This window comes from Eucalyptus grandis, chromosome 10, assembly GCF_016545825.1.
Source record: "Eucalyptus grandis isolate ANBG69807.140 chromosome 10, ASM1654582v1, whole genome shotgun sequence".
Lineage (NCBI taxonomy): Eukaryota > Viridiplantae > Streptophyta > Magnoliopsida > Myrtales > Myrtaceae > Eucalyptus > Eucalyptus grandis.
Genome location: NC_052621.1, coordinates 23,414,991 through 23,478,991, shown reverse-complemented (window position 1 = coordinate 23,478,991; position 64,001 = coordinate 23,414,991). Strand labels below are relative to the sequence as shown.

The window sequence follows — 64,001 nt, the reverse complement described above, 5'->3', positions numbered from 1 at the left end:
CGTTCTCATGCAGGATGGACATCCGGTGGCGTTCGAGTCCCGAAAGCTGAATGACACCGAGCGTCGTTACACCGTCCAGTAGAAGGAGATGACCGCAGTGGTGCACTGCCTTCAGACGTGGAGACATTACATCCTGGGATCAAAGTTCGTCGTGAGGATGGACAACGTGGCCACGAGCTACTTTCAGACTCAAAAGAAGTTGAGTCTGAAGCAAGCTCGATGGCAAGACTTCCTAGCGGAGTTCGACTACGTGCTGGAGTACAAGCCGGGGAAGGCCAACTTCGTGGCGGACGCGCTGAGTAGGAAGACGGAGCTAATGAGCCACACTATGAGTCAACCGAGCTGTCCCTGGGTCGACCGTATCAAGGAGGGGTTGGCGCATGATCCAAGAGCCCAAGCTCTTGTCGGGTATGCCAAGGAAGGTAAGACTCGACAATTTTGGTGTGAGGACGAGCTCCTCTACACCAAGGGAAGGCGGCTATACGTGCCTTTCCATGGGAAGTTGAGGAAAGAGATCTTGCACGAGTGCCACGACTCGAAGTGGGCAGGTCATCCAAGGATCCACCGCACGTTGGCCCTCGTCGAAGATCGTTACTACTGGCCACAAATGCGATATGACGTTGAAGCGTATGTGAAGACTTGTCTAGTTTTCCAACAAGACAAGCTGGAGCAACAGTCGTCGCCGGGTTTGCTGGAGCCACTTCCTGTTCCAACTCGTCCATGGGAAAGCATTTCCATGGACTTCATCGTCAACCTGCCAAAGTCCGAAGGGTGTCGGACTCTAATGGTGGTGGTGGACCGGTTCTCAAAGTATGCAACCTTTGTGCCTGCGACAAAGGATTGCCCGGCCGAGGAGGCGGCTAAGCTATTCATGAAACACGTGGTGAAGTATTGGGGAGTGCCACAAACGATCGTGAGCGATCGGGATCCCCACTTCACGGGACGCTTCTGGTCCGAGTTGTTCAAGCTGCTGGGGTCGGAGTTGAACATGTCCACAAGTTTGCATCCCCAAACCGACGGTCAGACGGAGCGGGTCAATGCTCTCTTGGAGATCTACCTCCGGCACTATGTGAGCACGACGCAAGCGAATTGGGCGAAGTTGATCGACGTAGCCCAGCTCTCCTACAACTTGCAGCGGAGTGAGTCGACTGGCCAGAGTCCGTTCGAGGTTGCAACCAGGCAGCAACCGAACACCCCAAGCACTATCGCTTCAGGTTACCGGGGGAGTAGTCCGCCTACGTACAAGTTCGCCAAGAATATGCAAGAACAAGCGGACTTGGCACGGGCGTGTCTACACAAAGCCTCCAAGCGCATGAAGAAATGGGCGGACAAGAAGCGACGGCACGTGGAGTTCCAAGTGAGAGACCAAGTGTTGGCCAAGCTACACGCGGTCCTTCGCTACAAGGGCGTGCACAAGGGGTTGATCCGTCGCTACGAGGGGCCATTTCGTGTGCTGCAACGGATCGAGAAAGTTGCATACAAGCTGGAGCTACCACCAAAACTCAAGGTGCATCCGGTGTTCCACGTAAGTATGCTCAAACCTTTCCAAGTTGATGAGGAAGATCCGGATCGTGGGGAGTCTCATCAGGCGCCACTCGGGGCAAAAACCTTGTATGATCGAAAGGTCGAGAGCATGCGGATCAAATCATACGGAAGCGGTATTGCGCGCCCAAGCGAGAATATCTAATCCGATGGAAGGGTCTTCCGGAGAGCAAAGCCAGTTGGGAGCCCGAGGAGAGTCTTTGGCAATTCAAGAGAGATTGAAGCCTTTCATGCTGAAGACGCGACAAGGACGTCGCCTGATTAGGTGGGGGAGAATGTCATGGCCCGAAAGAAAGCATGTCCAAGAGGTTTCTCGAACACGGGCGTGACACATTAAAGACCCTCGGCTTATACCCCCGAGACTCAGAGTATTCTCCTGGGGGCGGGCGATACTGTATTTGTACGCATACTCTATAAATGCGAGTAGCTGGTAGTTGTGTAATTAATGCTGGTAGTTGGTAGATGGGGAGGTGCAATCTCCACCGTTAGATCTACGGATACGGTTTGCCTTATACTTGTATATAAAGGGGTCTCCTCCCTCATTGTATTCTCATTCACAAGTTATATGAAAAGCAGAGCTTCTCTCTTTAAGAAGTTTCTCTCTCTACAAAGTCCCTTGTGAGTCGAGTGTTGAAAGGCTACTTAGGGGTAAAACCTTAAAGCCGCACGGGTAAGCCAATGAGTGATCGAGAGCAAATCGATCGGCCCGTGACACATGCATATGCTTAGTTGATCATCTGTTCTGTAGTACATTGGTGGAAACATTTGGAAAGGGTTTATTATTCTTTGGAGGAGGTTGGGAAGAAATCCTGAAATGGAATCATATGTACAGCGGAGGGCATCGTCATGAATGAATGGTTGTATCCCTGTGTTAATAAGTTATAGGATGAGGTGGAAGAGAATCAGGTTTGGCAGAACACTGTCCGCATCTGCTTGGAGTTAATAATTGATAAATTAAATATAGGAACCTACTGGAGTCTGTTCTTGGTGATTTTTTTTTAATTTCTTTTTAAGAAAAAGTGTGCATTACTTTTTCTTTAAAAAAAAAAAATGGATTTGATTCTCCTGATTCTATGCAGCGGGGCGAAGTGATCGAAGACAGTCTCTGGTGGGATATTCCTGGTCTCCACCTCCTCGCCATGCAAGATCTCGGTCCCGTAGTCGTGATTATTACTCCCCTCCCCCTCCCACGAAAAGAAGGTACTTAAGGTATGTGACCTGCTTTGATTTCTTGTTTCTTGCTGTAGGTTCTATTTCCTCCCTAAGTTGATTTAGGGAAGGGGAAAAAAACAAAACCATATAGTTTGTTGAATAAGGCAAATAAATAAGAAGGCATGCAATGGCTAATGCTCTCTGGGCTTTTCTGTAACTCTTTCATCCTGTTGTAAAGCTATTTTTCTATGGGACCTTCCCTATAAACATCATCACCTCAGTAGACTCGAGCCGGATCTAGTGAGTATGGTTTTGCTCTCATCAAGATGTAGTTTGTGGCAATTTATTATTATTTTTCTTTTTCTGGTACTTGGGCTATGTTGGATCATTCAACATGTGTGCGAACTTTTTTGGCATAAGTTGTGTGCTGTGGTATAATAACTCCTGATGACTTTGAGTCAATATCTGACGATATGCATTTTATTAGCATTTGGTGAGGTTTTGAACTTGTGCAAGAAATTTGTTCTTGGTATGTTGTAATCATTGTTTTTTGGGAAATCTCATTATCTATCCAGTTGCGTCCAGTTGCTAGAGATTTTAGTTGATACATCTCTCTGTAAAATTCTAAAATTTTGGTTTATGCAGTGATATTATCGAGTTCCAAAGCTTTTGCGTGTTTTTGTTGTATGATGTGATGCATTTTTTTAGGGTCAGATCTGCTTCGCCTCAAGAGAAAAGGCACGGCCAAGAGAAGTCATACTCCCCACGTCCCAGTTGGGAGAGGTCATACTCACGATCCCCGCCTATCAATGGTTCCCGAAGCCGCAGTGAAAGTCCGGCCCGAGGCAAAAGCGGAGCCGGCCGAAGCCCTCCTCTTGAAGACTATGCCGGGGAGCCAAATGGAGATGGGACTCCTAGTCAGTAACCAGCCGATAGGATTCTAGACTTTCTTTCATATTTTGTCTCTGAGTTTGATAATCTCTGTCACGTCCCGAACCCGCGTGCCCATCCTTCTCTAGTCGATAAAATTTGCGACTTCCCAGGATTAGTCGTTGACGCTTTATTTGTTTTATTGCACATGCGGAAGCGGATTATAAATCCCCTGACAATAATCATCTCGGGATAGAAAAGCAGGAAAACAGATTCACAAACAAACATGTTTTTATATTCACACTAAGTCATACACAAAAGTCTATAGCCAAAAGACTTCAAAAGACTAGCCTTCCAAAAAGAAGCTGTCCTAACTGACCTACACTTCCTATCACCTCCTCTCAGCTCCAGATCTTCCACTCAACGACCCTGAAAATTAAAGCCCACGATGGGGTGAGATATAATCTCAGCGAGTTAGCACGCTAAACCCCGATTAGGAGGAAAATACGCCCAGGAGCATCCTAATCACATAATCACACTACCAAGGAGACTTACCTCGTCTCAGATCCATCCTGCAGGTCAATACAATTTATAACTCAGACATAATGAAAACATTGGCAACAAATAAGCTCCAACAATTAGAACGCCACACTCAATTAATCATGCGTTCCTAGTTTTGATCTCGGCATATAGCACGGCCTACTCTCTGTTTGGCGGTCTTCTGGCATTGCCAGGCATCGTCTCACCCCATTGAGCACGGCACGTCTCTTTATCAGACGGCTTTCCCGAAAGAGCATAGGGTCTAAAATCTACTGCGACCGGCTTCCCGTTGTCCGGGGGTGTCTCGAATAGGGATAACGTCCAGCTTAACAGTTCGAGACGATTTCTCTTAACTATCACATGATCACTCAAATATGACCTAGGGCATCGTGCATTGCACTCAAATGCTTCAATTAAAATGGTGAGCCTGACATTTTTCCATGGATGGACCTAGACTTAGAACCAGGGAATGAGAGTAAATTTCCTGCATGTATGCATCCCACAGTAGGCGAACAACACAGTTCAAGCCCTTCAGGGACAGCCTTTTAGCAGGAAACCACTCAGCCCTTTAGTTCAGAGCCTAGAGACACCCAGAGATGCCAGGATGGAAACGTTTCTAACCTACCCAAGCTGCATTTCTTGAAGGATCCTACCAGGCTGGAGAAGAAGAGGGATTTAGAAAGCCATGGAGAAATTCTCACAAAGCACACTTTACTTCAGGGGACTCTGCCCAAAACAATACACCCTCCTTGCCTTATATAGGCAATAAGAGGTCACAAGGACACACACAGGGACCTAGCTCACGGGTCCGGATACAAACAGGGGCACCGAAAGGGAATTATTCGCACACTATGAATAGTGACTGTACTGTGAACAGTTCATTCCCTAGCCTAGTGCTACAGTAAAAGTGAACAGTGATTTGCTACAGTGAAATTGTACGGACTCAACGGTCTCGTCCGTCATGAGCATTGTAGCTACAAACTGAGTCATCCGAGCTATCCTCTAGGAGATGTGCCTCATATTTCTGTTCAAGGGCTTCAAGGTCTTCAGGTGAGAGGATTTGATTTAGCCTTCGTGATGAGGATGCTTGTTCATGAGCCCAATATGATGCTTCTTCTTCATCTTGTTGGGGGTCGGGAATTCTTGGCTGAGGCCAGTTGGATGGCTCTGCATAGAAAGATGTGTCCATACTTTGAAATTGTTCGTAGGGATCCTGGGACAGAGGTCCTCCAAAGCGTGCATAGGGGTCCTGGGTGGATTGGACAATGTCATCTTCGCTTGTCATTTCAGGCTCTTGGGACGATGAGGCTTGTCTCGTATTGTCCGAGTGCTTCCTTAGCTTCGGTGCTAGGTCATAATGATCCCACGTAGTGGGTGCATTATTCCAAATATCTTCGGGAATGGTCTTGTTTTCCTGGCACAGGATTCTCTAGAGTTCTCGATATTCATGTTCACAAAGTCGAACAGATCTAGGATAAGATTTGTAAATTCGAGCTTCTCGGCTGTTCAAGTTAGGTTTATAGGATGTGGTTCCTATTTCCAGTGGTGCATCGAGAATACTACCATTATTTCTGCAAAAATTCCAAGGACGTCGGAAAAACAGGATGGTATGAACCTCAGGATTTGGCGTCATGGATCTCAATTCTTTTTCCAAGTCTTGTTTCCAACATGTAGGATGATGGAACCAATTTAGAAATTCTAAAAGATTTCTATCACACTCTTTTTCAATGTTTCTTCCGAGCAAGAATATCCTTGTGAGGTTAGCAATGAATCTTCTGGTTGGGATTTCAAAAGCTATCAAATACTTATTGGTTAAGTACCATAATAACGTTTTGAGTTGTTCAGGAAAATCATCTTCCTTTCAGATAAGAGGATGAATGAATGGATAATTCATATTTAACCCGAAAGGATAAAGAATCGAACCTCCATTGAATCTGAATAGGTCTGTGGCTTTGCCACATGAGGTTCTCAAGTTCTCGGCAAAGGCTGTCATTCTCGATTTCTTGAATAATTTCTGGGGTATTTCCAGCTTTGTGAATCTTTGATGTTCTCGATTTTGTATTTTACTTCATGGTTGAGCATATGGAAAGCAGGCCTTTTGATATACATGTTGATCTCGGCGGGTGCTTTTGGCCTTGATAAGAAGTCAGCAAGTACATTATTTTTTCCAGGAATATGCTTAGTTTCAAAGGAGTATTTTGAAAACCATTCAGCCCATCGAAGCAGTTGGGAATTTGGAATATGTTTCTGTTTAAACTTGGTCATCTGAGGGAAAGATGCCATGTCTAATTCTACCGAAAGTGGTGGCCGATGAGATGAAACTCAAACTTTTTTTATTCCATTTTTAATGCTAAGATTTCTTTGAAAGTGGAATGGTAATGCATTTCAGCCTCAGGAAAACTTTCCACTTTTATGAGCACGAGATGAGTCTCTTACCATCAATTTCTTCAAAAAGAACAGCTGCCCAAAGGTATTCGTCAGCGTCGGTTGGAGAATTCTTTTGCCTGTTGATGGTATTTGTAATGGTGGGAGATTGTGCATAATCTCCTTAAGTTCAACAACTGCTTTGGTCTGAGTTTTTCCCCACGGTGGGGCATTCTTCTTCAGCATGGATTGCAAAGGGATCAGAAGCTTTGCAATATTTGGGACAAAAACCCTGAGATAATTAATTATCCCAAGAAATTGCTGGACTTGCTTTGTTGTGAAGTTATCCTGAGGAAACTTCAGTAATTCTTGAGCGATATGTGACCCTGGGTAGTATGTTCCTTTGTTAAGGTGCATACCAAGAAATTCGATTTCTGTTTGGGCAATATTCATCTTTCTTTGGGAAAGCATAATGCCATGCTTTTTCACGATTTCTGCAAACTGCTCAAGGAGTTGACAGTGTGACTGCTCATCAGGGCTGTAGAGCAGAATATCATCAATGTATACAACTGCACTTGATAGAATTGGTTGGAAGATGCGACACATGGCCTTTTGGAAAAGGGATGGTGCTACCTTTAAGCCAAAAGGAAGAACTTTCCATTGGAAGTGCTGGTTTGGAATACAGAATCCAGTTTTGGATCTGTCTTCAGGATGGATGCCCAATTGCCAAAATCCGGCTTTGAGGTCGAATTTGGAATAGATGTGGGCTTTGGTTAGACCACTAAAGAGAGAATCTCTAGATGGTAAAGGGAATTTATCATCTTGGAGGAAAAGATTGAGAGGTTGATAATTGACTACCAATCTCATTTTTCCTCTGTTTTGCTCGGCACGCTTATTGACATAAAAGGCTTCACAAGCCCATTGTGAGTCAGAAACTTCAATAAGGCATTGTTGCAAAAGTTCTGAGCATTCCCTTTGAGCTAGAACCAAATGTTCTGGCTTCATTCCCATGTGGCTCGCCTTGGTTGGGTTTATGTCTTCATTCTTCTTGAAAGGAAGGCGAACAAAGAACTCTGGGTTTTCCCATAAAGGATGAGAGCACTTTTGAGCAAATTCTGCATGGGATTCTGAACAAGATTCTAATAACTTCTGCATAATTGGATCTAGTAGACTCATTTGGATAGAAAAGAGTCTCTGGATATTGACAAACTTAGAGAATTGATCTTTATACCTAAGACCTTTTCTAGGAATGATACGAAGCTGTGAGATTTGAGTCATGATGTCCCACCCAATTATCAAGTCTTTATTGGGAAGGTTAGATCCAAAAATCTTCGCAGTTATAGAGCACTGTGGAAAGAACTGGACGATTACGGGAGTGGTTCGACATTTGTGGAGAAAGTATCTCTAAAGCGAGTTGAAATATTGGGTGTAAGGAGTCCAGAATTCTTCAGGAAGAATTTTGGTGTCTAGAATTGAACTTGCACCTGTGTCAATGAGAGCAATAACAGTGATAGGTTTGGCAAACTTTGATGTAAGGATTTTAACGGGGAAGTGTGGACAGTGACCTTGACATAAATTCACATGAAATTACTCGTGTGTGGGTACACGGTCAACTTGACCTAGAAAAATTGATATTCTTCATTTTTAAAATCCCACTATTCATATAGTACTAAAAACTATTTTTGGTGTCAAAATCCGCCACCCGGGATTTTCTGAATAAATATTGAAAATTAACAATTTTTGGAATTAAATACCAAAAATCCAATCAGCACTCAATTTGCGCAATTTAACATCCAATTGTAGAAATTAACCATACCATTGCAATCAGCATGAAATTCCGGTCACTGACTATCCCTAATTTCCGGAAAATATTTAATAATTAAATAATTACTGAAATTAATTAAATCAATCAATCTAAATCCTAAAAATACTAACCTAGGCTAGAATCATTAAATTAATAACCAATACGGACCCGGAAAATTCCCGAACCCGTCTAGATAAATAGTACAATTTATTTAGGCCTTAACTAAACCATGCTAACCACCTAACATGCTCGATTAAATAATTAAATTTCTAATTTAATCTAACTAACCACCTAATTCCTAATTAAATAAATTTAAACACCCCTTAGACGTCATTAGCCTACTAAGAAGGGTTTAGTGCATAAACTCACCGGTTAATTGCGGAAATCGGTTCATCGTAACAACAGCGCGACGGCAGTCGAAATCCGAATTTTCAGCGGCGTTGGCGGACACTCGGGCTGGGCCTAAAACAGGCCCAGCAAATCTCAGTCCAATCTGAGATTTGCTTTTGAATTGGACCGGGCCTGAAGCAGGCTAACTTCACGGGCTTAGGCCTCAAAATCGCGGGCTTCGCTGAACTCAACGGGCTGAAGTTGCTGGACTGAAATTGAAGTGAGCTGCTGATGGAATGAACAGAATGGGCCTGCTGGACTAATTTTGCTGGGCTTCAAGGCTGAAGTTCACGAGCGACAGCTTGGGCTACTGCAGGAATTCTGTGGACTCGTGGGCTGGGCTGTGGGCTGGCGTGCAAGCTGGGCCAGGCGAGAGAAGCAGCAAAGGAGGGGAGTTCGCTGGACTGCTGGCTTCGGTGATGAAGGGCTGAAGATGCGGACGAAGGAAGCAGTAAGAGCTGCTGCTGGGGAAGACCACGCGGACGTGAGAGGTGGCAGCTGGGACGTTGCTGGCGCGAGCGAACTGGCCGTTTGCTCGATGAAGACACACGGCAGTAGGGTCAACAAAGCAGGAACTCGGCTGACTTCGGTGGGCTTTGGAGATGGCAGCGCGGCAAGACCGAAACTGTTTCGGTGGAGAAGCTGGTGGGGGCTTCTTCAGACGGTGGTAGCTCGGCAAAATTGAAGACGCGTGGGCCTAGGTCTTCGGTGGAGCTCTGGGCTTCTTCGGTCAACAATGGCATTGCTGAAGAGAAGAGTTGACCGGTGGATGGCGTGGCAGCAAGATGGAGGGGAAATCGTGGAGAACAGTGTGGGGAATTGCAGACTTCAATTGAAGACAAAAGGATGAAGGAAAGGCAAGAGCAGAAGCTGCTTCGTACGTGGGGTGCGGGGTGCTTTGACTGAAGGAAAGAGAGATGTGCCCGAAGATGCGAAGGAGGAGGAGGCCAGTGAGGCGTGCGACTGAAGCTTCGGGGGAGAGAGAGAAAAGTCCATAAACCTATCCAAAAACTTAATTGCTTGGTCCCCAAATAGTGCTCAATCTTATCCCTTGATCTCACAATACTTTCTTACAATTATCTTCACAATTAAACTCATTTTGATGCCCACAAATGCTGCCCTTTTTCTAATTCCGAATTTCTTAATAAAGCTTCAATTTCCACCCAAATTCTTCAATTTGATGTCCAAATTTGATGTAGAAAAAGCCCACATAATTTCTACAAGTCCCCTTCGTCATATAGCTCGGTTTGCAAGTCGAAAATCTCTTCAATTCGGCCAATCCAAATTTCCGTAAAAAACCTCGGAATCTCTGAAAATTCTTCGGAGAATGAGTCGACGTCCCTAAAATAGCTCGTGACACCACAGGACTTTCGATTTCTGAAATCGGGTTCAAAGTCGCGGTTATTTATTTTCGATCCGGTGTGCTTTTAGAGTGACCTAGTTTACCGGGTAACTTTTAGGAATTTTTAGTACAATTGACTTGCGATCGATTTATCTCGAGTCACATAGTGCATATTCGACACATTGGCGACTCTTAATTGTCGTGAAAATCTCGAGGTTTCAATTACAAGCACCGGGTACCAAAACGATAGAAAAATCAATCTAGTGCTGATCGACGAGTATTTTGCAATCAAGTGGAATCACCCAAACTCTGATTACATATCTCAGTCAAATCGACCTATCTCCGATCTCTGATTGATTTCTGATAGTGCCGTAATGACCCTTGCAGATCAATACAGTCGAGCAGTCGATTCCTGGTCGAATTCTCAAGTCTATTGCATTTAGATTCCTTAATTGTTTCCTCTGATAGTCTAGTTATCCCTTGAGTGATCAACTCAGAGAATAGCACTATCGGCGCGTCGATGAAAGGCCCGATTTATTTAATCGAAAATAAAATCTGAAAATTCAGGATGTCACAATCTCTCTGTTGCACCTTTGTGGTTTGTTGTCATTATGTATGTAGACTCCTTTGCTATTAGCGTTAAATATTGTGGGACGTCTTTTTCACGTTGCAATCTGATGGAGATTGCATGATGAACTTAATTTTGTTGATTGTTGGTGGATTCAGCCCTCAGGTGTCTCTGTTATTGTGGAAATAGTGAACTTAATTGACGTGCACCGGGATGTCACTGTCTACTATGTAAAATATATGGGTGTTTCTTGATGAGAAAATAAACTGTTTCAGACCTAGGAATTATGGTCAGAATGGATCTAGGACATGTAGGAGGTGGGACAGTCGAATGTTATTGAATATGATCTGGAGGATGTGCTTCGGTTGATGAACCATATGGGCAGTCCGAGCGAACTGGCTATAGCACATGAGCTGCAAAAGTTTATTGTTGTCCGATACAGACCTTGATCAAACTACTTATCGTTCTAATCTATTCTCAGGACTTTTTTGCGATGGAGATCTCCGCGTCTGGAGTTTTGTTTTGCTTATCGACATGTCCAACTGGAAAATAAACATGTTTGGTTGGCGGTAATAGAAAACTTAAAATTCGATAGTAAAAGCTGTTAAATATAATAATAGTTATAAAGTGTGCTCTTCTATTTTGCCTTCGTTCTTTTTATGACACTGTCCTCTCAACAGACGTAAGGAGATCAAAACATTTGAGGTGAGGTTTAGCTAAAGCTGCCATTCGAAAAGGTCCCTACCCCCTTTGGGTTCTAGCCACGAAGTAGGTATCATTCCACCTACCCCTTTGGGTTCTAGCCACGAAAAAGGTATCATTCCACTTACACATGTTGCCGAAAGCTTACATTGCAGTCGCACTTCACTCAAAATTACAAATCGACGTAATTAACCAACATGGCGATGTCCAAGGGCTATTCTGGTCTGGATGGGAATGGTGACACGTCTCTTTCCGAATTATAAAGAAAGCTGCTGTGCTTGGGTTGGTGTTTAAGGGTTAATGACAAGGCGATCCCAGAAACCCTCTTAGATAATATATATAATTCTTTGATGCGGAAATTTAAAAGAAAACAGTGATATTTGATCTTTATGATTTTCACAAATAGATGAAGACGTACCTTTATTCATAGCGTTATCCTTAATGGTAATCATTGTGGATAACCGAAGAACTCGAACCAAATGAAGAAATCCAATTTCTCTCCTTTAACCCACTATTATTTAATGTATTCTATCAATGGAGGAGATAATACCAAATTCTTTTTAGTTATTGTTGTTCATATGGGTGGAGAGAGGACCAAATTCTATTTATACATTCTATCAACAGGTGCCTTCTATCAAAACGCCTTTTAACTTTCATAAAAGTCGCACATCTTCGGAAAAGCAGTAACTTCCCTTGAGGATTATACAATTTCATTTTATTGGAGTTGCAACTTCTCATAACCAATATTTATTTATATTATTTTTTATAGCATTTCAACAATTATTAAACTATATAATAAATCATATCACGTGGGCCACAATAATTCTTACAATCCCCACCCGACGTTCTCCACATAACATGTCCTAACCAACTAACTACCTCTGCCTCTTGGTAGTCTATGAAGCATGGACATGTTGCCGGAGCCTCTATGTCGTGTCCGACACGCTCGGACGCGCATTCAACATGTGTGGGATTTTTCGATAAGTGGTCAACTCTTCTCGACATATTCCAACACACATGTTTAGGAGAGAGGATCGTTGAAGAAATCAACGGCAAGGGAGTGGAGGCGATGGCGAGGCTGCAATAGTGAGAGAGGGTTAGAGGAAGAGCAGAGACCAAGGCAACCCAAAGAGAGGATCGCGACTGCGATGGAAGGTGGGCAGCGAGGCTGCGACTGCAAAGGAGGAAGGGCCGGAGGCGAGGTGGCGAGCGATTATGATGAGGCAACAAAGAGAGAAGAGATTGAGAGGAGGAGGGTCGTGCGAGGAGGAGGAGAAGGCCAAGGCTAGGGTTTTTGAGAGGAGGAAACTCAAAAAATTAAAAATAAGATTTTGATGGAACATTGTCATCATTTCCTCTTTCTGGAGAGAGGGGAAGTGACGCGGCCGGGGGGTGGGTGGACCTTGATGTGGACCTCAGGGACTTTTATTTTTTTATTAGAAAAATAAATAAGGGAGGCTAAGAAGTGGGGTGAAGAAATGATAGAAAGAGAGTGAAATAAATATGGGGGTGAGGGTTGGGGTGGACCACGGTTTTTTTGGTCATTGTAAAATATTATAGATTTATTTAAATAAGTTAATTCTAATTTTTTGTTAGTCATTAGTTTTATTAATAATTTTTGTTAGAGTTAGAAATATGTTCTCAAACATAAATACGCATTAATTATGAATATGTCTTTTGAATTTTCTATAAATAGATTTATTGATATTATCAGTGTAAGTTCATTGTATGCTCTTTTTTTATTATTTATTTAATTATGAATTTGAATCAAATTAATTAAAAATAAAAATATTCATTTAATATATAACGTGTGTCAAACACGTGTCGAATGCTTTATTTTTGAGAAATGACATCGGTGTGTCGTATCGTGTCGTGTTGCGTATCCATCATGTCAGTGCTATGTAGGTGGTAGTTGACAACCTTGACTCTCACATCACCCGGAACTAAATTTCATATGAATGAGACGACACATGAAGAAATTGTTGACTTAAACGAAGACAAATCACGTGGTCCATTCATTACCCTTTACCAAAAAAAAAAAAAAAAAAAATCACGTGGTCCATCATGAGCTCACTTCCCTCACCTACTACCCCAATGGCGCCTTCTAATGAAGTGTCAAGCGACTGACGCTCGTTGCCCAGAGAGAGCGAGAGGGAGATGGACAATCCCAAGAGCATCGGCGAGGTGGGCGTGGATGACCTGGTGGAGGCGGGTCTGTCCTGGGAAGCCGCTGCCGGTGAAAAAGGCGATGGTCGGTATTTTGCACATAGCGAGGGGAAGCGATGCGAATGGCCCTAATTTATAGCATTTCTGTCTAGGGGAAATCAATGAATGTTGCTAGTTGTGAATCAGGATTGATGCATTTCTTCGTTCAATTCCTTCCAGATGACTTACTCGTGCCATTTGCAGACTTTAAATATGTATAATTGGCTGAGGTTGTGGCGAATATTTTTCTGCAAAGCTTTCATGTGTGGCTCTCGGAATTGTCTGTGAATTTAATCATTTTGTGTTCAAATCTAAACCGATGCAGTATTCCTTTCTTGACAGGTCCCAATCAAAAGAAACAAACTTGGGACGCCTCATGGAATCGCATGGCAGAAAGCTTTTGGGGTCATCATACAAGGATCCCATAACGAGCTTTAGCCTTTTTCAGAAATTCTCCGTGGAGCATCCTGATGTAAGTCGGTTTTGTATACTGGAAAGCTATGAAGCACGGACACGTTGCCGGAGCCTCTGTGTCATGTCTGACATGTGTCAACGTGTCCGACACGTTTGGACACGCAGTCAACACGTGTGAGATTTTCCGACACATGATCAACTCTTCTTGATACGTTTTGACACATGTATCCGAAAGAGAGGATCGTTGAAGAAAACAATGGCAAGGGAGGGAGCAACGGCGAGGCCACGATGGTGAGAGAGGGCTAGAGGAAGAGTAGAGACAAAGGCAACCCAGAGAGAGGACCGCAACTGAGATGGAGGGCCGGCGGTGAGGCTGGGCTTGTGAAGGAGGAAAGACCGGAGGTGAGGTGGCGAGTGATTGAGAGAAGAGATTGAGAGGAGAAGGGTCGTGCGAGGATAAGGAGAAGCGAGCGCTAGGGTTTTTGATGGGGGAAACTCAAAAAATTAAAAATAAGATTTTGATAGGACATTGCCGTGATTTCTTCTTTTTGGAGAGAGGGGAGCGTGGGTGTTCAATTTTCAAGAAAGAAGTGACGCGGCACCACGGGGGGAGGGGGAAGGAATGATGGAAAGAGAGTGAAATAAATGTGGGGGCGAGGGTTGGAGTAGACCACAGGGGCTTTTTTTAATCAGAAAAATAAATAAGAAAAGTTATAAAGTGATTTCGGAAAATAAAAGTGTTGAATATTGAATTATAATAATAAATTTTGGTCATCGTAAAAGATTACAAATTTATTTAAATAAGTTAATTTTAATTTTTTGTTGGTCATTATTTTAATCAATAATTTTTGTTAGAGTTACAAATATGTCCCCAAATATAAATACACATTAATTATAATTATGTCTTTCAAATTTCCTATGAATAGATTTATTAATATTATTAGTGTAAGTTCATTGTGTGCTCTTTTTTTCTTATTTATTTAATTATGAATTTGAATCAAATTAATTAAAAATAAAAATATTCATTTAATATATATAACGTGTCGGAATTTCTTATTTTTTTAGGAATGATGAGTCGGTGTGTCATGTCGTGTCATGTCACGTGTCGCATGTCCGTGTCAGTGCTACACAGTTGGGAAGAGCCCACTCAATTTGTTCTCCACTGAGAAATTTCCATAGTTCCTAAGTACTTACTACGCTCCTAGTTTATCGGATTCTTTTAATGGATTCCAGGTCTACTGGTCGATAGTTCTTAATGAACTCTCGCTTTCATTTCGTCGTCCCCCGAGCTGCATTCTCGACACCAGCGACAAATCAAAGCCCCGGGGTACGTGGCTTCCGGGGGCAGTATTCAACATAGCTGAATGCTGTTTATTGCCCTCACAGCAACAGAGGAGAGGGGATGACAGCATAGCCTTAGTATGGAGAGATGAAGGCTATGATCACATGAATGTTAACCGTATGACACTAAAAGAGCTTCGAGAACAAGTAATGTATGCTCTTCTTCCTCTGATGCTAGCGTAATTTTGCTCCCGTGAGAGGTCAATGCCTGCAAAAAGCCACGCTTACCTTTTACCTAAGTTCTCAGACGATGAAATCAAATCATGGTTTTGGAATCAATGCCTGTCCCAAAATGCTAATTGTTGAAGCACACTGCACTTCTACCCAGACAATCAAACTCATGCGAGTGCTCACACAGCCTCGATGATGTAATTTCATTGTCCGAGAACTTTGGTAAAATGAATTTGCTCAGCACTTGGAGGTGCATCTTCAAATTTTGTGTGCCTATTTGGAGCTGTATTCATAATCAATGTGAAATGTGACGTAGTTTCAAATCTTCAAAAAATGCCAGCTCCATTGGTCTCTCCTTACTTTTCAAATCATTTTCCTGTTCTTTTTTTAGCATTGTGCTTAACAATGACGAGACTGCAATAACCACATTAACAGATTCGAAGCCTTTTCCAATCAAGTAGATTGCCTCCACTATCCTCGCGCCATTGACCTCCGTTGAACTATTGCTCTTTGTAAACTAGTAAAACTTGCCGGTCCATTTTCACTTCGCTGTTCCTAACAGAAATAGAAATACAAGCAGGTTGGTGGCAAATGCTCTGGACGCGACATTCTCAAAGGGAGACGCGATTGCAATCGACATGCCAATGACGATCCATGCTGTTATCATATATTTGGCAATAGTACTCGGAGGATCTGTTGTTGTATCAATAGCTGACAGTTTCGCACCCAGGGAAATTGCAAGCCGTCTGCACATTTCCAAGGCAAAAGGAATATTTACTCAGGTGACCTCTAAATGCTGTAACTTTGCTTGGAACTTCTGAGTTCTGATGTGTCAACTTTAACAAGAGCTGAAGCAGAGGGAAGTAGTTACAGCATATAACGAAGTTACACCTATTGATATTTATATAGGAGATTTCATTACAGAATTGCATGACTTAACCGTGGGAATCTCTTTAATATTCTGTTGGTCTATATATGTGACCCTATTGCTTTATTAGTCTTTAAGCCAAAAGCTTGCTTTCACTTGTCAATGTATCGCCTTATAAGTTTTATTTCCTTCAAGTGGTAGCTGGTTCAAGTTTTTTCTGTATTGTTTAAGCAGGCTTCACATAAAATTTCAGCTCGCACGAATTTCATGCTTCTTCTATGAATTAATTGCAATACTACATGTCCTTCAACTGTTTCAGGATTTTATACAAAGAGGAGGCCGGAAGTTTCCATTGTATAGGTAAATCGGTCACTTCATTTCTTCTTTGTAGCGACTTTTCTCTTGATAATGAACCCATTGGATAAAAAAGATGAAAATGGAGAAGAAACGGATCAAGCTTGTCTGACAGTCTCGTTCCATATTTTCCCTTACGAGTTTTAGCTGCCATATCATCTCACTTGTCATATTTGGCTTTACTCTGACATTAATTGCTTATCTTGTGTAAATTTACCCGTACTTTACAGTTCAAGTCCCCTAGAGAGAGTGCTAGAAGGTGGATGTTCTGTTACTGAGCTAACGGCGGGTGTTCTTCTCCGCCCTTGCAGTCGAGTTGTGGAAGCTAATCCAGTGAAAGCCATCGTGCTTCCTGTGGCTGGAGATAGCGTGGGCGTGAAGTTGAGAGAGCAAGACATGTCATGGAAAGCTTTTCTTTCCCAAGTGGATCATGTTCCAAGGTATCACCAGCATTTGCATTGCCCAGTATTTCCACAAAAAGAGTATGCAGGTCGACAAGAAAACCTATTGTTAGCTATCCTTGAAGTTTTTAAAAAACATCATCCCTATTTCGAAAGTCCTCTGAGTAGTCATGAACATGAACTTGTGTCGGTTGACAAGATGTGACACACAGAAGTGTGATTTCTGTTACTTTCTGCAGAAGGCATTATTACCCAGCCTTTTACCAAACCACTGACTCTGTGACAAATATTCTCTTTTCTTCCGGAACTACAGGTAGTGTAAGTTGAAGATAGCGCCTTGTTTACAACTAACTTTGAGAATTCTGAGATGTAATTCCTTCTTGCGAATAATTAGGAGAACCAAAAGCGATACCCTGGACTCAACTCTCGCCTATCCGATGCGGTGCTGATTCGTGGGCTCATATAGATATTCGGGCTGGAGATGTGTTCTGCTGGCCTACAAACTTAGGGTGGGTCATGGGCCCGATTGCACTCTACTCTTGCTTTCTAGCTGGTGCAACTCTCGCTCTTTACCATGGATCTCCACTAGGACGTGATTTCGGAAAATTTGTTCAGGTGAGGCCTGCAGTCCTTGCGGTTTACTTTTTACTTTGCATGGATCACCCATTTTCGTTTGTTTTCTCCTATCATGGGGAAACATATACAAGGCCATGCTAAATTGTTGCAGACTAGATTTTGTTATTGATAATGCTAGTACGAACACCTAAAGGTAGGTGAATAGGTGTTTAAAATAAATCTTGACAAATAAATATGGAATAAAATAAGTTGCAAGCAAAGTCCGAATAAAGATCGAGTCGATAAATGAGCCACCAGACTTACGGTGAAAATTCAGAATCGAATAAGTGATGGAATAGATTTTTGCGATACTTAAAAAAGGTGCAATAGGATAAAATTGAAAAGAGTTACAAGAAAAAAAAAATTGCACATGAGATTTATAGTGGTTCTGTTTATATTAAGCTTACGTCCACTCTCCCACGTTGGCAGCCTTCTGGCTGGAATTCACTATAGTATCAGCAGAAAAGTACAATATTTCGAGAGCAAATACTCAGTAGAAGATTTCTTTTCTCTCATTAAGTCACTCTTCTTGTGATTTTCACTCTTGAATATAATTTGTAAGAGTTGTTGTTGAAGAATAAGTGGTTGGAAATGCTTCAAACTTGGACTTTCAATTTTCACGCACTATCTCAAATAGATTAAATGACTTCCTTAAATACTTCTCCATGCCTCACTAGCCGTTGGCATTTTCCAAAGAAATTTCTTCCAATCAACCCGTTGGACAGAATCGATTAAGGAAATCTTGTAGCCGTTTGAAGATTAAGATGAAAATCCATTGATTCTGGTCACTTATACAATCAGAATCTATATTTTCATAAGTAGATGCTTCCCAAAAAGAAACTTGTCTTCAAGATTGATTTCATCAATTTGTGATTGATTCCATCAATGTATTTATAAAGGGTAAGTGAAATTCTTTGACAGAGAGCCAGATATTAAAGAATAAATCCCTATTATATTCATACTGAATCCTTGTTGTAAAATCAATAAATCTGAGTCTGATTATATTTTCATTCTAGACTTGTTTTCAGTCTGGATTGCGTCAGAGTGGTAAAAACTTCTTAAATGAATAGACTTTGATAAGAGTCTGCGAATAAGTCTAATATTCTTTAGAATAAGAATAAGAATAAGAAAGTTTTGTCAACTTCAAAACTTTGTGAGAGTTTTCTCAACAATCTCACCATTTTTAATGGTGACAAAATTTTCACGCAGATTTAAGTATAATATGAAAGTTATCATGCAAAATAACACTTTAACAGCACATGATAATTGACAGAGATAACGGACAGTAAGCACAATAAAAGTTTGCATAAAATACACATAGTCTGCACACATAAAACACACCAACCAATAGTTTGCATAAAAAGAACACCATTCACACAAGCATAGAAAAACTCAAACATGCACCAGTCAAAGCTTCAAATATGCAAAACTCTCCCCCTTTTTGTCAACAGCAAAAATGAGAAAAATAAACAAGCATAAAGAAAAAGAAAAAAATTTGGTTTCGAAAATGATAAGGGTTGCTTAGGAACACAAACAAGTCGGAAATCCTCCAAAGTCTGCACGGTCTCCTCAAGCTTAGTTAGGCACTGATGGAAGATAGTCTCAACCTTTGCTAAATTTTGAGATGCCTGTTGATTTATGTTCTGAACCTTATCATCAAGAGATTGTACCTTTCCAATGAAATATTCTGAGATAGTACCGAGAGTAGCATGCAACTTCTGGGTTTCAACCTCCATCCCATATTACTGCGCCTTAATCTCCAAAAGGAGTTGCACTATCCAAGGATAGTTTGAGTCTGATTCAGTTTGGGCACTAACTTTTGCAAAATGTACTGGTGAAGTATCCAAAAGTGAAGGAACATCGACCTGAACATGTGAAATTTGGTGCTCCCCCTGAACATTAGCATCTTTGTCCTTACCCCTAGAAGATTCTTCAGGGAAATGAGATGCATAAATATCTTCAGCATCTAGAGGAGATCGGTTGATTCCATCACTTGTAGTTGGTTCTATAGGCTAGTTAGTAAGAGGAGTTTTTTTTTTCACTTACCCCCCCTGTCACAGTACCTTCAGTTTGAGGAAAAACTCATTCTCCTTCTTGCACTCCTTTTCTAGCACTGGTTGGTTGACCAGTTCCCTTGGTCTTCTCTCCAGCATCTCCTGCAATAATTGCCCTTGTATCTTCTCATTCCTTGTCAAAATGATGCCATCCCTTGTTTAGATTCGCATCTCCTTATTCATCATATGAGTCATCCTCCTTATTCTCTTTCACTCGATTTCCTCTTATTCACTTTCTTCTTCAAGTTCTTTTTGCTATCATCCTCTTCCTCTTCTTCAAAATCAGCTATGCCACCAAGAGGATCTCGCATTGCAATGTTTGCCACAATATCAGAGACAATCTCGTCTTCATCTTTCTCTTCTTCATCCTGTAGAAGAAGAACATGTCTTTTTCTTTTTGGAGTGCACGAGACAATGTTTTTCCCTTTACGCTTCTTCACAGCCATAGATTCTATCTTAACTTTGCTAGTAGATTCCTTCTTCAAAAGTTTCAAGGCTCTGGAGAGATCTTTTAATCTCATTTTTTAGATCATTTTAAGTTCAATTTGCATGGAAAGAATGGTTCTGGAGCAAAAATTGGATGGCGGTTGAATCTAAAAGTATCGGAAAAGTTTGGTTACCAAAGCTGTATACGAAAGTTGTCCCTTTCCCTTAATGACAGTTCTGTGCATGTGCAATAGAATTGTGTGAGGAGTGAAAAAGCAACTCCATTGCAAATGGTCCACATCATATTTGCCTCAAATCTGGAGACATTAGTTTTGGAAGCAGTTTTGAGTTTGATGCAGTTGATGACGATCTTGTGGAGTAAAATATTATAAGTAGACATCCTAGAGTAAGTAATGCTTCCCCTAGGAATTCTGTCCTTCACCAAAAACTTGGTAACCTCTTCGTTGGACACATTGATGGGCAAAAATCCACTTCTTTCTACTCCAAGAATATCAGCCAACAAATTAATATCAACATTAAAAACTTTATCACTCACAATAAATTGAATATGAGTAAGGTCCAGAACAGATATGTTGGAATAGAAATAAACAATCAATTCATAATAAACATCAGATGACTCTACATAGAACATTTTCATTTGAAGCATGGCAAATTTCTCTCGCAAATTCACCTTGATGGAATCCAGAAAATCAAAATCTAGCGTTCGAGGGTTGATGACCTCTCTGTTTAGCATCTGTGCGTAGACCTTCTTATGTTCCTCCAACCGAAACAATTTCCCTTTTGTTCCAGCGATTTTTGTAGCAACACCCATTTTGGGTTGGAAGTTTTTGAACACCCTCTCATCATCATCTTCCCTTTTACTCCTAGTCTAACCCTTTGTACCAAAACGAGGATCAGCAGGAAAGTTTCAAAATTCCTTTCCGCTTTTCCAAGCCTCTACTAGCCCTAAGTTTTCCATGCCCCTCAAGAACAAAGTTTCATTCCCATAGCCATTTTCTTTCAAGAATGAACTTATGAAATCCATGGGACTTCCTCCCTTTTTTAGAAATTCATAATGTTTGAAATGTACCTTGGGCTTTCTTATGGAAAGAGGAGTCGCTTCCTAAGTAACCTCTTCCTCCACGGATGGTCAATTCGTGCTTTCAGGTGATTCATCTCTGGTGAGATCAAAGTGTGTCGGATCATCAGGCACAAATTGAGCCTTGCGACTAGTAATGCGAGAGAATTTCCTCCGATAAGACGTCGAAATGGACTTGGAAGATTTTGATGACACGTTCAAGAGTGATTGAGTGAAAAAGGATCGAAGACTTTATTTAAAAGAAAATGAACCAGGCCAACGACCAAGCACCAAAGAAAAACTTCCGTTTTTTTTTTTTAAATTAAAAGTAATCGTCAATAATTTTGAAATATTAATTCCAAAAAAACAGCAGAGATATAACAATTTCCAAAGGCAAGTAATAATTTGAGAATAATCATACCTATTCAAGAAGGAAATAATTTTACGCGTCAAAATTTGAAATATAACTATCTGAGTTTGGAAGGGCTTTCAGAAGGATGTTTCTACCATAGGTTGAACTGATGAGTTTGCTTGTCCATAAACTTTAATCAGATATAAGAGTAATATTCATTTTTTCACTTATGAACTTGAATGATCATTTCTCCAATGGCTTGGTGAAAATATCTGCCAGTTGATTCTTCGAATCAATGAATTGAACATTGATTTTGCCATTTTGTACATGGTCTCTTAAGAAATGATGGCGAATTTCAATACGCTTTGCCCTTGAATGAAGAATAAGATTTTTGGTGAGATTGATCGCACTTGTGTTGTCACATCTGATTTCAGTGCAAGGTTCTTCTATTCCAAAGTCCTTTAATTGTTGCCTGATCTAAAGAATTTGTGAACAGCAACTTTTAAGAGCAACATATTCTGCTTCTGCCGTTGAGAGTACCACAGTGTTCCGCTTCTTTAAGAACCAGGACATTAACATTGATCCCAAAAGTTGGCATGTTCCTAAAGTACTTTTCCTGTCAACTTTATAATAAGCTAAATCAACATATGAGTATCCAAGTAATGTAAAGTCTCATTCTTTTGGATATCATAGACCTAATTTTGGACTCGTTGCAACATATTTGATAATATGTTTGACAACACTAAGATGAGATTCTCTAGGATTAGCTTAGAATCTAGCACACATACACACACTGAATAAAAGTCGTGAAGCAGTAAGGTAGAGAAGAGAACCAATTATGCTTTTGTATGTCTTTTGGTCTACTTTCTTTCCATTTTCATTCTTGTCGAGTTTGGAAGAACTAGACATGGGAGTCTCAATCTTCTTACAGTTTTTCATTCCAAACTTCTTGATAACATCTCTAGCATATTTCTCTTGATAAATGAAGGTATCTTTCTTTGATTGTCTGACTTGCATACCCAGAAAGAAAGTTAATTCACCCATCATGCTCATTTTGAATTCTTCTTGTATATACTTTGAAAATTTCTTGCACAAATTTTCATTAGAAGATCTAAAGATTATATCATCTACATATATTTGAACAAGTAAAAAGTCATTTTCTTCCCTTTTGATAAACAAAGTTGTGTCAACCATTCATTCTTTGGAACTATTGCTTACCAGAAACTTACTCAGTCTCTCATATCAAGCTCGAGGTGCCTATTTCAGACTGTATAAAGCCTTCTTCAGTTTGTAGACAAGTTTTCTGGGATCTTCGAATCCTAGTGATTGTTCCACATAGACTTCTTCTTATATGAACCCATTTAGGAATGCACTCTTGATATCCATTTGGAATAACCTAAAATCATGGAAACATGCATATGCTAGCAATAATCTTATAGTTTCTAACCTGACTATAGGTGTATATGTCTCATCACAATCTATTACTTCCTATTGCGTGTAACCGTTTGCAATAATCCTTACTTTATCTCTTGTTATTTTACCTTTTTCATCCATCTTGTTTCTAAATACTCATTTTGTTCCAATCACAGATTTTCCTTTTGGTTTTGGAACTAACTCCCAAACATCATTAATTCTGAATTGTTTGAGTTCTTTTTGCATTATTATTTTGATCTAGCTTTTATCAGATAAAGTTTCTTATACTCCCTTTGGTTCTATTTCAAAAATAAGAGCTAGAGCACTTGAGTCTCCCTTTACTTTGGATCTGGTACGAATCCTGTCACGACCCGATCTTGTCGCTCTCGAATCAAAATGGGGAAATGTCGGGTTTAGGGATACTTGATCACGAGAGTTCCCTCACAAGATTACGAGCTCTCCCAAGCTCGTACCCCGCGCGACGAGTTTATTTATGCGATCTAGTTGTTTATGACAACCTAAATATAGACGGGAGTCGCCACTAGCCTCATTTTGGGAGTTGGCTAGAAAACCCAATTGAGGGTCGGGAGTGTTCCCTCGATTCCTACACAACCAAATATCTAGGTTCGGGGATTTGGGTTACGCTAATATTGCTATTAATGCCCTTTCGATACCTAAACAATATGTTGTGTTTTCCTAACATGTCCATACATTTCTTTTTACATTTTCGGGATCATTAATCCTAAACTAGGCGATCATGCATGGTTGGTCATTTTCATTCTATTCTATTTCTTAAAAAACAAGAAAGGAAAACAATCAATGAAATTGAAATTGCAAGACAGCAAGTAAACAATCAAGGAAAGCAATAAACCTATCATGCAATCCTAAAAGTATAAAAGAGAACACACTTAAAAAAAAAAAAAAAGAAAACCCGCAACTCGTCGGGTTTTACACAACAAATGGAACTCGAGACATATGTCGGGAAAATGAATATTATATAATAATGGTCGTAATGGACATCGACCTCCACCGTCCTCACGCTTTCTTCATCTTCGGGGTTCTAATCTAATCATAACCTAAGAAACTTATAACTATGTGCATACAATGGAAAGAAACAAGCATACACATCAAAACGACTTTCATAAAGACAAGTAATCTCAATTCAGCATGCAAGATATTCTAAAAGAAATCCTAGAATGAAATCATAACAAAGAATCACAACAGAAATCATCAAACGTCACACATAAGATCAAAGCAATTGGGGTAGAGCCCATGGATAATTGGCTCTAAGAAAAGCATGGAACATCAAGCACACTATGAGGAACAACTTTCATGAATGAAGTTTCCTAAGATGGGTTACACACAAATTTATAAAAATTCAAGAACACAAAACAACACATCAGGAACATAACAGGACAGCAAGACATCATGACAAATCAACAACAACTTGTCCTAGTAGACAATGTCCAAAAATTCTAAAATTTCATCATGACATAGTCATGAGAAAGATAAAAAAATTTCATTAAGGAGTTGATTGCAAAATCCTTAGGGAAAAATCCATGTAAAAATAATAAGAGGTCTGACTCAACAAGGGCAGAAAAGCATTCCGAATTTCACTCATAGCAGATTTCAATGCCAACTTTGCAAAAATTGGAAAATGGGACAAATGGCATGACAATAATGCAAAATCAGTGTCATTAGAAATATTAAGACGTGCCCTAAGACTTTTTAAGAGATGCCGGGTTCAAGTAAGGTCAAATTCATGGCCAAAAATCAACAATCTCTAAAGCATGCAAATCAATCATAAGCAAATCAGAAAATGATGCATGATAACTGTCTTGTTAAGCCACCTAATCAATGTATGAAAATTATGAAATTTGAACATGACGTAGGGCTAAATGTAAAGAACAAGTTTGATTAAGACATGTAACCCTAAATCCATGTGCAAAAGATCACACAAATTCATTAACACTGATATGTGACTTGTCATTAGGAGCAAAATGCATGACAATTTCAGTTGCGACATATCAACTTGATGCATGGTTTTTACATAGTAAATGATCCTCAAATGAGACATGCCATACATCATCACAAAGCTTATGATGTTCTCTAAGTATGTCTAGAAGGCATATTCTACAAATTTGTTCATTAATAAGCTCAATCGAAGACATTCCTCTTGGAAGTCAGATCAGTAATAGAAACACTAGCACAGACCAGAATCAATTGTGATCAATCCTATCTATATGATGTAAGAAAATTCCAATTTTTTTTATGCAACTTGGTCTGAATGTTAGGGTTAAATCTCATGAAGATACTCTAGTCCAATTCAATCAACAAAATTGCACACAAAATTGTGAAACATATCGGATTGTCCAAAATACAAGATTCCATCAATATCATAGAACATAGTAGAACTTCAGACATGAAATTGATAGGAAAAATGGATGTCAATCGGTGCAAAATTTATATTATTGAAAAGCCCATGAAGTATAACTTTCATGAAGACTTCGAACACAGAAAATTACATTTACAAGCTGATATCAAGCCATTTGCACAGATCAGTCATCCAATCATCCGAAAATTGCAAATTGACAGATTCTGGACTGGACTTTGGACATGAAAAAACCATATCAAATGAGGTCCGATCAAGGCATTCTATAACTCATTGGAAATATATTTAAACCGTCTTCGGCCTTCATGAAGACTTTGAACACAGAAAACCACAGCAACCAGCTCGTATCAAGTTATTTGCACAGAAGGTCATTCGAAACAGAGAACAAGTCAGAACACAACATTTTTCCAGAAACATGCACTAAATGCTGAGCTATTTTCAGGTAGTAAACGAAACCAGATCGGAACGTTCTATGGGTCGTTGGAATGGTCTTCGAGTCTTCTTCAACTCTCGTGAAGACATTGAACACAAAAAAACAATAATAATGAGTTTATAGCACAGCATTTCTCAGATCTGCCACAGAGACATGATTTTTGCAGAACAAGCATATTCAATCAATCAAGCATGCTTAGGCCAATCAAGCTCATCCTAAGCTATCCTAAGGCCATTATAACATCTTAAACGTGTTGAAATTGCAGAATTAGAACCCTAGGGTGAGCTCTAGCCCCAGTTGTCTAGAACAACCTTGCTTCATCGAGCTCGAGCAGTCGATAGTTACCTTTTGTGCGATTCGAGTGATTTGAGCTCAATCAAACACACGCCAGACCACTATAGCATTTTCGGAGTGTCGAGAGGATTATCAGATCTGGAAAAATTAAGCTCCGACGACGCGAATCTGCCGACCACAGCTTCTTCGTCTATTGGAGTGGAGTAACGGAGGAGGAGCCACCACTGTTCGGGAACGAGAACACGCCAAGTGCGAAGAAGACCAGCATGGTGAGGTCGAACATCAGGATCGCGGCGAGGAGCAGCCGCTGTGAGGATGGCGGCCTCCGTTGTAGGAAGCGCGGCTGCCTCGGTTTTGTCGTCTGCCAACGACCGCCGCGAGGGGAAAGGGGCGCGGTCAGGTGATCAGAGAAATGCCGGAGGCGGGAGCGAGATCGAGAGGGATGGAGGAAAGGGGAGCTCTATCTAGTGAGGGGAGTTGCCGCTTGCTTCTCTCGGTTGCAGTGGGAGAATCAGCGAGAGAGAGAGAGAGAGAGACGGTTTAGCTGTTTAGCAGAGAGAGAGAAACAGTTTTCCAAGAGAGAGAAAGTGGATCTCGAGAAATGGCCCCCTTTTCAATTTTGGAGGGAAAATTTATTATATAGTCTAAATCAAGATCAAATCTTAGCCATTGGATTAATCTAAGGACTAGGATTTGATCCTCCCAGTTAATTGTTTTGTTAAAATTGCTAAAAACTCCTCTAATTGAGCACATGCCTTTTTTTAATGGCCACGATGCATTATTAGTAAACGGCAATGATCAATTGTGAACTAATTGGGGTTCTCTCTCTCTCTCTCTCTCTCTCTCTCTCTCTCTCTCTCTCTCTATATATATATATATATATATTATAATATTATAATTTTCATAACATGCAAGGTCGATTTACGAATTTCGTAAAACCCGTAACAAAATTTGGACTTATCTTTTTTTAATGATGTATCGACTAAAAATTAGGTGTCAACAAATCCATTCTTCTATATTGCCAATGATGAGATCTTTATGATAGATTCATTTGTGTTTTCAGTTATTGCTGAATTTGTCATTGTCTGCAAGGGTTTGTTGAACATCTGTTTTCTTTGATTCTTATAATTTTTCTTCTGCTTGACTTTAATCACAAGAAGGCTGAGGTTCCTCGGGGGAATCAGACTTCATTAAGTCTGAAACTAGCTCAGATTCTTCAAGTTGAATCTGGTCTTGTTGGTTCTAGACATTTTCTTGAAATCTGACATTCATTGATTCTTCGACAATCTGTGTACTCTTGTTGAAGACCCTATAAGCTTTGCTTGAAGTAGAATAGTCAAGAAATTTTCATTCATTCGATCTTTCTTCAAATTTCCCGAGCCGATCATTTCTATTCTTCAAAATAAAACACTTGCAACAAAACGCATGAAAATAAGAGATATTTGGTTTTTTCCCTTTGTAAACTTCACAGGGAGTTTTCTCTAGGATGGGCTTTAAAAATACTCTATTAATTATATAACATGCAGTAAAAATTGCTTCTGTCCAAAAAAGAGAAGAGACTCTACTTTCAATTAGCATAATTCTGACCATCTCCTATAAAGACCTATTTTTCCTTTCTATAACTTCATTTTGTTTTGGAGAGTAAGGAGAGGAGAAAACATGTTGTGGACCATTCTCGTCATAAAAATTTGCAAAGTCTTGATTTTCAAATTCTCTCCCATAATCAGTCTTTATATCGGCAATGGCATAACCTTTCTCATTCTAAACCTTCTTAGCAAATTTTGAAAAATATGAGAATGTTTCTGTTTTATTTGCCAAGAAGAAAACCCATGTAAATCTTGAATAATCATCCACAACTACCAAAAAGTACTTTTTACCACCAATGTTTTGAATTCTGATTGGTCCGAAGAGATCTATGTGAAGAAGCTGCAATACGTGATTAGTGGAAACACGATTTATAGGTTTAAATGAGCTCTTGACCTGTTTTTCCAAGATATATGGAGTACACAACTTAGACTTATGATACATCATTTTGGGAAGATCACGAATCAGCTTCTTAGACGATAGTATATCAATTTGTTTCATACTCACGTGTCCAAGCTTACAATGCCATATATTTACTTCATCTTGAATTGAGATAAGACATTGAGAACTCTCTGGACTTATGTCTAAAAGATAAATATTGCCATATCTTCGCTAAGTGAAAGTTTGAGAGAAGCTTGACTAACTCCAAAATAGATATCTTCTTATAAATTGATTCTGAGTCCTGTATCACATAGCTGGCTTATGCTTAGAATGTTGTAGTTCAAACATTTCACCAGGGATACATTGTTGATGATCAAATTTTCAATCCTCACTGTTCCATGTCCAATAATTTTTCTTTTGTTGTTCCCATCAACAGAAACATTTCCTCCTCTTTGTTTTTCTAGTTTTATGAGACTGCTTGAATCTCCAGTAATATGTCCAGAACAACCATTGTCCAAGTACCATTTACTTTTCCTCTTAACAATAATCTGCAGTAAAAAAAAAATAAATAAATAAATTCTCAAACTTTCTTTGGTACCCAAGTTTTTTTGGGTCCTAGCAAGTTAGTTTTAAAAATAGCCTTTGTCCAATCTTTTTTAACAGGTCTCCAGACTTTAGGACATTCATTCTCAAAATGTTCTAAGTTATTACATTTAGAACATTTAAGAGCACTCCAACCAACAAATTTTACAAAAAAAAAATTGAAAATGATTTTTGTAAAAAGATTTTGGAGGTCTTTGTCTAAGTTTCTCATTGATTTTAGGAAAATTGATTAAAAGAGTACTTTCTTTATTCATACCCAAACAAGATTTGTTATAATAGGGTATTTGAGTTGAATGAATTATCTCTAAAGTTTTTGATCATTTGGAGAACTTTGTAAAAATATCTGAAATCTCATTTTTCAAACATTCATTTTCTCTTGAAAGAGAATTAGTATTTTCTTTCAAATCATCAAAATCCTTTTTCAGATTCTCAAACTTTTCTCTCCAAGAATTATCATGTTGCTTGAATTTTGATTTTTCCTTCTTTAATTCGGAAATCCTTTTAAGAGTTGATTTGAAGTTCAAGCAAAGTTCATCTACATACTTAGAAACTTTAATAGGAATTTCTAAGTGACTTACCTTGATTTACTTGTCAGATTTTGATTGTGTCTAAGTCTGAGTCCGACTTTAATTCTAAGTCTGATTCTAAGTGAGCCATCAAACAGATATTTGCAAACTCCTCTTCACTTTCCTCACATTCTGTGTCACTCCAAGTTTATGCTTTTAGAGCTTTCTTGTATTTTTCATACTTTCCTTTTTTTTCTTTTTCAGCAAAGGACAGTTAGACTTGATGTGTCCCTTCTTCTTGCACTCAAAGCATATCACATCCTTGCTAGATTCAACATCTTCCATTAATATTTTATGGAATTTTGCTTGCTTTGCTTTTTCCAGTTCAATATTCTTCCTTTCCTATTCAATTTCCTGAATTTCTTTATCATGAGAGCCAGCTCCTCGTCGTCCATATCATTGTCTGTGTCTGTATCATCATAATTAGAATTAGATTTAAGCGCTATTAACTTCTTACCTTTTGGATCCTCTTTATCATTGATCTATTCTACTTCATATGATTTAAGAGTGCCTATCAGCTTGTCAACAGAAAGAGGCATAATTTTTATGTCTCCCGAATTGATATTTTCACATGGTTCCAATCCTTTAAGAGTTCTCACATAAATTAGTTGATCTTCATTGGAGCAGAAATTGGTTGACCTTGATATGCCAACCCATTTACAATTTCTGTAAATCAACTGAACATATCTCTAATAGACTCTCCAGTCTTCATTCTAAAGGATTCATATTGGCCAAGTAAGTTATTTATTTTTGTCTCATTTACACGATCTATTCATTCATAGTGACATGAAGTCTATCTCGGACTTCTTTAGCTATTGCACATGAAGAAATTCTATTATATTCAGTAGGAGACAAGGCACATAATAAGAATAGATGACTTTTGCATCAAGAGCCTATCTCTTGGTAATTTTTGCTTGGTTGGATTCTTCAACATCCTTATCTAAGACTTATTCCCTTGTCAGATGTTGAAGTTGCCTTTAGGTTGATTCCTCTTTATACAACATCTCATTTCAGAGGATCTCTAGATCTCAGGAATGCCTTTATTTTATTCTTCCACACACTATATTTTTTTCATCAAAATAAGGTAGCTCGGTATTGCTCTGCTCCTCCACGAGTCCTGGTGCTAAACAACTAGCCATAGAAGATCTTTAGTTCATAAGTATAAACACTTCAACAGAAGAGCATAAGGCTCTAATACCGATTGATAATGCTAGTACAAACACCTAAAGGATGATGAATATGTGTTTAAAATAAACCTTGACAAATAAATGGAGAATAAAATAAGTTGTGAGCAAAGTCTGAATAAAGATCAGAGTCTGATAAATAAGCCACTAGACTTCTGGTGAAAATTCAAAATCAGATAAGTGATGGAATAGACTTTTGCAATACTTAAAAAATGTGCAACAGATAAAACTAAAAAGAGTTCAGGGAAAGAAATAATTACACGTGAGATTTATTGTGATTCGGCTTAGATTAAGCCTACGTCCACTCTCTTATATTAGCAACCTTATGACTGGAATTCACTATAGTATCAACAGAAAAGTACAATATTTTGAGTGCAAACACTTAGTGAAAATTTATTTTCCCTCACCAAGCCACTCTTCTTGTGATTTTCTCTCTTGAATACAATTTGTAAGAGATGTCGTTAAAGAACAAGTGATTGGAAAGACTTTAGACTTTGAAATTTCAATTTTCACGCACTACCTCAAATAGATTGGATAACCTCCTTAAATACTCCTACATGCCTCACTAGTCGTTGGCATTTTCTAAAGGAATTTCTTCCAATTAATTCGTTGAACAAAATCGATTAAGAAAATCTTGTAACCGTTGGAAGATTGAGATAAAAATTCGTTGATTATGGTCACCCATATAATTAGAATCTAGGTTTTCATAAGTAAATGCTTCCTAAAAAGGAACTTGTCTTCAATATTGATTTCATCAATTTGTGATTGATTCCATCAATGTATTTATAAATGATAAGTGAGATTGTTTGTTAGAGAGCTAGATATTAAAGAATAAATCCCTATTAGTATCCTTATCGCAAGATCAATAAATCTGAGTTTGATTATATCTTCGTTTTGAACTTGGTTTCAATTTGGATTGCGTTAAAGTGGAAAAGACTTTTGGAATGAATAGATTTTGACAAGAATCTGCGATATAACTTCAGAAGTCTACTATTATTCAGAATAAGAATGAGAACAATAAAGTTTTGTCAACTTCAAAACTTGATAGGAGTTTTCTCAATAGTTTTCTCAGCTTACATGATTTTGTAATAATAATAATGTTATATTGATGCTAAAATATTTCATACTCCATTTTTAATTATATTTTTGTATGACAGCAGCGCAATGCGCGGTAAACGCCAGCTTTTATAGGCAATTCTAGTATCTTTGGATCAATTCTTGTTGTTGGGCGCTGACAGATGGCACTTATAAAGTTGTTAACCAGACTTTCTCTCCTGTTCCTGCATCTATTTCAGGATGCAGGAGTGACCATTTTGGGCACAGTACCAAGCTTAGTAAAACCATGGAAGAGCACGCAGTGTATGGAAGGCCTCGATTGGACAAAGATCAGGTTTTCTTTCTTCTTTTCATCAAATTGGTCACATGATCATCAAAGTGTTTTGTAAAGAAGTAACAAGATTATGAATGGTGGTTCAGGTCATTTGGCTCCACAGGGGAAACATCCAATATCGACGACGACCTCTGGCTTTCTTCCAAGTCCTTCTATAGCCCCGTTATAGAGTGTTGTGGCGGCACGGAGCTTGCATCATCTTACATTCAAGGAAATCATCTGCAGCCTCAAGCTTTCGGAGCATTTAGCAATGCTTCCATGACAACCGGATTTGTCATCCTGGACGACTATGGAGCCCCTCGTGTAAGATTCTCTCTAGTAAAGGAGGTTCTCTGTTGAGGGATGCGCACCAACAGTGTTTATAAGCCTTAGTAGAAGCTAATTGAATTTAGTATGAAGACCATCCCATTTAGCTCTTTACTGTAGTACTCAAACAAATTTCTCAGGGCGTGGACATGGGTATTTCACCAATCATGGCTCTTCACTGAGTAATCTTAATTGCAGGTTCCACAGGGCTGCTGGAAACTGCTTGTGGAACCTGCTTCAGATGATAAATTTTAGGAATAACATATTTTGACAAACCAGTCAATCCCTTCTATGGTACATAATTAATTTCCTGTCTCACTGCTTACAGCCAGATGATCAACCTTGTGTTGGCGAAGTGGGACTGTTCCCTGTTTACATGGGCGCAACTGATAGGCTGCTCAATGCTGATCATGAAGAAGTTTACTTCAAGGGAATGCCGACATACAAAGGGGTGGTATGCCATGTTAATTCGTGGAATACTCGCGGCTTACTCATTCCATTTTCCTTCTCTGGATACGGATGTTTTGTCGCTACTGGAAATTTATGCTTAGTAAACTTAGTAGATTGATGGAAGAAACATGACCTGGAAAATTCAAACGAACTTCCAGCAACTGAGGAGACATGGAGACATCATTAAGAGAACTGTTGGAGGGTACTATATCGTACAAGGGAGGGCTGATGACACAATGAACCTTGGTGGCATTAAGGTACGACGCTTCAAATTTCACTCTTTATAAAGACGTCTGAAAGTACTTCAGAACTTTGCTGTTGTACTAAATTCTATATGCTGGCGATATGTGGTATAGCGGTGGAAGGCAAAGTAGCTACAAGCTTTGATATGGTTCTCCTGTGTCAAAAGAATGTTACAGCTTCCACCTAAAACTTTTTACTTATGCTGCTTTATGGGTCTACAAATTTGTTTTCCTCTTCTAATGCGGACCAATTGGTATTGCAGACTAGTTCTGTTGAGATTGAGTGGGTCTGTGATAGAGCAGATGAATCTATACTAGAGACTGCCGCAATAAGTCTAGCGCCACCAACCGGCGGTCCAGAACAGTTGGTTGTCCTCGTGGTGCTCAAGAAGGGGTGTAAGGCTGAACCGAATGATCTGAAGATGAAATTCTCAAAAGCCATCCAGCGAAACCTCAACCCTTTGTTCAAGGTTTAATCCTTGAGATGTAAATGCTGATGCATAAGTGCATTTTGACGCCGCTCATGCTTTGCTTTTTGTGAAGTAAAAATTAAGGTCGAACTCAATGAAGGGTCACGACTTTATTGTTAAAATTGAATATGATGAAAAAAGAATTCAACAAGCGGAAGATTATCTCGAAAATCTTTGGTCCAACGCATTTGTTTCATCTGAACATGCATGAGGATCGCTAACTGGAATGTCTCAATTGATTGACAGGTAAGCTCTGTCAAGATTGTCGCTGAGTTCCCTCGAACGGCTTCTAACAAGCTACTGAGGAGGGTGTTGAGGGATCAGATGCGACAGCAGCTCTCTGCGCAGAGTGAGCTGTAGAGGCAACTGGGAAGTATTGTCCCATATTCTTGCTGCGACTGTCGATGTGCAGGTTCCGATTCTAGATTCTAACTTCCTGCTTGTGAGATATAAATTGGGTTGAAGGAAATCTGTGAGAATTATTAGTTGGAATAAGAAGCACTATCCGGTTGGAATTCAGAACACTTGTCTTTTCAATAATGATGACATGATGTTGTTTGGGAATCGAGTTGAAGTTGATTTGGGTGTGAAGTTTTTCCTCGCTGAGTTTTGTTAAGGGAGTGCTCAGGATACTTTCCACGTCACATGAGTAAAGCAGTTTATTGCAGCACAGTCACCCTACCAAAACATCATCTGAACGAGGCATGATTCATGGGCAGACACTCACGATCAAGTTCACTTTCCATGAAGTATCATCCACATGTTCGTAAAGGTCAAAGACGAAACGAAAGATTCAGAAACTCTCCGGTAAACGACGCACATGTTCATGAAGCATCGTCCATATGTTCGTAAACCACGCACCGTAATGGACCCACCAAGCCGTCGACCTTCGACGACTCACGTTTAGGCCGTTCGAGATTTGAATCATCGATGCCCTTATATCCGAACTGTTCCTGTGTGCTCGGTGTGACCGTGATTGGAAGACGAAACGAATGACGGGGACGTGCGGGAAATCGCATTAGGGACCATCGTCGTTGTCGCATTCTGTCTTTGTTGCCATGCGGAAACCTCGCTCATTACGCGTGTTCTTTTCAACGTTTGGTTGTGGCATTATTGGAGCGGAAGAGTGCGGAAGAAAGTGACCGGCGGCGACAAGATAGTGCTGACGAGAAGTGAAAGCGCTAGCCATCGGGCGGCCACGCCTACCCACATGCCGGCTGGGCCGATCGGGGGCCCGATTAGGGCCCGTTTTTATCCACGAAAGGCTAAAAACTTCAGTGAAAAACGTTGAATTGAGAAATTGCGTGATCACTGCGTTGATTGTTCTCCATAATCTATTGGCTAGTATTAACCACAGACTGTCAATATCCTAGACACCGGTGAGGTCAATTAAGTCACGAGTGACGGTGGAAAAAACCGAAAAATGTCAAGCTTATTTTTAATGTACTTAAGAGTAGTTGATTGTCAAGTAAGCCTCCAACTCATTGATAGATGAGGAGAAAAGATGGCACGAGGCTATTGGGTGTTCTTCTTCTTACGAAACAAACACCATACAGATTTCTCGGTATGTTCAATAAGAACACCATCTTTGTTAATGAGGTGAAGTAGATGGGACTTGACTACTTAGGTGAGGCGGGCCTGGTTTGAGCTACTATGTTAAAACAGGTAGCCAATTTGGGAAATAATATATGGCTGATGGGATAGGTTTGGGACATAACCCGTCCCAAATACTGTCTTGAATTTGGATACCGGTATAGGTATAATATTGGAGCAAGTTGTACTCTTACTTTTTGGCTTATCTTTTGCTTCTTATAGTTTATTTTGAATTTAATATTGTATTGAACATCTTAAATTGATGGAATCAAATGATCTGATCATGGGTCTTGCAACCCTAGAGCCCACCTAAGCCGTAAGGGCTCGAAAACTTCTTCAACAGGTGTGGATCAGGGCATTTAGAGAAAAAAAAAAAAACCCAACTTAAAGACTTGAATAATTTCTATTTCTTTGTATGATGGGTGACTTTGGATAATAAATATACACCTAACCTTTTGAATCCTGACTAACACAGAATCGGATTGGATTAAAACAGACATAATTCAACGAAGGTGAAAATAATCACCAACTAGAATTTGCCTCGATCTTGATGAAAAAAATTTTAAAAAAAAAGGAACTTACCTTAATCATCGTGGCGAGTACTATTGAGTAAACACAAAGAATCAGGGTGGATTATTCATGTTTCCATCCGAACTAAATCTGCGTATAACCCCATCTACATAGGATCCTTTATCCAAGTCGCCAAACAGACTCTTATTAAGAAAGAAAAGGTGCTTAGTACACATAATTACATTGCTCAAGCTTGTACACAACACCTTCAGGCATCATCATCAGAAACTCAGGAAACAACTGACCAAACTGGGTGTGTTTCCCGGCTTTGGCTGAAAGACAAGCCGTACCTACAACCGTATACAAGCAAAATCCCATCTCTAGACGTTTCTCAAAAAAGAAAAAGAAAAAGACGAGCACCAAAAAAGGTAAAAGGCGAAAATATCTCAATTCGGACGGTGACTGAAACTGCACGCTCCGAACATAAAAACGCCCGTTTCCATTTTTGGAAAGGATCTCCTTTTTCCCTGTTTTAGACCTAAGTAACACCAATACCGACACGCGACACGCGACACGTAATATGCGACACGTGCCATGACACGACACGATATGTTAATACGTTGTTTCTAAAAGAACAGAGAATTTTGACACGTTGGGACACAATGGATATTAAATATATATTTTTATATATACATAATAGATTATCATTTTTATGTTTATTTCAATCAAATTAATTTGATTCAAAATCGTGAATAAATAAATAAATAAGTCTAGAATGAATTTATACTAAAAACATTAATCCGCAATTTATTAATAGCATTAATTATTTCAATTTGACAAATTCAACTCTATCCTAATAATTCATAAAACTTGAAGAAAAACAAGCAATCCACATCCTGATCTCGAATGTTAAAATATGTCGAAGAGGAGAAAAACAAACTTTAGGGATGAATTGTGTATTACAGGAAGTGAGAGTCAAAAGAAAAGAGAATACTAAGTTTTTATTCTTTCTTAATTTATTATTTTTATTATTCTATTTTATTTTTTCACATTTATACATTTTGACCTTTCATTTATTGAGAATTTTTAAGATGTACCTCAATATTGGAAATACATGTCAAAAACTCGTATGTCGGAATTCAAACTCGTATGTCGGAATTCTGACTCGAGTGTTGGGAAAATTGACCAAGTTTCAAATTTTTCGACACGTGTTGATTAAATGTCCAAGAATGTCGGACACATGTCGAAGTGTCCGAGAATGTCGGACACGTGTCGAAGTGTCCGACACAATACGACACGAAAACTCTTGAAAAGTATTGGTGCTTCATAGCTCTAGACTTCGACGCGGCACCCAGTCTGCGCGAACTCGAGAACTTGTTGGGCACGTTGATCCTCTCCAATTTCTTGTTTTGCCCCTCCGCCACATAGAACTCCTGCCACCCCCCTTCGTACTCCGCCCCCCCCAGCTTGACCCGGCACGTCTCGGCCCGGACCGCCGGGTCGACCCGCCCGGTCGAACAGCCGCCCGTCCCTCCCCCGCGCCGACGCGCGAGCTCGGGCATCGCTCCAGCGCCACACCTCTCCACCCGCCGCCATTCCCCCGGTCCCGAAGTTGTACACCTCCGGGCCCCCTCGAACCGGCCCTAGTCCTCCGTCCCGTACCCGCCGACCACCCGAAGGACCGCCCCTCGCACTTGTCCCGGCCATGGCTCATCGGGGCAGCTCCGTCCACTCGCCCCGCCCCACGTCGTACGACCACGCCGACCTCAGCGCGTTCTTGCCCTCGTTGCCCCCCGGCCACGTAGACGCGCCCGCCGTGCGCGCCCACAGCGAAGAAGGAGGCCCGCTGGGGCATCGCCACACCCCCCCCACGCCGCGAAGTCGTATGCGAAGACGTCGGCCACCGGCTCGTAGGTCGCCGGGTCCCACCCCCCGAGGGCCACTAGCTCGCCATCGCAGCTCGCGAGGTGGCAGAACAGTGGCAGCCCATCCGGGTAGTCCGGAACCGGGTCGAGCTGGTCCCAGGCCCCGTTCTCCAGGTCGAAGGCGGTGATGGAGTAGCGGGGCGGTCTGACCGGCTTGTGCCCGCATGGTACTATGATAGGGTTAGAGTTTTGGGTCGTGAGAGCCATTGAGCTCCTTGAATTCTCTGTAGGCCATATTTCTATGCAAATGGAGACTATCTGAGTTAAAAGTCATTAACATCGAGGGTAATTGTCATTTTATTTCTACGTAATCACTTATGATCGATGATTCATTCTACTTAGACCCTGAGGGTCATGACATTGAATACGGGTTCACGTGGCTTTGTTGTACAGATTTCTTATTCAGTACCTTTAACTCTGGCATATGATAGTGGGTACCTGTGTTTGGGTTCTTGGATCTTGTGTAATGGCTGTCGTGAATCGAACTGATTACCCTGTTCTTATTGCTGTATTTTCCTCTGGTGTTATTAGGACAATGAAAATTTGCTCGTTTTTTTGGATGACATATGTGACTCCCTCTACCAGTGCTCGTATAACATTATGATTCGGTCAATCTGTCATTTAGTTGTCTTAATTATTTCTTTAATTTTCTCATTTCTCGTTAAAGCAAAAGATGGGCGAGCTCCTTGATATCATGCTATGCTGGTTGCTCTTACATTTCCTCAACATTTTTGTGTGCATACTGAAACATTCGTGTACTGTGTAGGGTTCATCAATCTTTCTAATGAGGGGAAGGAGCTACACCCCATCTCCCCGAGGGGGTATGGCAGGAGAGGACGGAGCCCTAGTCCAAGGGGTCGTTATGTTGGTCGCAGCAGAGATGTGCCTGCTAGCCTCCTTGTTCGCAATCTTCGTCATGACTGCAGGTTTTTTTTTTTTTAATTTGTTTCTCCATTTCCTTCATCCTGTTTTGCAAAAATCTTGGACCTTGTGGATCATTATGTATGTTCTTTATTAAACTTAATTCTTTGATTGCCATAATGGAATATAAAGTTGAACGAACATGAGTCAGTGGCTGGTTCTTTCAGGCATATCTAGGGCTTCGTTTGATTTAATTGTTACACATAATTCTTCCTATTTCGCACTTCTTCTTCTTTTTGTTTTTTAAAGAGAAAAATGGAATTGAATTGAAGACTTCATACTTGAGAAAATTAATATCCTGAGTTTTTTCTTCTTCCTGTCCTATGTATTCATTTCTTTGAAAGCAGATGCTATTGGTTTCTTGTGGGCATGTTGCATACTATAACCTTTGACTAATTATTGCAGGCCAAAAGATCTTCGAAGGCCAACTGGGCAAGTTTGGTGCTCTTAAGGACATTTATTTGCCCAGCGACTACTACACTGGGTGAGCAACAGTAGCCAATTACGTTAATGCTATCATGTAGTAGACTTTGGTTTCAGAATCCTTTGGAAGCTTCTATCTATCTGATGCCAATTTTCTTCATATCTCCATTTTGAGTTCACAAGTTTCATGTTTGATGTTGATTTAATAAAACTTAATGAGTCTTTTATCCATGCATCTGAAAATTTCTGTGTCATAATAATTCAAATGAATGTTCTCCTTGGATTTTATTTGCAAGGAATTTGAATGCATGATTCTTATTCACTGTAAATTAGTAGAAATATCCAAGAGCTTGTGCATCCAAATGTTTTTTCCTAGTAATTGTTTTACTCAGTTTGTCTTCTTTCACTGTTTACATTTTGGTAAAATCATCTTCGGGAGATTGACTCAGCATGCTAAAGGGTTCATTTTTGCAAACTTTAATTTGGATCAGAGGGCAGCTTTCTGTGTTCTCCTTTGTTCACCAGTTGGGTGTTTTATCGAAGTTGTTGAGATATTTACCCAGTGAAAATAAAGTTTTAAAGAGATCAATCAAGTAATTAGAGTTCATTTGAAGATGATGTTAATGGTAGTGAAGATTGGGAGGAAGTTGGGTTTGAATACATTGAGAAGATGTTCCAAGTCTTGAAGAATATCAAGTCATCTTAAAACTGACACTTGCAAGGTTAGCAACCAGAGTGCTTGCTTTTACTTGCTTATCCTGACTTTATGGCTCGTTGGGAATATTCTGGCAAGTTGAGACGCGTTTGGTAACGTTTCTGTTCAAAAATTGTTCCAGAGAACAGAAAAAAAAAAAAAAAAAAAAGTGTTTCTGTTCCGGGGAACAGTTTTTGAACAAAAGAATGCGTTTGGTAAGTGTAAAAAAAAAAACTGTTCTTGAAATAGAAAAAGAACAGAAACACGTTTGGTAAACGACACAAAATTTATGTTTTAAATTTTTCAAAAAAATGCTTTTCTTTAATATAGTTTAAACTTGATATTGAATTCTCATTCTTATGAAATGCTCATTAATTTTATTTTGTTCATGGTGAGTGAAGACAAACATTTTACAGAATAATAGATTGGTGCAGTCACCATTTTCTTAAATAGTAGTCCTGAAAAGCACAGCAAAATGATGGAATTTCCACATATCAAACTAATAGAATAATAGATTGGTGCAGTCACCATTTGTCTTTACAGAATCAGTACTCATTGAGCAGTTCAAGTGTATTCCCTCCATACATATATGTATAAACAGAAGCCAAAAATTCTCGCATTTTCACGTCCATTCTTGTGCCGGTTGGAGCAGCTTTAAGGAGCGAGTGCAGCAGAGAGACGACTGATGAGAGATGAAAAGCATTAACGATCGACTCGAAGCACCTGAACCCGCCGCCGAGCTAACATGAGTTCGTTCATTTGTGCAATTTGAAGCAGGAGTTGACTGATCTTCTGCGCAGTCCAAAAGATTAATCTTGAGTTAGTGGTCGTAAAGAAGATAGACGCTTTTGTACAACTAGATGTGAGAAGCCATGCTAAACAATGAAAGAGTTCCAGGAAGGCGAAACAGACCATCGAATTGCAATATTGAACATCCAAAAATGTGTCGTTTGTACAACCGAAAACTCCCTGTTGACATCGACTCAAATCTTCAACAAAGCGATACACAGTTCTTGACTTCTCATTTTGAGTGATAGCTACGCGAGTAGATACTATGAATCCGGGGATCCTACCGCACATCAGTAACCGGACAGATAAGAGTTCTCACATGCTCAACATGAGATATTCTGTACCCTTTACTCGTATTCTGTTTTTCGAATTGCATCGTTTGATCAGTTAAGCCTTTCTGGTTTTTTCTGCAGAAGAACAAATTCTAATCGAACACGCATCGGCTTTGCACGAGTGACAAACCAAAGTAGCATTTTCTCATAAGTTTATATGGATCTACATCGTTTTGCTGCCTCTGACATTGTTTTTGCTCCAAAATCCAATAGGATCCTAATTCTCAGGACCCTAATAAGGTGTTGACACCTAAATTTTGGCAACCCATTTAGACATTTAAAAATTATGGGTTAATTTTATCCCTGAAAAAAATAAAATCACATGGCATATAGTTTAGGAACATTTTTGTTTATTTTATTGGACCGACGGCGAGTGCAAAATTTTTCACATATTCCGTTCAGATTCTTCACACATTTATGCAATATACACCAAATGATGTATTTTCGAACAAAAGGAAAATTTTGGATAGAATATGTGAAAAATACAAAAGGGAATATTGCACAAGGTGGATATATTTCAATGATATATTTAGGGTATCATGCGCGAACAAAAAAAGAAAAAATATATACCGTAGAGATACATTTTTTAGACCTATATAATACCTCGCGTGCAATTTGTTTGGCGAGGCCACACATATCAATCCACACGGCCATACAAAGGGAGCTTCTCTAGGGTTCGTCGAGGAAAGAAACACAAAAAAAAAAAGTCAAAAAAAGGGGAAAGGAGGGATTGGGTAGAGATATCGTGAGTGGGCACATTGAGAGGAAATATCGTGAGAAGAATGGGGGCGGCACCAAAAAGAGAGAAATAGAGTTTCTTTGTCTTTTCTGAAGGCCGCAATTGGGAAGAGAGAGAGAGAGTAGCCTTGCCATCGTCACGCCCACACCGACGACGACGCTGCTGCTTGCTGCCTGCGACGCCAACATCTCCATCACTGCCGAAAGCCCGAGCCGTTACTGTTGCTGAACCAAGTTTGAGTTGCTGCCTCCCGCTGCTTCCCAACGCCATCCGTGGCACCATGCCGAGACGTCCGCCATTGCCGATAGCGTAGACCGCAAGCCGTGCGCTGCCCTGCTGAGCCCCGATCTTGATCCGCAAGCCAACGTTTGTAGATTCAAGTTTGGAAATCAATATTTGGATTAGCCATCACGCCCCCCCACGATTGCTGCTGTGCCCTTGTTGCCGCCACACGCTAGTTTCAAAGCCGCTTCAAGTGGAAGACGTATGTTTTAATTCCGAACTCCCACAACATCAACAACGCGAAGAGCTGCCGTGTCCCTCCTCGGCGAAATTCGATCTGATCTAACCCCATTGACGAAGCTTGGTGTTCCTTGAGACGAACCAAGCACATTGGCGCCAGCAATTTTCCCATGAGATGCTTGCTGCTTCTTGATGAACCCCCGCTCACCACAGAGACGTGAAGGGAACACGACACGTGCAGAACGGGATATGCGATTCACGCCTTGGCTTCTTCTTTGATTAAAATCTCGCCATATGTCTTTTATTTATTTATTTATTTATTTAAGCATAGTCTCATGAATGATCCCACATTTTGATCATCACCATATTAACGTCTTCTCCACTTTTGCATTCTACAACACACGGACACATATATGTGGACGTAGCAGAGGGACAGTGGAGTTTATGGTTGACCAGGCTCATCCACAAAAGCCAACTCATGCGCAAGTGTGCTATCTGGACATCACCACTTGCCCCGAAGTCTACGGTCAAAGAGGAGTCATAAGAATTTCGGTGGATTTTTATTCTATTAGGTGTTTTTCCAGATTTGCTAGTAATGTTACGGGTGTTATAATTTTATTTCATGCAAGCAAAAGAATAGTTTCTGGCGAGTAGACCGAGAAGAGGTTGGAAGGTGGCGGCTACAGATTTTGAGGGAAGAATAGACGATACGTTGCCAAGCACCCCCGCCAACCACACCGCCGTGGAGCATCGTCGTCGTGCACATAACCTTGCCGCCGTTCGCTGTCAAAAAAATCGGTCTCGATCTCGGTCCGATTGCACTTGGTCCAAATTTGGGAAGAATATCATCAAATTAGGTAAGGTGCACATTTCTAGAATATTTGGATATTTTATTGCTAAATATATGTCTATTTATATTTAGTTTCATATCCGTGAGTGATAGACATAACTTTCAATTAGGATTTATTTCCTATTTCGCAACCGCACTATGATTTTTATTCCATCTATAAGGCTTTAGATGGAATAATTAATCATGCGGGAATAAAATCGATATCTTGATCTTTAAGGCTTAAGATCAATTTATCGATTTTATTAGCGAAGCAATCAGGTTTGATAGATATCGTTTCCAAACTCGAGCAATGGATAATATCTTTGATGACCATGGATGATTTGGTGTTTATCTTTTAGTTGTTTTTTTATCCCGAAAACACAAAAAATTGCATTGCATTCCATATAGATTAGTATTGATTGCATGGTAGATTAGTTTTTTTTTAATGCATGTTTAGAAGGCATTTAGAATAAATAGCATTTCACTCTAGTTAGATTTTTATTTTAAGTGATTTTCATAAAAAAATACAAAAAAATCAAGTGCATGTCATTTAGGATTAGATTCATGAAATGCATGCCATTTAGTGATTGTTGCTAGGTCCATTCAATTAGTAATTGCATGTCATTAGAATTGGGTCATTTAATTAATATTGCATTGCATATTGCATGATTTCCATTAATTAAGTGAAAATAAAAAAGAAATTGATTGTTAATTAGAAATCATATTTGTCGATGTGAATTCTGATTTAACATTGCAGATGCTTTCGTTGCTTTAAGGTAAGTCTTGCAATTTATTTACTGCTTTACTTGGGTGTTAAATTGATGGTTTGCGCACCCGCATGATCACCTCACATGTTAGGGAATTAGATTTAAAATCAATTTAAGCTGCTTGCAAAAACATTTTTTTGAAAATAAAAGAATGGTACCGAAAGGGCATTAGAGAAATCTAGTGTAACCAAGTCCCCGTACCCATAGTCTCGGTTCGTAGGAGTAAAGTGAAACTCCCTTTACTTTACTTGGGTTTCTAATCGACCCACCAAAAATAGATTAGTGGCGACTCCGATTAAAAAATCAATTGCATGTTAAGAACCTGAACTTAAGTCGCGAATTGGTATGGGCTTGGGAGAGCCCGAATTAAGTCTAGGCTTAATAATCCATTAGCCAAATTCCAGGTGGTTCACACCCGAAAAATTAGGTCGCGACAGCTTGGCGACTCCGCTGGGGACTTGAGTTGAAACACTTAGTGGACTTAGGCCAATTTTCTTCTTTTTGAAAAATGTTTTTGTTTGGCAACGAGGATTCCAGGTATGTCCCTAACATTTAGGTGTTAAATGTTTTTGCAGATTGGGAGGTATAAGGGGAGTAGTGATTGCTAACCTTTGTCTTGTAGGTTGGAGTTGGGGATGAATATTTTAAATTCAAGTTATTGAAGTGTTGCTTGATCTAAATTGTTGTGCATGTCTTGCATTCAACACTACATTATTGCACACACAACCCGCGCCGGACCTGGGCCGCACTAGGACATTTAGGATGGTATTGAGTTGGATACGACTTCGACCGCGAGGCCGCGTAGTAGAGGTTGCCCAACTCAATCCCGAAAGTTTTTCTTGGTGTTAAGAATGTTTACCTCTGCCCGCGAGGCTGCGTCGCATTGGGGTATCATTCTTAACTAAGCCGGAGTTAGGAGGACTTGACTTAGTATGCGAGGCTGCAACTAAGTCATCTCACCCTTTTAACTCCACCTTGTTTAGCCTTTCTAGTTAGAAATCGAACATCACACTTCATGCGCTTGTCTATGTGATTGCCGTCGTTTTACCTTGGTGAAGTAAGTCTTCTATCTTTATACCATGCAATTTATTTTGTAATGTTTTTGGTCGGTCCATGACAATTTAGGTCAATCATTAATTTAACTTCTTTGTCAATTAGAGATGGAATGAGGAAATTGACATGCAATAAATCATTTGGGAAAATAAAAAAATTTGGAGAATTTGTTTTTCAATTCATGTCTAGAAAATTTGATCTTTATCCACTTTTCTAGCTCTCTTTAGGAAATTCTCTTCTTGTAACAACTTTTCATAAAAAAAAAAAAAAAAAAAAGTTGATAGATCATTGTCATGGATTGACTCTCCATTTACACCTCGTGCTTACATGTTCCCATTTATTTAAATTAGGTGATTATGGGGCACTCCCGCTCACCCATCCGTACACGGTCGAAAGCTAAAATGGCAGATCGAAACGATGTACTGGACCGTATCATTGACAATATGAACAAGCGAATTGCACACCACCAAAGTCAAGTCGATGAATTGTCTGCTACTGTGGCTTTTCTCATCAAACAAAAGGGCTGTGATGACATAGGTACTCTATCTTCAATGAGAAACTGCGACTCGAAGAAGAAAGTCAAAAGAACTTTTGAACCGTCCCATTTTCTTGAGGTAGCTGAATTTGATGCCACCATGAAGAGACTAGTGACTTATCTAGAAGGAAGAATCTCTAACCTGGAGGGTTCGCATCACAAGATCAAGAAGGGTGAAGAACTCAAGCACACATGATTCATGATCCTAAGTAGTTTGCTTTCCTTATTTAGGGGCATGTTCAATTGCACCTTCCCCTGTGTGGGAATTCTTATTGCTTTTTAAGGATTGATAAAAATTTCTTCTGTTTTGCTTTAGTGCTTGAATATCACATTTTTTAAAATGTAATTTGATTGACGAATATCAATAAAATTACAAGTTTTGTTTTGAGGACATGATGGGGTATGCCAAACCAGTCTGGTGACGATATCCAACAATGAAAAGAAAATATCATCCAAGGAGAATTCTGAGGACTGGACTTCTTCATGCTTCCTTGTCCAAAATATTCCTCAAAAAGAAAAAAAGATCATTTTTCAAGCCATTTCCAAAAAGTATGCATTAGGTTAGCCTTGTTTAATTTTCTAACTCATTTACTTTATGTTTTAGAGCATTACTTTCTTGACCCAATAAGAAAGCATCTAAAAAAGGCACATCAGGGCCAAACAAAGTGTGTTCCATTTCCATGCTTGACGGAATTTTCATTCTCACCCATTAAATGAGGGGCAAGTTAAAAGAGGATCATCCATCTTTGGTGAAAGAGGTACATCTCGTTTTGAACATAAATAATTTTGGGAGATGACGCTTTGTTCTTTTTCTTGCAGATGACGAATTGGGGGCATTACAGATTCTAGTAGTGTGACATGACTGAGACAAAATCTCGATCCGAGCCAAAATGGTTGTGCAATTTGAATTTACTTTGATTTTGCATAGTATCCTATTCATGCACGTTGTTTTGTGCAGGGGCAAAAGCAAGATTTCATCAAATCAAAGATCAGATTTTCATCATCGATTGATCAATTCGTGGACATCCATTGCTGAGACAATCCCTTCATGGGACAATTCCTTGAATGAATGCTTAAAACCATGTTTTGAGTGCAATAAATTGTTTGTTTTGAAGTCACAAACACATTTCATGCTTAAAGTTGCTGGACTCTTTTGAAAAGAAAATTTTCATATTGATTTAGCTCACCAATTTCATGTGGAGATTTATCAAGATAGACAATTTAATGGAGTGACATCAATGTTTAAGAACACTGAATGAGACGTATCAGGATGATGAAAGGCAAGCCTTATCCTATACACAGTCCCTTACTTATACACCTGTGAGATGAGTGTAGAAAGTTCCATATTTGCAAGGTAAAGAGTTCTCTCGCAAAAGGTACGATGACCAAAATAATGAGGGGCAATTCATTTCTCTATCCCAAACACCACAGGTGATACATTGCTTAACCCCTTTTGAGCCCCATACACTCGTGGAGATTTTTTTCAAATTATCCCTGTCAAGAACCACCCCACATTGGGGCAAGTTGGAGGTAAGACAACATCATGAGGTGAGAAAATGAATTGAAATTTTCTTGCTCTCACTTGCATCAATCTTCTTGTCATGCTATTACATTGAATTCATGTGGTAATTTAAGTGCCTTAGGATGACGAAGAGCATTTCTTTCTCTATCCTACATACTTATATCCTTTGCACAGCCCATTCGAGCCTGCAATTTTTCATTTCTTTAAACCCAGTTGGTGATCATCCCCCACATCGGGGCAAGGCAAAAGACAGATGAAAACTCTTGAAAGTTCGGGTGTCATTCATAGTGTAATTCCTTGACGCATGCATTGTGCATAAGAATTGAAATCAAAATAGAACTAAGGGGCATGAAAAAGCAGTGTGCCTGGTAAAAGCAAGGCCAATGCCCATGAAAAGAAGTAAAAAAAAATGCATGAGAACTGGGGGTATGAAAAAGCAGTGTGCCTGGTAAAAGCAAGGCCAATACCCATAGATGAAAAAGAGAGTCAATATAGGTGACTGTCAATTGCAAGAATTGAATTCCAATGGAGCAATACTTAAAGAACTCAAATGCTGAGTTTTATAATCAATGGGGCACTTCATGAAGACAATCCCCGATGGTGAAAATGAAAACTGGTGGCAATGCCAAGATGATCATCAGCTCTCACCCTTTACACACATTTTGAGCCTAATGATTCTTTCATTTCTCAACCCATGAACCTAGCCTACGTTACGTCATTTACAAAGTCTCTTCAGATTAAGGCACTTGAATTAACATAGGAGTTCATATGTTTATAAGCATCGCTTGAAGAAGTGCGAGCAAGATTATTTCTTTCTCATTTTTGCAGGGTTCTTGACTTGTAAAACCGGAGATGATTACAAAATTGTTCTTTCAATTGCCTTGACTCAAAGAGTCCCTTTGTTAAACCGTTGACCAAGCCCACATTACGGTCCTTGTTAAAGACCTCTCAGATTGGTAAGGTTGTATCGCTTGCGAGAATACTCAGACCCTTGTTGGTATGATGATAGTAAGATGGAGTGATTCTCATAAAATAGCCTCTAAATGAGAGTGAGTGAAAGTCCTTTCTAACTGAAGGTCTCTCATTTGGTATTCTTAGGAAATCCATGTTATGAGTGAAGATTGTCTTGAATGATAATTCTCTCCAGTGGAAATCTGGGTGATGCAAAGGTCATTATGCATGAACCCCAATTGAGTTGAAGAAAACCTCACTAAATTTTGAAATGTGCATTCTAGAGTAGCTCAGTTTGTCTATCTCTTTGATGAACGCATATCAGTTTTTGCTCTAAATCATGTCTGACGAGTAATGTTTTCTCAAAGACACAAGAGCTCCTAACATTCAGGTTCCTTCCAGAAACCTTCATGAACATTCAAGGTGCATCCTTGATGTTCTTAGAATTTATTTCTACCATGAGGTGAAAGACCTCCACAAGATATCTAAATTCCAAAAGAAATATCCCCAAGAATCAGAGATATCATCAGGTAAGTATATCTCTACCATACTCTAAAAACTTGTCATTGTGCAGGTATTCTCTCTCAAGTGCATCGACACTTGACTTGGTCAAGCTGTCCAGCTATATCGACCTGGCGTGCTTTCGTAGCCCAGAGTCACTTTCATTAACCCGGCGTGCTTTTGTAGCCCGGTGTCCTTCATATTGACCTGGCATGCTTTTGTAACCCAGAGTCCCTCTTATATCGACCTGGCGTGCTTTCGTAGCCCGGTGTCCTTTATATTAGCCTGGCGTGCTTTTGTAGCCCAGAGTCATTTTCATCGACTCGGCGTGCTTCCGTAGCCCGATGTCTCTTTCTTGACCTGGCGTGCTTTCGTAGCCTAGAGTCCGTTTTATCGAACCGCGTGCTTCCGTAGCCCGGATTTCTTATATTGACAGCCCGTTCATTTACACCGACACTCAATGGAGTTGTCCCCAAAGATTTTTCCTCCAGATTCAATCGATTAAGGCGACCGAAGAATGGTTCGGGTCCTGGTCGGATGATTTCTTTTATCGCAAGGCTGGGCGACCGAAGAATGGTTCGGGTCCTAGCCAAGCAAAACCTCGCCTAGGCGACCGTAGAATGGTACGGGTCCTAGACACCATTAAAGATTTTTCCTCCAGATTCAATCTGATTAAGGCGACCGAAGAATGGTTCGGGTCCTGGTCGGATGATTTCTGTCGCAAGGCTGGCGACCGAAGAATAGTTCGGGTCCTAGCCTAGCAAAACCTCAATCTAGGCGACCGTAGAATGGTACGGGTCCTAGATAACATTTATTGCTCTAACAGGCGACCGTAGAATGGTACGGGTCCTGAAAAGCAATTTCCTCATTCAGTCCTGGAAAATGAATCCGTAGAATGGTACGGGTCTGGAAAATGAATCCCCGTTTAGGCGACCGTAGAATGGTACGGGTCTTAGACAAAACATTTCTGCCGTACTGGGCGACCGTAGAATGGTACGGGTCCTGGGAAAGTAGTTCCCTACAAAACTTTTCTGCCGTATTGGGCGACCGTAGAATGGTACGGGTCCTGAAAAAGCAGCTCCTTTCTGCCATACGGGGCGACCGTAGAATGGTACGGGTCCTAGGAAAGCAGCATCTTCACAAAGTCATGTTACTATTCTAGGCGACCGTAAAATGGTACGGGTCCCGGACGGTAGTAACACTCACTACCTCGAATTACTTTATCCTCCTCGAAGGTAAGTTATCCCGTGTAGGTTCATCTATCATTTGCATTAGCATTTCCATGCATCATATAAATTGCATTAAAAATGGAATTCACGTTCCAACAAAAATCATTCACTGCATGTGCATGGTCAAAATTTAGGTCTCAATTTGTCTTTGAAGGCAACCTCTACAAGCTCACCTTCAAAGAGGGGCAGCTGTTGACACCTAAATTTTGGCAACCCATTTAGACATTTAAAAATTATGGGTTAATTTTATCCCTGAAAAAAATAAAATCACATGGCATATAGTTTAGGAACATTTTTGTTTATTTTATTGGACCGACGGCGAGTGCAAAATTTTTCACATATTCCGTTCAGATTCTTCACACATTTATGCAATATACACCAAATGATGTATTTTCGAACAAAAAGGAAAATTTTGGATAGAATATGTGAAAAATACAAAAGGGGAATATTGCACAAGGTGGATATATTTCAATGATATATTTAGGGGTATCATGCGCGAACAAAAAAGAAAAAAATATATACCGTAGAGATACATTTTTTAGACCTATATAATACCTCGCGTGCAATTTGTTTGGCGAGGCCACACATATCAATCCACACGGCCATACAAAGGGGAGCTTCTCTAGGGTTCGTCGAGGAAAGAAACACAAAAAAAAAGTCAAAAAAAGGGGAAAGGAGGGATTGGGTAGAGATATCGTGAGTGGGCACATTGAGAGGAAATATCGTGAGAAGAATGGGGGCGGCACCAAAAGAGAGAAATAGAGTTTCTTTGTCTTTTCTGAAGGCCGCAATTGGGAAGAGAGAGAGAGAGTAGCCTTGCCATCGTCACGCCCACACCGACGACGACGCTGCTGCTTGCTGCCTGCGACGCCAGCATCTCCATCACTGCCGAAAGCCCGAGCCGTTACTGTTGCTGAACCAAGTTTGAGTTGCTGCCTCCCGCTGCTTCCCAACGCCATCCGTGGCACCGTGCCGAGACGCCCGCCATTGCCGATAGCGTAGACTGCAGCCGTGCGCTGCCACGCTGAGCCCTGATCTCGATCCACAAGCCAACGTTTGTAGATTCAAGTTCGGAAATCAATATTTGGATTAGCCATCACGGCCCCCACGATTGCTGCTGTGCCCTTGTTGCTGCCACACGCCAGTTTCAAAGCCGCTTCAAGTGGAAGACGTATGTTTTAATTCCGAACTCCCACAGCATCAACAACGCAAAGAGCTGCCGCGTCCCTCCTCGGCGAAATCCGATCTGATCTAACCCCCATTGACGAAGCTTGGTGTTCCTTGAGACGAACCAAGCACATTGGCGCCAGCAATTTTCCCATGAGATGCTTGCTGCTTCTTGATGAACCCCGCTCACCACAGAGACGTGAAGGGAACACGACACGTGCAGAACGGGATATGCGATTCACACCTTGGCTTCTTCTTTGATTAAAATCTCGCCATATGTCTTTTATTTATTTATTTATTTATTTAAGCATAGTCTCATGAATGATCCCACATTTTGATCATCACCATATTAACGTCTTCTCCACTTTTGCATTCTACAACACACGGACACATATATGTGGACGTAGCAGAGGACAGTGGAGTTTATGGTTGACCAGGCTCATCCACAAAAAGCCAACTCATGCGCAAGTGTGCTCTCTGGACATCACCACTTGCCCCGAAGTCTACGGTCAAAGAGGAGTCATAAGAATTTCGGTGGATTTTTATTCTATTAGGTGTTTTTCCAGATTTGCTAGTAATGTTACGGGTGTTATAATTTTATTTCATGCAAGCAAAAGAATAGTTTCTGGCGAGTAGACCGAGAAGAGGTTGGAAGGTGGCGGCTACAGATTTTGAGGGAAGAATAGCCGATACGTTGCCAAGCACCCCCACCGCCGTGGAGCATCGTCGTCGTGCACATAACCTTGCCGCCGTTCGCTGTCAAAAAATCGGTCGCGATCTCGGTCCGATTGCACTTGGTCCAAATTCGGGAAGAATATCATCAAATTAGGTAAGGTGCACATCTCTAGTATATTTGGATATTTTATTGCCAAATATATGTCTATTTATATTTAGTTTCATATCCGTGAGTGATAGACATAACTTTCAATTAGGATTTATTTCCTATTTCGCAACCGCACTATGATTTTTTATTCCATCTATAAGGCTTTAGATGGAATAATTAATCATGCGGGAATAAAATCGATATCTTGATCTTTAAGGCTTAAGATCAATTTATCGATTTTATTAGCGAAGCAATCAGGTTTGATAGATATCGTTTCCAAACTCGAGCAATGGATAATATCTTTGATGACCATGGATGATTTGGTGTTTATCTTTAGTTGTTTTATTTATCCCGAAAACACAAAAAAATTGCATTGCATTCCATATAGATTAGTATTGATTGCATGGTAGATTAGTTTTTTTTTTAATGCATGTTTAGAAGGCATTTAGAATAAATAGCATTTCACTTTAGTTAGATTTTTATTTTAAGTGATTTTCATAAAAAAATACAAAAAATCAAGTGCATGTCATTTAGGATTAGATTCATGAAATGCATGCCATTTAGTGATTGTTGCTAGGTCCATTCAATTAGTAATTGCATGTCATTAGAATTGGGTCATTTAATTAATATTGCATTGCATATTGCATGATTTCCATTAATTAAGTGAAAATAAAAAAGAAATTGATTGTTAATTAGAAATCATATTTGTCGATGTGAATTCTGATTTAACATTGCGTATGCTTTCGTTGCTTTAAGGTAAGTCTTGCAATTTATTTACTGCTTTACTTGGGTGTTAAATTGATGGTTTGCGCACCCGCATGATCACCTCACATGTTAGGGAATTAGATTTAAAATCAATTTAAGCTGCTTGCAAAAACATTTTTTTGAAAATAAAAGAATGGTACCGAAAGGGCATTAGAGAAATCTAGTGTAACCAAGTCCCCGTACCCATAGTCTCTGTTCGTAGGAGTAAAGTGAAACTCCCTTTACTTTACTTGGGTTTCTAATCGACCCACCAAAAAATAGATTAGTGGCGACTCCTGATTAAAAAATCAATTGCATGTTAAGAACCTGAACTTAAGTCGCGAATTGGTATGGGCTTGGGAGAGCCCGAATTAAGTCTAGGCTTAATAATCCATTAGCCAAATTCCAGTGGTTCACACCCGAAAAATTAGGTCGCGACATAAGGTTGTCTCGAATCTTCGACATTGAAAGCTCTAGTGCTTGAGAAACAACTAAACCGTCTTTCAATTCCCACCTCGCCAACAATTTTCTAGACCATCGACGACATAAGCCTGCTAAATTCTCCCTTGTTTTGTTCTGCTCAGTTCCTTTTCTCATTCTACATGTTGAAGAAGCACATGAATCTGTAAGCCTTGAAAAACCCAAAAGAGAAAGCAATTACAGCTAGAAACAAGGGCGAACCCAGGTGAATTCTTTTAGCTCCGAATCATCAGCTCTACCATGCGAATCAAGAACTAGCGGAGTGACCAAGAAATTGAGAGTGCCCGTCCGTTACCTGGTCCTTGTCTCTGATGAGGAGGAGGAGGGGGTTCTTGCTCGCCTTCGCCACGGGACTCTCGTCCTGCTCCACCACCACCGCCTCCTCTGCTCCGCATTCTCGCGTACGCCAACGACAGGATTACCGCCGCCGCTGCGGCGGGCCGAACGACCAGAAACCTCCCGCGATGAGCGCGCGGGCGGACTCTGAAGCAATCCCACGGACGCCCGACCAAAGGATTCTACACGGCGGACGGCTCGCGGCGGGCCAATCTCTGTCCGTTAAGAGGAGGAGTAGGCGAGGAAGAAGACGCGATGGCAACGACGGAGACGAGGAAGAGGGAGGTGAAGTGGGATGATGTGGTGGCGGTGGTGGTGGGAGGCGGTCGAGGCCATCGTGGTGGAGGGGAGGGGGAACACGGAGGGGGAGGGACGGTGCTGAAGTCCGAGGAAGTCGTCTCTGCGACGCCGCCGCCGCCGTAGATCCGGGCGAGCAACGCTCGCTGAGGCTCGAGCGACGGGAGGGGAGGGAACACGGAGGGGGAGGGACGGTGCTGAAGTCCGAGGAAGTCGTCTCTGCCACGCCGTCGCGCCGCCGTAGATGCAGGCGAGCAACGCCGCTGGTGGCTCGAGCGAGCTGTCGCTCGAGCAAGCGTCCCGCTGTCGGCGAAGGTGGCTCGAGATTTGCGGGGTGGCTCTCCGAAGCCCTCGTCGAATGGAGAAGGAGGAGCACTAGAAGGTGGCTCGGATTTGCGGCGTACACGGATTCGGAAGCTTCAGCGGTGAAGGAGCACCACCGTTGGCGCCGGAGAGTCGGCCCGAGTGGGGAGGCGCCGGAGAGTCGGTGGGTGGGGAGTCGCCGAAGAGTCAGCCGAGTGGGAGGCGCCGGAGAGAAGGGAGAGACGCCGGAAAGGCGAGCTCGAACGAAAGAGAAGGGCACGAAAACGAAGCCCGAAGTGTTCCGGTTTTGTTCTTGTTAAGGCTTCAAGAAGTGTTTCTGGATTCTAGAAGTAAGTTTTTTTTGTTTCTTTTTTTTGTTCTAATTTTGTTCCGGGAACAAAAAAATTGTTTTTGAACGGAAACGCAAACAAACGCGTTTTTGTTCTTTTTTTTTCCCGAGAACAAAAAAAAAAAAACTGTTCTTAAACACATTTCAAAATGAAAACATGCGGGGCCTTACATGCTGTGGTTTTCCCCATTTATGTTGTATGTTTTTGGCTTTTCAAATTAACCCCGTTATGACTTTTTCCTGTATCTCTCTCTTGCTCTCTCTATATGCGAGAGCCACGTGGTTTTGGTTTCGTCCAATATGTAGATCCTACGTGCTGTGGAGGCTAAGTACCATATGGATGGATATGTGCTTCTTGGTTGGTAGTTGATTGTTGTATTTGCAGAGGAGAATAGAAAGAAACCTCTGCAAAAGGAGGGTGAGGGAGCGCGTAAGGTGCCTTCCGTCTCCATAACTACATAATTTATGCATGGTGAATAGTAGCACAAGTCTATATAATGTGGTGGAATTTTCTATAATTTGTTTGAGTTATTTTGGCATAGAGGGGCATTGGCAAAGTGTTGTGAAGGATCCTAGACATGCATATGCTTAGTTGATCATTTGTTCTGCAGTACATTGGTGGAAACATTTGGAAAGGGTTTATTATTCTTTGGAGGGGGTTGGGAAGAAATCCTGAAATGGAATCATATGTACAGCGGAGGGCATCGTTGTCACGCCTCGAATCCCAAGCGCGTGCCCATCATCTGGTCGATAATAATTTGCGACTTCCCAAGACGAGTCGCCGACCATTTTTATTTTATTGTACATGTGGAAGCGAAAAGAAATCCCTTGACAATAATCATCTCGGGATAGAAAAGCAGGACAACAATTTCACAAATAAATCACACTTTTATATATACACTGAGTCATGTACAAGGTCTATGATCAAAAGACTACATAGACTGTCTTTCAAAAAAGAAATAGTCATAGCTGACCTATACTTCAAATCACCTCATTTCAGCTCTAGATCCTTCGCTCAACGACCTTGAAAATTTTTCCCACAACGGGATGAGATATAATCTCAGCAAGTCTAAGCTCTAAACCCCGATTAGGAGGGTAATATGCCTAGAGGTGTTCTAACCACACAATCACACATTGAGCATAGAGGACTTACCTCGCCTTAGTTCTACCTTGCAGGTTAGTACAGTTTATATTACAGACAAGCATACACATATGAGTAATAATTAAGCTCTAACAATTGGAATGTCACACTCAATTCTCAAATCAGTATAGGATCCTGATTATAGGGCCAAATCATTATGACATGTCCCATACTATGTCACACAATTTTGTCTCATAATCCGACACATCACTTCCACTCAACAAGCGTTCTAATTGGCAATTACTCCCACTCTAAGGCACGGCCTACTCAAAGTTTGGCGGTCTACTGGCGTAGCCAAGCATCCTCTCACCCCATTGAGCTTGATTACGTCTGCGAGACGAATTTCCTAAAGGAGTATAGGTCAAGAATTTACTGCAACCCAAATCCTACTAAGTGGATATCTCATATAGGGTAACGTTCATTCAATACAATTCGGGGACGGGTTCTCTTAATCAGCACATGACCATTCAATCTCGGCCTAGGGCACCCGTGCATTGCACTCAAATGTCTCAATTAAAATACTGATCCTAGCCTATTTTTTTCGTATTAAAAACACTCAGTGAAAATAGTCATGTGTGAATACACGGTCATATTAGACTCAAAAAATTCATAACATTCTTTTCAAAATTCCACTGGTTCATATAGTATATAAAACTATTTTCGGTGTTTAAAACCCGACACCTAGATTTTCGGATAAATATCAAAATTCACAAATTTTGGAATAATTGACAAAATTTCCAATCAGCACTCAATTTTCACAATTTAACACTCAATTGCATAAATTAACCACACTATTGCAATCAGCACGAAATTTTGGTTATTGACTATCCCGACCTAATTTCTGAAAAAAATAATTAATAACTAATTAATTTCAAAAATTAATTAATTTAATTAATTTAATTTCTAAAATACTAACCTAGGCCAAACTTATTAAATTAAATACCAATACAGACTCGGAAAATTCCCGAACCCTTCTAAACAAATAGTGCAATTTATCTAGGCCTTATCTAAACTATGTTAACCACTTAACATGCTCAATTAAATAATTGAACTTCTAATTTAATGTAACTAACCACTTAATTCCTAATTAAATAAATCTAAACACCCCTTCAACATCATTAGCCTACTAAGAAGAGTTTAGAGTATAAACTCACCGGTTAATTGTGGAAATTGGTTCACTGCGATGACGGTGCGACGGCGGCGAAACCGAATTTTTGGCGGCATCGGCGGATACTCGGGCTGGGCCTAAAACGGGCCCAACAAATCTCAGCCCAAATTGAGATTTGTTATTGAAACGGCTGGGCTTGAAGCGGGCTGACCTCGCAGGCTTGGACTGCTGAAAAAGACAACTTGCTGGGCTTTAAAGTTGGACTGGACTGCTGAACTTTTGGGCTCAGCTAAACTGAAATTCGCTGGGCTTGATGGACTAAAGACAAACGCAGCTATTAGGCCACAAGACTTGCGTGGACTTTGCTGAAAGTGGGCCGATTCTGGCCAAATGTGGGCTTGAAATGGCCTCAATTGGGCCAAAGAAGCGTGGAAGTTGTTGAAGAAGCCCACGCGGAGACGGAGCAACGAGACGGGTCAACTTTGGTGTCTCCAACGCTGCTTCGTTTGACTGGAACGTGGTAGAGATGGGCTTCGGTGGGACAGAATCGCTGGCAACTGGAGGATGATGTGAGGGACGGCGAAGAAGCCAAGCTGTTCGGTGGGTTGAGCTGCAGAATTCGTGGCTGAGCTGGGGGACGAGAAGTAGCTTCGGTTGACTGGATTTGTGTGGGCGAAGGAGAGAAGACACGGACACACGTGGAGGCTTCGGCGGCGATGATTCAAAAGGGTAGCAGCTTCGATTCTGTGAGGTAAACAAAATGAAAGCGAAGACCAAACGTGAACAAAAAAGAGGAGGGGTATTCGGGGCAATTGGATGGGTGGAGTGTGGGCGTTGTTTCGTGGATGAAAAAACAAAGGAAAAAGAGAACCGAAGCAAGCGGACAAGGAGAATGAAAACAAACGCAAATGGAGAGGGGTCGAGGAGAGTGACGCATGGAGAGGAAAGAACCGTGCAAAGGAAGCCAAGGAGGGGCCAATCCTCAATCCTTAGCCATTGCCTTATTTGTTTGTCCCCACCTTTCTTTCTTGAATAGATTTTCCATAAATAAACCCAATTGAAGTCCCAATTTTTCAGCTTCATGTCCAGATTCGAATTTCACTATATTAAATTCAATTTCCTTACTCAATTTCCCAAATTGAGGTCCGATTTCGATGAAGAAAAATTCCAAACAATCTTTTATAAGTCACTAACACTCGAAGGCCTGATTTAAAAGTCTCAATTTCCATCAATTTAGCCCATCTGAATTTCCTCTGATTTTCCGCAACATCTGAACTGATTTTTCGTAAAAATCTCGAAATCTCTAAAAAAATTTCGGAGGATGAGTCGACGTTCCCAAAATAGCTCGTGACACCATAGAACTTTCAATTTTTGAAATCGGGTTCAAATTCGCAATTATTTTCAATCCGGCGCGCTTTTAGTGTGACTTAGTCTATTGGATAACTTTTGGGAATTTTTGGTGTAATTGACTTGTGATCGATTTATCTTGAGTCACAAAGTATATCTCTGACACATTGACGACTCTCGATTATCGTGAAAATCTTAAGGTTTCAATTACCGATACCGAGATCTGAAATGACAGAAAAATCGGTCTAGTGTCATTTGACGAGAATTTTGCAATTAGGTGGAATCGCATACGCACTAATCACATATCTCAATCGAATCGACATATCTTCAATTTCTGATCGATTTTTGACGGTATCGTAATGGCCCTTGCAGATCAACATAGTCGAGCAATCGATTCCTAGTCGAATTTCTCAAGTTTATTGCATTTAGATTTCTTAATTATTTCCCTAGATAGTCCAGTTATCTTGTGAGTAATCAGTTTAGAGAATAACACTATCGGCGCGTCAATGAAATGCCTGATTTATTTAATTGAAAATAAATTCTGAAAATTCAGGCCGTCACAATCGTCACGAATGAATGGTTGTATCCCTATGTTAATAAGTTATAGGGTGAGGTGGAAGAGAATCGGGTTTGGCGAACACCGTCCGCATCTCGCTGGTTAATAATTGATAAATTAAATACAGGAACCTAGTGGAGTCTGGTCTTGGTGAATTTTTTTAATTTTTTTAAGAAAAAGTGTGCATTACTTTTTCTTTAAAAAAAAATGGATTTGATTCTCCCGGTTCTATGCGGCGAGGCGAAGTGATCGAAGACGGTCTCCGGTGGGATATTCCTAGTCTCCACCTCCTAGCCATGCAAGATCTTGGTCCCGTAGTCGTGATTATTACTCCCCTCTGCGAAATGAAGGTACTCAAGGTATGTGGCCTGCTTTGCTTTCTTGTTTCTTGCTGTAGGTTCTATTTCCTTCCTCAGTTGATTTAGGGAAGGGGAAAAAACAAAACCATATAGATTGTTGAATAGGGCAAATAAATAAGAAGGCATGCAATGGCTAATGCTCTTCGGGGCTTGTCCGTAACTCTTTCATCTGTTATAAAGCTATTTTTCTATGGGACCTTCCCTATAAACATCATTACCTCAGTAGACTCAAGCCGGATCTAGTGATTATGGTTTTGTTCTCATCAAGATGTGGTCTATGGCAATTTATTATTATTTTTTTCTGGTACTTAGGCTATGTTGGATCATTCAACACGTGCGCGAACTTTTTTGGCATAAGTTGTGTGCTGGGATATAGTAACTCCTGATGACTTTGAGTCGATATCTGACGGTATGCATTTTATTAGCATTTGGTGAGGTTTCGAACTTGTGCAAAAAATTTGTTCTTGGTATGTTGTAATCATTGTTTTTGGGGAATCTCATTATCTTTGTCCGGTTGCATCCAGTTGCTAGAGATTTTAGTTGATACATCTCTCTGTAAAATTCTAAAATTTTGGTTTATGCAGTGATATTTTCGAGTTCCAAAGCTTTTGCGTATTTTTGTTGTATGATGTGATGCATTTTCTTTTGGGTCAGATCTGCTTCGCCTCAAGAGAAAAGGCACGGCCGAGAGAAGTCATACTCCCCACGTCCCGGTCGGGAGAGGTCATACTACGATCCCCGCCTATCAATGGTTCCCGAAGCCACGGTGAAAGTCCGGCCCAAGGCAAAAGCGGGAGCCGAAGCCGAAGCCCTCCTCTTGAAGACTATGCCGGGAGCCAAATGGAGATGGGACTCTAGTCAGTAACCAGCCGATAGGATTCCAGGACTTTCTTTCATATTTTGTCCCTGAGTTTGATAATCTCTCTATTGCACCTTTGTGGTTTGTTGTCATTATGTATGTAGACTCCTCTACTGTTGGTGTTAAATATTGTAAGACGTCTTTTTCATGTCGCAATCTGATGGAGATTGCATGATGAACTTAATTTTGTTGATTGTTGGTGGATTTGGCCCTCAGGTGTCTCTGTTATTATGGAAATAGTGAACTTAATTGACGTGCACCGGGATGTCACTGTCTACTATGTAAAATTTATGGGTGTTTCTTGATGAGAAAATCAACTGTTTCAGACCTAGGAATTTAATTTATGGTCAGATCGGATCTAGGAATTTGGATAGGTAAAATTGATTAGCATGTAGGAGGTAGGACAATCGAATGTTATTGAATATGATCTTGAGGATGTGCTTCGGTTGATGAACCATATGGGCATTCCGAGCAAATCGGCTATAGCACATGAGCTGCAAAAGTTTATTGCTAAACTACTTACCGTTCTAATCTATTCTCAGGACATTTTTGCGATGGAGATTTCCGCGTCCAGAGTTTAATTTTGCTTATCGACATGTCCAACTGGAAAATTAACATGTTTGGTAGGCGGTAATATAAAGCGTAAAATTAATAGTAAAAGCTGTTAAATATAATAATAGTTCTGAAGTGTTCTCTTCTATTTTGCTTTCGTTCTTTCGATAGTAAAAGCTGTTAAATGTAATAATAGTTCTGAAGCGTGCTCTTCTATTTTGCTTTCGTTCTTTATATGACAAGTGTCCTCTCAACAGACATCAGGAGATCAAAACATTTGAGGTGAGGTTTAGCTAAAGTTGCCATTCGAAATGGTCTCTAACCCCTTTGGGTTTTAGCTACGAAGTAGGTATCATTCCACTAATGCATGTTGCCGAAAGCCTGCATCGCAGTCGCATTTCACTCAAAATTACAAATCGACGTAATTGCCGGTCGGCCAACCATCTGACGCCAGCTTGTCTAGATAGCGCCACTCAATTGGCAAAAAGTATGCGAACCCTGTTGAAAGTGCGGAAAAGCTAGTTACCGAGCACAAGCCGAAACTCTCTACACCCAACGTGGCGATGTCCAAGGGCTGTTCTGGTCTGAATGGGAATGGTAACACGTCTCTTTCCGAATTATAAAGAAAGCTGCTGTGCTTGGGTTGGTGTTTAAGGGTTAATGACGAGGCGATTTCAGAAATCGCCACCCGACGTTCTCCACAGAACATGTCCTAACCAACTAACTACCTCTGCCTTGTGGTACTCGACAACCTTAACTCTCTCATCACCTAATCATCCAGAATTAAATTTCATACGAATGAGACGACACCTTAAGAAATTGTTGACTTAAAACAAAGACAAATCACGTGGTCCATCGTCAACCCACGTCCCTCACCTACTACTCAATGGCGCCTCCTAATGAAGTGTCAAGCGACTGACGCTCGTTGCCCAGAGAGGGAGAGGGAGAGGAAGATGGGCAATCCCAAGAGCATCAACGAGGTGGGCTTGGATGACCTGGTGGAGGCGGGCCTGTCCAGGGAAGCCGCCGCTGAGCTCGAGCGGAAGCTCCGGGAGTCGGTGGCCCGAGCCTGGCAGTCCAGGATGCCGTCGCCGGGGCTTGAGCTCGACCCGAGGGAGGTGTGGAGAGAGCTGGCGAGCGCCAAGGCGTTGAAGCCGTCGCACCCGCACCGGGTGCATCAGCTGGTGTACTACTCGGTGTACTCCGGTTGGGACGCCTCCGCTCGGGGCCCTCCTCTCTACTGGTTCCCTTCTCTGTAAGAAGCCTTCTCTTGCAGCTCATTTCGCCGTTCTCTGTTTCTTATTATTCCGTTAGCCATTTTGCGGATTCTTTTTGTTCCTTTTGTCTTTGTTGGGTTCTTTGCATGGACGATGTAGGATCAATGTTGAAAAATAGTGTCTGAAAATGTGCTTTCGGTGGTGCTTAAGCATTTTCTTGGAATGGCGGTTACTTGGTTGATAGAAGTAGAATGAGCCTGGACACACTCTTAAGGAGGCAAGGAGAATGTATAAGAAGGAAAAGGGACAGCGAGTTTACGTGGAGTGGGTCGGTGGCCTGGTTGGCAAATGTGAATTCATCGAACCACCGGTGAAAAAGGCGATGGTCCGTATTTTGCACGTAGCGAGCGTAAATGATGCGATTGGCCTTAATTTATAACATTTCTGTCTAGGGGAAATAGATGAATGTTGCTCGTTGTGAATCAGGACTGATTCCTTTTTCTGTTCAAATCCTTCCAGATGACTTACTTGTGCCATTTGCAGAGTTAAAATATGTATGATTGGCTGAGGTTGTGGTGAATATTTTGCTACAAAGCTTTTCATGCGTGGCTCTCGGAATTGTCTGTGAATTTAATCATTTTGTGTTCAAATCTAAACCGATGCAGTATTCCTTTCTTGACAGGTCCCAATCAAAACAAACAAACTTGGGACGCCTCATGGAATCGCATGGCAGAAAGCTTCTGGGGTCATCATACAAGGATCCCATAACGAGCTTTAGCCTTTTTCAGAAATTCTCCGTGGAGCATCCTGATGTAAGTCGGTTTCTGTGTACTGGAAAGAGCCCACTTAATTTGTTCTCCACTGAGAAATTTCCATGGCTCCTAGCGACTTTCTATGCTCATAGTTTATCGGATTCTCTTAACTGATTCCAGGTCTACTGGTCGATAGCTCTTAATGAACTCTCACTTTCATTTCATTGTCCCCCAAGCTGCATTCTCGACACCAGTGACAAATCAAAGCCCCGGGGTACGTGGCTTCCGGGGGCGGTATTCAATATAGCTGAATGCTGTTTATTGCCCTCACAGCAACAGAGGAGAGGGGATGACAGCATAGCCTTAGTATGGAGAGATGAAGGCTATGATCACATGAATGTTAACCGTATGACACTAAAAGAGCTTCGAGAACAAGTAATGTATGCTCTTCTTCCTCTGATGCTAGCATAATTTTGCTCCTGTGAGAGGTTGATGTTTGCAAAAAGCCACGCTTACCTTTTTTATCTAAGTTCTCAGACGATGAAATCAAATCATGGTTTTGGAATCAATGCCTGTCCCAAAATGCCAATTGTTGAAGCACATTGCACTTCTACCCAGACAATCAAACTCAGGCGAGTGCTCACACAGCCTCGATGATGTAATTTCATTGTCTGAGAACTTTGGTAAAATGAATTTGCTCAGCACTTGGAGGTGCATCTTCAAATTTTGTGTGCCTATTCGGAGTTGTATTCATAATCAATGTGAAAAGTGACATAATTTCAAATCTTCAAAAAATGCCGGCTCCATTGGTTTCTCCTTACTTTTCAAATCATTTTCCTGTTCTTTTTTTAGCATTGTGCTTGACAATGACGAGACTGCAATAACCACATTACTAGATTCGAAAACTTTTCCAATCAAGTACATTGCCTCCACTATCCTCGCACCACTGACCTCAGTTGAACTATTGCTCTTTGTAAACTCGTAAAACTTGCCGGTCCATTTTCACTTTGCTGCTCCTAACAGAAATAGAAATACAAGCAGGTTGGTGGCAAATGCTCTGGACGCGACATTCTCAAAGGGAGACACGATTGCAATCGACATGCCAATGACGGTCCATGCTGTTATCATATATTTGGCAATAGTACTTGGCGGATTTGTTGTTGTATCAATAGCTGACAGTTTCGCACCCAAGGAAATTGCAAGCCGTCTGCACATTTCAAGGCAAAAGGAATCTTTACTCAGGTGACCTCTCATTCTTGTGAGTTATCAAGCCGTCTGTAAATGCTGTAACTTTGCTTGGAACTTCTGAGTTCTGAGATGTCAACTTTAACAAGAGCTGAAGCAGAGGGAAGTGGTTATAGCATATGACAAAGTTACACCTATCAACAAAGTTACACCTATTGATATTTATATAGGAGATTTGATTACAGAAATGCATGACTTAAACGTGGGAATCTCTTTAATATTCTGTTGGTAATAATATGTGACCCTATTGCTTTATCAGTCTTTAAGCCAAAAGCTTGCTTTCACTTGTCAATGTATCACCTAAATTAAGTTTTATTTCCTTCAAGTGGTTGCTGGTTCAAGTTTTTCTGTATTATTTAAGCAGGCTTCAGATAAAATTTTCAGCTCGCACGAGATTTCATGCTTCTTCTATGAGTTAATTGCAATACTACAGGAACTATAAATTATTCTTCATATGTTTCAGGATTTTATACAAAGAGGAGGCCGGAAGTTTCCATTGTATAGGTAAATCGGTCACTTCATTCCTTCTTTGTAGCGACTTTTCTCTTGACAATGAACCCATTGCATAAAAAAGATGAAAATGGAGGAGAAACGGATCGAGCGTGTCTGACAGTCTCGTTCCATCTTTTCCCTTACGAGTTTTAGCTGTCATATCATCTCACTTGTCATATTTGGCTTTACTCTGATATTAAGTTCTTCTCTTGTGTAAATTTACCCGTACTTTACTGTTCAAGTCCCTAGAGAGTACTAGAATGCGGATATTCTGTTAACGAACTAACAGCGGGTGTTCTTCTCCACCCTTGCAGTCGAGTTGTGGAAGCTAATCCAGTGAAAGCGATCGTGCTTCCTGTGGCTGGAGATAGCGTGGACGTGAAGTTGAGAGAGCAAGACATGTCATGGAAAGCTTTTTCTTTCACAAGTGGATCATGTTCCAAGGTATCCACCAACATTTGCATTGCCCAGTATTTCCACAAAAAGAGTATGCAGGTCGACAAGAAAAGCTATTGTTAGCTATCCTTGAAGTTTTTAAATAACATCATCCCAATTTCAAAAGTCTTCTGAGTAGTCGTGAACTTGTGATCGTCGGTTGAGAAGATGTGACATGCACAAAGTGTGATTTCTGTTACTTTCTGCAGAAGGCATTATTACCCAGCCTTTTACCAAAGCGCCGACTCTGTGACAAATATCCTCTTTTCTTCCGGAACGACAGGTAGTGTAAGTTGAAGATAGCGCCTTGTTTACACCTAACTTTGAGAATTCTGTGATGTAATTCCTTCCTGCGAATAATTAGGAGAACCAAAGCGATACCCTGGACTCAACTCTCGCCTAT

General features: G+C 40.6%; 2 protein-coding genes and 1 pseudogene across 2 annotated transcripts; all 3 read left to right on the top strand.

The window, feature by feature from the left end:
- Positions 1-13,816: 13,816 nt before the first annotated feature.
- LOC120286145 (probable acyl-activating enzyme 18, peroxisomal) lies at positions 13,817-33,825 on the top strand. Its single transcript, XM_039303343.1, has 13 exons — positions 13,817-13,951; positions 15,127-15,386; positions 15,986-16,187; positions 16,593-16,633; positions 16,939-17,067; positions 17,268-17,341; positions 17,423-17,643; positions 31,699-31,793; positions 31,880-32,096; positions 32,428-32,553; positions 32,708-32,806; positions 33,055-33,261; positions 33,508-33,825. The coding sequence occupies exons 1-13, from the start codon at positions 13,856-13,858 to the stop codon at positions 33,619-33,621; spliced, it is 1,881 nt and encodes a 626-aa protein (XP_039159277.1). The 5' UTR covers positions 13,817-13,855; the 3' UTR covers positions 33,622-33,825.
- A 4,234-nt stretch (positions 33,826-38,059) lies between these two features.
- Positions 38,060-53,997, top strand: LOC120288770 (annotated as a pseudogene).
- A 6,402-nt stretch (positions 53,998-60,399) lies between these two features.
- LOC120288983 (probable acyl-activating enzyme 18, peroxisomal) lies at positions 60,400-63,586 on the top strand. Its single transcript, XM_039303340.1, has 6 exons — positions 60,400-60,712; positions 61,357-61,486; positions 61,607-61,866; positions 62,468-62,668; positions 63,135-63,175; positions 63,478-63,586. Exons 1-6 carry the CDS (start codon positions 60,411-60,413, stop codon positions 63,501-63,503), a joined length of 960 nt encoding a protein of 319 aa, XP_039159274.1. The 5' UTR covers positions 60,400-60,410; the 3' UTR covers positions 63,504-63,586.
- Positions 63,587-64,001: the final 415 nt, after the last annotated feature.

Coding starts and splice junctions, on each gene's coding strand:
- LOC120286145 (XM_039303343.1), top strand. CDS start 13,856: ATGGAATCGCATGGCAGAAAGCTTTTGGGGTCATCATACAAGGATCCC. Junction 16,188..16,592: donor CAAAAGGAATATTTACTCAG/GTGACCTCTAAA, acceptor CAACTGTTTCAG/GATTTTATACAAAGAGGAGG. Junction 32,554..32,707: donor TGCCGACATACAAAGGGGTG/GTATGCCATGTT, acceptor ACGAACTTCCAG/CAACTGAGGAGACATGGAGA.
- LOC120288983 (XM_039303340.1), top strand. CDS start 60,411: ATGGGCAATCCCAAGAGCATCAACGAGGTGGGCTTGGATGACCTGGTG. Junction 60,713..61,356: donor CTCTACTGGTTCCCTTCTCT/GTAAGAAGCCTT, acceptor CTTTCTTGACAG/GTCCCAATCAAAACAAACAA. Junction 61,487..61,606: donor TCTCCGTGGAGCATCCTGAT/GTAAGTCGGTTT, acceptor AACTGATTCCAG/GTCTACTGGTCGATAGCTCT.